Source organism: Leuresthes tenuis, unplaced genomic scaffold (assembly GCF_036924035.1).
Source record: "Leuresthes tenuis unplaced genomic scaffold, fLeuTen1.0.hap1 SCAF_6, whole genome shotgun sequence".
Taxonomy (NCBI): Eukaryota; Metazoa; Chordata; class Actinopteri; order Atheriniformes; family Atherinopsidae; genus Leuresthes; species Leuresthes tenuis.
In genome coordinates, this window is record NW_027325360.1 from 32,301,338 (window position 1) to 32,373,426 (window position 72,089).

General features: G+C 42.7%; 4 non-coding genes across 4 annotated transcripts; 3 read left to right on the forward strand and 1 right to left on the reverse strand.

Annotated features, from left to right (window-relative positions):
* Positions 1-26,987: 26,987 nt before the first annotated feature.
* Positions 26,988-27,103, forward strand: LOC140310830 (U5 spliceosomal RNA). The gene has a single exon (XR_011916864.1). It is a non-coding gene; the product is annotated as a U5 spliceosomal RNA (small nuclear RNA).
* Positions 27,104-37,611: 10,508 nt separating this feature from the next.
* On the forward strand, positions 37,612-37,725 carry LOC140310744 (U5 spliceosomal RNA). The gene has a single exon (XR_011916787.1). It is a non-coding gene; the product is annotated as a U5 spliceosomal RNA (small nuclear RNA).
* A 308-nt stretch (positions 37,726-38,033) lies between these two features.
* On the forward strand, positions 38,034-38,217 carry LOC140310368 (U2 spliceosomal RNA). The gene has a single exon (XR_011916446.1). It is a non-coding gene; the product is annotated as a U2 spliceosomal RNA (small nuclear RNA).
* Positions 38,218-39,663: 1,446 nt separating this feature from the next.
* Positions 39,664-39,779, reverse strand: LOC140310831 (U5 spliceosomal RNA). Its single transcript, XR_011916865.1, has one exon. It is a non-coding gene; the product is annotated as a U5 spliceosomal RNA (small nuclear RNA).
* Between the last annotated feature and the right edge of the window lie 32,310 nt (positions 39,780-72,089).

Consider the following 72,089-nt stretch of genomic DNA (forward strand, 5'->3'; position numbering starts at 1 on the left):
CTTCTTTTCATACGTTCTGCATGATTTGGGATTTTATGTATAAAATGAATTCCTTCACTCAAACTAAGTTAACACTGCTTTGTCCTTCATATGTACCCATTTCTACATATATTTCAAGCATAAACTTCCTCATACTACCCCGAATGAGAAAGAACCACACTTGTGATTAAGCCATACGCCCCTTTTGAGGAGTTCTGCATGATTTGGGATTTTATCTATAAAATCAATTCCTTCACTCAAACTATGTTAAAACGGCTTTTACCTTCATATTTATCAATGTCTCGATAGATTTAAACAAAAAACAACGTTGTACTTTGCAGTAAAAGAAAGAGCCAATCAAAAGTTTTAGGAATCCGAGAATAAGCTTATTTTCATGAGTTCTGCACGATTTCGGATTTTATGTATAAAATTAATTCATTCACTCAAACCAAGTTAAAACTGCTTTTTCCTTCATATTTATCAATGTCTAGATCGACTTCAACAAAGAACAACATTGTATTTTGCAGTAGAAGAAAGAGCAACACTGAAGGATCAGGAATCCGAGAATAAGCTTATTTTCTTATGGGCAAGTGGGAACTGCTTTGTCCTTCATATTTATCAATGTGTAGATGGATTTGCCAACTTCTTCTACTGCAAAGTCCAATGTTTTTCTTTGTTGAAGTCGATCTAGACATTGATGAATATGGAAGGACAAAGCAGTTTTAACTTGATTTGAGCAAAGCAATTCATTTTATAGCAAAATCCGAAATCGTGCAGAACTCATGAAAGCAGGCTTATACTCGGATTCCTGAAACTTAAGATTTGCTCTTTCTTTTACTGCAAAGTACAACGTTGTTTTTTTGTTTAAATATGTCTAGACATGGTAAATATGAAGGACAAATCAGTTTTAACATAGTTTGAGTGAAGTAATGCATTTTATAAGCAAAATCCCAAATCATGCGGAACTCACGAAATGCTTTTTCTCGCTTTTCACTGCTTTTTACAAACTTTGGTTGGACGTTCACACCTTCTTGCATCCGAACACCTCCGCTTCCGCTTTTGATGATGTATATTCGGGCATTCGAACCTTTTATTACCCGCTTTTTACAAACCATTGTCGGACTTTCACACCTTCTTGCAGCCGAACACCACCTCTCCCGCTTTTGATGATGTATGGTCCAGTATTCTTACCTTTTCTAACACATTTTTCAGCAATTATGGTCGGACAATCACACCTACTCACAGCTGGACACCTCCGCTCCCGCTTTTGATCATACAATGTCGGGACATCGCTCCTTGTCTTACCAGCTTTTTACAAACTTTAGTCGAACATTCACACCTTCTTGCAGCTGAACACCTCCGCTCCCGCTTTTGATGATGTATAGTCGGGCTTTCGAGCCTTTTCTTACCCGCTTTTTACAAATTATGGTTGGACATTCAGACCTTGCAGCCGAACACCTCCGCTCCCTGTTTTGATCATGTATGGTCTGGTTATACTACCTTTTCTTCCCCCGTTTGTGAGTAATTATGGCTGGACATTCACACCTACTTGCAGTCGAACTGCTCTGCTACCGCTTTTGATTATGTTTGGTTTGGATATTCGAACCTTTTCTTAACTGCTTTTTACAAACCATGGTCGGACTTTCACACCTTCTTGTAGCCGAACAACTCCGCTCCCGCTATTGATTGTGTACAGTCGGGTATTTTAACCTTTTCTTACCCGCTTTTTACCAACTATGGTCGGACATTCACACCGTCTTACAGCGGAACACCTCCACTCCCGCTTTTTATGGTGTATAGTCGGGCATTCGAACCTTTTCTTACCCGCTATTTACAAACTATGGTACGACATTCAAACCTTCGTGTATCCGAAAACTCCGCTCTCTCTTTTTTATCATACATTGTCGGACATTCGCACCTTTTCTTACCCGCTTTTTACAAACCATGGTCGGACTGTCACACCTTCTTGTAGCCGAACACATCCGCTCCCGCTATTGATTGTGTACAGTCGGGTATTTTAACCTTTTCTTACCCGCTTTTTACCAAGTATGGTCGGACATTCACACCTTCGTACAGCGGAACACCTCCGCTCCCTCTTTTGATGGTGTATGTTCGGGCATTCAAACCTTTTCTTACCCGCTTTTTACAAACCATGGTCGGACTTTCACAACTTCTTGCAGCCGAACAACTCCGCTCCCGCTATTGATTGTGTACAGTCGGGTATTTTAACTTTTCTTACCCGCTTTTTACCAACTATGGTCGGACATTCACACCGTCTTACAGCGGAACACCTCCGCTCCCGCTTTTTATGGTGTATAGTCGGGCATTCGAACCTTTTCTTACCCGCTATTTACAAACTATGGTAGGACATTCAAACCTTCGTGTATCCGAAAACCTCCGCTCTCTCTTTTGATCATACATTGTCGGACATTCGCACCTTTTCTTACCCGCTTTTTACAAACCATGGTCGGACTGTCACACCTTCTTGTAGCCGAACACATCCGCTCCCGCTATTGATTGTGTACAGTCGGGTATTTTAACCTTTTCTTACCCGCTTTTTACCAAGTATGGTCGGACATTCACACCTTCGTACAGCGGAACACCTCCGCTCCCTCTTTTGATGGTGTATGTTCGGGCATTCAAACCTTTTCTTACCCACTTTTTCCAAACTATGGTCGGCTATTCACAGCTTCCTCTCCACCATACTTGTATGGTGGGATATTCACACCCACTTGCATCCGAAAACCTCCGCCCCAAATTTTGTTGATATTTAGTCGGACATTTGCACCTTACCCGCTTTTGGCAAACTATGGTCTTCTTCCACCTTTTAGTGTTCTATCACACCTTTTTTTTCACCGCATTTTATACATTATGGTTGGAAATTTTCAACCACTTTCATCCGAAGACCTCTCCTCCCGCTTTTGTTAATATATTTGTACTTTAGTTTGACATTCAAACCTTCTTGCAGCTGAACCACCTCCGCTCCCTGTTTTGATCATATATGGTCTGGCAATACTACCTTTTCTTACCCGTTTGTGAGTAATTATGGCTGGACATTCACACCTACTTGCAGCCGAACACAACCTCTCTCGCTTTTGATGATGTATGGACCGGCATTTTTACCTTTTCTAACACATTTTTCAGCAATTATGGTCGGAGATTCACACCTACTCACAGCCGAACAACTCCGCTCCCGCATTTAATGATGTATAGTCGGGCATTCTCACCCTTTCTCATCAGCTTTTTGCAAATTATGATCTGACATTCACACCTACTTGCAGTCGAACAGCTCTGCTCCCGCTTTTGATTATGTTTGGTTGGATATTCGAACCTTTTCTTAACTTCTTTTTACATATTTTTGTTGGACGTTCACACCTTCTTGCATCCGAACACCTCCGCTTCCGCTTTTGATGATGTATATTCGGGCATTCGAACCTTTTATTACCCGCTTTTTACAAACCATTGTCGGACTTTCACACCTTCTTGCAGCTGAACACCTCCTGTCCCGCTTTTGATGATGTATGGTCCAGTATTCTTACCTTTTCTAACACATTTTTCAGCAATTATGGTCGGACATTCACACCTACTCACAGCTGGACACCGCCGCTCCCGCTTTTGATCATACAATGTCGGGACATCGCTCCTTGTCTTAACAGCTTTTTACAAACTTTAGTCGAACATTCACACCTTCTTGCAGCTGAACACCTCCGCTACCGCTTTTGATGATGTATAGTCGGGCTTTCGAGCCTTTTCTTACCCGGTTTTTACAAATTATGGTTGGACATTCAGACCTTGCAGCCGAACACCTCCGCTCTCTCTTTTGATCATACATTGTCGGGCATTCGCACCTTGTCTTACCCGCTTTTTACAAACTATAGTCAGACATTCACACCTTGCAGCTGAACCTCCGCTCCCTGTTTTGATCATGTATGGTCTGGCAATACTACCTTTTCTTCCCCCGTTTGTGAGTAATTATGGCTGGACATTCACACCTACTTGCAGTGGAACAGCTCTGCTCCCGCTTTTGATTATGTTTGGTTGGATATTCGAACCTTTTCTTAATTGCTTTTTACAAACCATGGTCGGACTTTCAGACCTTGTAGCCGAACAACTCCGCTCCCGCTATTGATTTTGTACAGTCGGGTATTTTAACCTTTTCTTACCCGCTTTTTACCAACTATGGTCGGACATTCACACCGTCTTACAGCGGAACACCTCCGCTCCCGCTTTTTATGGTGTATAGTCGGGCATTCGAACCTTTTCTTACCCGCTATTTACAAACTATGGTAGGACATTCAAACTTTCGTGTATCCGAAAACCTCCGCTCTCTCTTTTGATCATACATTGTCGGACATTCGCACCTTTTCTTACCCGCTTTTTACAAACCATGGTCGGACTGTCACACCTTCTTGTAGCCGAACACATCCGCTCCCGCTATTGATTGTGTACAGTCGGGTATATTAACCTTTTCTTACCCGCTTTTTACCAAGTATGGTTGGACATTCACACCTTCGTACAGCGGAACACCTCCACTCCCTCTTTTGATGGTGTATGTTCGGGCATTCCAACCTTTTCTTACCCGCTTTTTCCAAACTATGGTCGGCTATTCACAGCTTCCTCTCCACCATACTTGTATGGTGGGATATTCACACCCACTTGCATCCGAAGACCTCCGCCCCAAATTTTGTTGATATTTAGTCGGACATTCGCACCTTACCCGCTTTTGGCAAACTATGGCCTTCTTGCAGCCAAACAACTCTGATCTTGCTTTTGATGATGTAAGGTTGGGCATTCAGACCTTGCTTCACCTGCTTTTCACCAAATATAGTCGGACATTCACACCTTCTTGCAGCCGAACACTTCCGCTCCACCTTTTAGTGTTCTATCACACCTTTTTTTCACCGCATTTTATACATTATGGTTGGAAATTTTCAACCACTCTCATCCGAAGACCTCTCCTGCCACTCTTGTTAATATATTTGAACTTTAGTTTGACATTCAAACCTTCTTGCAGCTGAACCACCTCCGCTCCCTGTTTTGATCATATATGGTCTGGCTACTACCTTTTCTTACCCGTTTGTGAGTAATTATGGCTGGACATTCACACCTACTTGCAGCCGAACACAACCTCTCTCGCCTTTGATGATGTATGGACCGGCATTTTTACCTTTTCTAACACATTTTTCAGCAATTATGGTCGGAGATTCACACCTACTCACAGCCGAACAACTCCGCTCCCGCATTAGAGAAATAAAAGGACACCTTTATTCAAACTCATTTTGACTGGTGACCTCTGACCTCTTATCGATCACTCAAATTAATATGACAGGTGACCTTTGTTTGACATCCGTTTGCTGACATCTGGGGATATGACTTTTGACCTCTTATCGATCGATCAAGCTATTTTGACGTGTGACCTCTGTTTGACATAGATTAGCCATCTGTTGAAGAGGTCTAAGGAAGGAAGGGGGAGTTTATGGCTAGGGTTAAGAATTATTACAGCTAAAGTCAGGAGGTTGTGAGAAATATATTAGTTGAATGTTTAAATAAGAGAAAGGGTTAGGGTTAATAGAAAAGGTTAAGTTGTAGAAGCGGTCAGCATTTTAACAGCTTCAAAGACCGGTCCCTGTAAGGTAAAGATGGGAAAATAATTAGATGTGTGGGGTGGGGTCTGTTAACAGACATCTGGTTGTCTCTGGCTGCACCATACTGTGACACTGAACGGAGGATGGGTTGTTTATAGCAAATAGAGGTAGGTTTAAATTACATGAAAAAGGTTTCCCTCTTAGTTTGCATACATGTTGTATATGGTATCATGGGCTAATCTACAGAGAATTCACTAATAGAACAGGTTGCCCATAAAGTTTACATCTAGTTCTCGCTCTGACTGATACTATGAGAGCCAACTGCAGGGGGTCGTAAGAATGCATCATGCTGTGGCACTGGGCTGTAGGGGGCAAATGGCCCGGGTCAATAAGAATGCAAAGTACAGTGTGGTAAACAGTATGTGTCCTTGTCTTAGTTCGCAAGTAAACAAATGAACATATATGATGTTCACAAGGATGCACCATGCTGTGTGGGAATGAGATAACATTTTAAGTCTCGTACGAGCAAGGCTCAGGGTGCCGGAAAGTCCTCCTTTTACCAGGTGTTGCTAGCACTGCATGGATTTGGGTGGGGTGGGGTGGGGGGGGGGGGGGGTGTTAACAGACATCTGGTTGTCTCTGGCTGCACCATACTGTGACACTGAACGGAGGATGGGTTGTTTATAGCAAATAGAGGTAGGTTTAAATTACATGAAAAAGGTTTCCCTCTTAGTTTGCATACATGTTGTATATGGTATCATGGGCTAATCTACAGAGAATTCACTAATAGAACAGGTTGCCCATAAAGTTTACATGTAGTTCTCGCTCTGACTGATACTATGAGAGCCAACTGCAGGGGGTCGTAAGAATGCATCATGCTGTGGCACTGAACAGTAAGGACAAATGGGTTCATTAAGAATGCAAAGTACAGTGTGGTAAACAGTATATGTCGTTGTCTTAGTTCGCAAGTAAACAAATGAACATATATGATGTTCACTAGGATGCACCATGCTGTGTGGGAATGAGACAACGTCTTACTTCACAAGTAAACAGAATCAATCTGTTACTAACCGTAGGGTGGATATAAACTAAGTGTGAAGAGCAAATGGGTTGAAATTAGCACTTCAAGAAATTTTTAAAACACTCCCTTATTTCTATGGAGGGGGGTAAGACTATATAAAATGGTTCAGGCATTTACGTCAGGGGCTCAACCGACAGGATAGGAACCATGGACACAGGTACGCAAAAAGTCTCCTTAAAACTTAAAAAAAAAAAAAAAACAACAAAAAAAAACCAAAAAAAAAAAAAACAACAACAAACAACTTTTTTAGGACGGAAAACAAGAGCTGACATCCATACACAGCCAACCGGCGGTTCTTTGGCACTCTTAGGAGTATTCAACGGTAAGTAAAAAAGATCTGATGATAAACATATGAATGCGTGTATAATTATATTACCACACCATGACAGAGTGTTAATTTCCAGAGTTGGACGCAGAGGATTTGGATGACTTCATATTGACGCAAGCCGATTATGGTAATGTTACTTTAACTTTAATAACCTTTAACAAGTGAAATGTTTCAATGAAATAACAACAGATGTAATTGTTCACAGATTTACTAAACAGTGTGGAGCAAGGCCGAAAAAAGAAGAACCCAGCCGTGTTCGAAGGTGAATTGACTTTAAACGCGCCGGGAGGGGGAAACGGACTTTCCCTGAATAAATCCCGGCTACGACGAAGACTGCTCCCTGTACAACACAACCAGTTTTCAACTGAGTGTCCGAGTGTTAGTACAGAGGACGGACGGCAGGAAACATCTGTTCTACACACACCACCGAGTATACCTTACAGCCCACGAGAAACCCAACGACCCGAGTCGCCTGTGAGCGGCTACCATACCGACACGGCTGCAGGGGCTGAAGGGGCTGTCGGTTTACTAGGCTGCATAACGGTGCAGCTATTAGAGGCGCCAAGCGTTGCTCGCGGGGAGGAGGGACCCCTCGCTAAACAGCCTGATCAGCGGGGTAAGTTTTTAAAAAAAACTCATCACTCATTGTTTTTGTTTTCTCACGTGAGCGCGTAAGCGTCATACGTCATCAACACGGATGTGACGCATAGGGAGAGCGTGAAGGGTGAGAGGGGTTAAAAGAGCGCAGCCTTTTTTTTTCCAGTAGAACTCATGTCTGGTGCCTGTAAAACAAGCCAGTTGATATATTATTACTGCTCTGTCCACTTATCCGTGCTGCATTCAACGGGAGCATTACATGGTAACATCTATGCAAATTTCACATAGTGTATACTTAAGCAAGGTTTTTTTTTTTTTAAATTTATTTATTTATCTATTTTACGCTATTAAACTGTGTTTCAATTTGACAGAATCTGATGTTATAGCTCCCGTGAGGTCCGTGGTGTAGAATCGGCGGTGCAATAGAGTGCGCAACAGACTGTCGCTTGTCGAAGGGCTAATGAAAGGTACAGCCTATTATTATTATTATTATTATTATTATTATTATTATTATTATTATTATTATTATTATTATTATTATTATTATTATTATTTTAAATTATTATTATTTTTTATTATTATTTTTTATATATAATTTCTTTAATTTTTTTCATTTATTTTAATTTAAATTTTTAATTTTTAATTTAAATTTTTTTTTTTTAAACTTTAATTTAAATTTTTTTTTTTAAACTTTAATTTAAATTTTTAATTCTTAATTTTTTTTTATTTATTTATTTTTTTTATTTATTTATTTTTTTTAAATTCACAATCACTGAACCAGGTATATTCAAAATACTTTTATGGTTATTTCTCCATCAACCACAGAGGCCGATCTGTCAATAGAACGGATAAATCCTCCAAGCCGGCCCGACCCTCGTCTGTGGAGGAAAAGAAACGCTACCATCCGACGTGAAAGATCAAGAGCTCGGGCATTCATGAGAAGTAGCGAGATTCTTATACAGAGAATTAACCGTGACTTGGCCGTGATTTCGAAGTAAAGTAAATGTGTGTATATATATATAAGTAGATATCTTAACCCCTCTTAGCCATTCTCAATTCTGTGTAAAGATGGATAATCAAGCAGGCAGAGCTGTGCCGGCTGTAATATCCGAGGCTGTGGGAAATTTGGAAAACATACCCATACCGGTTCATGTGTGGGATTACTTTACACCACTGGAGTATGCGCTCCTTAATATCGATTATCAATCATCTCCTATGAATATTGAAGAAGATGAAAATGGTCAAATTGATGTGTTACATGAATTAGAATCATCAGTCCTGAATTTAAACGGGCCTCCGCCACCCGGCCCGAGTTTACAAAATGAGTCATCAAAACCAGCTCCTTGTGTCACATCACTAGAGACAGCCTCAGCGATTAGTGCTTCTCAATCTTCAGCATCAGACACAGCCTCATCAAATCTGAATTCTTTACCTTCTCCAGCTGCAGCAGAGCAAACTCTGCAGCATGGTAGGGGGGTGAATCAGGAGAACGTAGCCGTCCCTGAATTAGAATCGTCAGTCCTGAATTTAAACGGGCCTCCGCCACCCGGCCCGAGTTTACAAAATGAGTCATCAAATCCAGCTCCTTGTGTCACATCACTAGAGACAGCCTCAGCGATTAGTGCTTCTCAATCTTCAGCATCAGACACAGCCTCATCAAATCTGAATTCTTTACCTTCTCCAGCTGCAGCAGAGCAAACTCTGCAGCATGGTAGGGGGGTGAATCAGGAGAACGTAGCCGTCCCTGAATTAGAATCGTCAGTCCTGAATTTAAACGGGCCTCCGCCACCCGGCCCGAGTTTACAAAATGAGTCATCAAATCCAGCTCCTTGTGTCACATCACTAGAGACAGCCTCAGCGATTAGTGCTTCTCAATCTTCAGCATCAGACACAGCCTCATCAAATCTGAATTCTTTACCTTCTCCAGCTGCAGCAGAACAAACTCTGCAGCATGGTAGGGGGGTGAATCAGGAGAACGTAGCCGTCCCTGAAACGAGTCGGAGAGCTACACCTCAACCGATTGAGCTGGAACGCTACAATTGTCTTGAAATAAGACGTCCCGTCACAATACCGCGTCCGTGCCCTGATAGAATGCCCAACATCGCTGAGTTCACTTCAGCTGTTATGAGCAATCTTATTGAAGTGGCAGAAACAGCGCGATCACACGCCAGATGTAATGATGTCGTCCAGCTAGAATTAGTAGGTGAGAGTATTTCTCAACATATTACCCTTTCTGTCACAAATGAGTCTGATGTAATCCTGAAAGCCTTTCTGGACTTTTTAGACGAGTTAACTCAATCGAACGCAGAGATTGCCTCTGATACTAACATGGAGTTAGTCCTCCAGGTAGTAAGAAACCCTACAGGGGGCGCCAAACGGAAGGCTTCAAAAACCTTAGAATGCGAATTAATCCATAAGAAAAAACGTCACTTGTACATTACAGATAACTGTGACAATCAGCTCTGTTTCGCCATCAGTCTCGCGCACGTCTCCGGTTCTAAATTTACCGATAGTCAGGCTTCGGCCCAGGCGAGAGAGTGGCAGCGTCAGGCAGGGCTGACTGATCAGACGCCTGTGTCTTTCGGTGATGTTGGAAAATTCGAAAAAATCCTAAACAGAAAAATTGTGGTGTTTCACAGAACCAAGGGTGATCGAGCTCTGTGTAAATTTGAGACTGATTTCAGAGATCGATCAAGCCCTCTCTTTCTGTTATTACTCCAAAACCATTACTATGGAATAAAAAACCTCAAAGGATTTTTAGGGTCGAAGTACATTTGCGAGCACTGCTACACCAGTTACAATGAGCCACACTCACACTACTGTCCTGGTTACTGTCCTGTGTGTTGCGACTCGTCATGTACAAATCAAGAGCTCAGTCCTGTATTTTGTGGCGATTGCAACAGAAGCTGTCGTAACTCGTCGTGCTTCAACAGACACAAAGAACCTCGTGAGAGACCCCAAGCCAGAATGCAAGTGAGTCATTGTGATCTGATTAAAAGGTGTCCGACGTGTAAGAGATTTTATCGCGTTGCGATGACTAAGGTAAAAACCCCCCACGTGTGTGAAGGTTTAAAATGTAAAATCTGTGGTGAGAAACTGACCCTCGGTTCTACACCAACTCTCGGTGGATATCAGTGTTACATTCAGCCTACCAGCACCGACGAACGGCTTGACGAAAAACTGATCTTTTATGATTTTGAATCCTTAGTCGGTCAGAACGATGTGCATGTCCCCTTTCTGGTCTGTGCAAAAACGCTGAAAGGTGTGGAGTGGTCTGCCTACGCGTTGGATTGTGTCAAGAAATTCCTCCTCCGTTTCAGGAGACCACGCTACCGTGGATACACGTTTATTGCTCACAACGGACGAGGTTATGATAGTTATCTAATCCTTAACGTCATGGTGCAACTAGGTATGAAGCCCTCTCTCATCACACAGGGGAGTAAAATTCTCTGTTTTACAGACTGTGATTATGGTTTGAGATTCATCGATAGTCTGTCCTTCCTGGCTATGAAACTGAGTATGATGCCGAAAGCGTTAGGTTTCAGTGATCATACCAAAGGTTTCTTTCCCCACAGATTCTCTTCAGAGCAGAATTTGAAATATGTGGGGCCTTTTCCTTCACCGAGTTACTACTCTGTAGAACTCATGAGCCCCAGTGAGCAGGGAGAGTTCTACAGATGGTACGATGGAGTTTGTAAAGGCACCTTTAACTTTCGTGAACAGAGCATGCTTTACTGCAAAAATGATGTAGATATACTGTTCAAGGGGTGTGTCAAATTCCGCGAGCAATTCTTTAACGAGACGCGCGTGGACCCCCTGAAATGCATCACGATCGCGTCGGCCTGTATGAAGGTTTTTACCGCCAACTTTCTGCAGCCTAAAACCCTGGCCATACCTTCACCCGTTGATTACAGTCAGCAGAGTAAGACCTTCTCAAACGCATCCATCCAGTGGCTGGAGTGGTTAGCGTTTAGCAGAGGGATTGAGATTAGCCATGCGTTAAACACAGGGGAAAAAGGAATCGGTCCTTATCACGTAGATGGGTATGCGGAAATTGACGGTGTGAGGGTAGCTTTTGAGTTTTACGGCTGTTTCTTTCACGGCTGCCCCATCTGCTATCAGCCTCAAGACACATGTCCGCTGAGGAAGGAGCCGTTTGAAAAGTTCTATGCAGAGACCCATGAGAGAGAGAGAGAACTTCAGTCAGTGTACGGTCTTCGTCTGCATATCATGTGGGAGCACGAGTGGACTGAGATGAAAAAGTCCCATCCGGAGGTGATTGAATTTCTCAAGAGCTTTAACGCCCCTGAACCTCTCTCTCCAAGACAGGCACTGTACGGTGGTCGGACCTGCGCACTCAGGTTGAGGTACAGTGCGGGGGTAGATGAAACTGTGCACTACGCTGACTTTACATCTCTTTACCCCTATGTAAATTGCAGCTTTCCTTACCCTCTCGGCCATCCCAGAATCATCTGCAGAGATTTTGATGACCCTGACAGCTACTTTGGTTTCATAAGAGCTGTTGTTTATCCTCCGCGTGGGCTGTTTTTCCCAGTTTTACCTTACAAGTCATCTCACGGAAAACTTGTATTCACTCTCTGTCGCACCTGTGCTGAAATGAATAACCAGGCAGGTGCGTGCAGCCACAGCGATGAGGAGAGAGCACTAACAGGTGTGTGGGTGAGTGTGGAGTTTAGCAAGGCGTTAAAGCTTGGTTATCGCCTTGCTAAAATCACTGAGGTGTGGCACTTTGACAGGACCAGTAGCTCAATCTTTGTAGACTACATACACACATTTCTTAAGGGTAAACAAGAGGCTTCAGGATATCCCGCAGACGCAGTTGATGAGGAGAGTAAGCAGAGGTACGTCAGAGATTACAAACTCCATCAAGGTATTCAGTTGGATACCAGCAAAATAGAGGTGAACCCTGCTAAAAGACAGGTGGCTAAACTGTGTCTGAACAGTTTCTGGGGGAAATTTGCGCAGAGAAGCGACCTCCATCAGACCACCATCGTCACAGACCCGAATGAATTTTTTAATTTCATGTTCTCGGGTAAATACAAGATAGCCTACTTCCACTTTCTAAACCCTGACATGTGCATGTTGCAGTGGACTTACAACAAACGGTGCATCGCTCCACCCAACAAGGTAAACAATGTATTCATTGCAGCATTTACCACCGCATATGCACGTTTAAAACTGTACAGCTGTCTGGAAGTAATGCAGGACAAAATTCTCTACATAGACACAGACAGTCTGATCTATGTGGTGAAAAAAGGTGAGACTCCACTGAAACTGGGAAACTATCTGGGGGATTTGACCGACGAGCTGGGAGGTGACACAATTCAGGAATTTGTTGCAGCAGGACCCAAGAGTTACGCCTACCAGACCAGAAATCAGAAAAAAGTATCGATGCGCGTTAAAGGCATCACTAAGACGCATGAATGCAGCGAGAAGGTCAACTTTGACAGCGTCAAAGAGTTAGTGGAGGGATACTTGGCTGACTCCAGAGAAACAGTGATCGAGACCCCTCAGCGTACCATCAGAAGAGATAAAAAGGGGTTTCTGTTAAAAAATGTGACATTCCAGAAAAAGTTCCGGGTGGTGTATGACAAGAGACGCCTTTTTCCTGACGGTACAACTCTGCCTTTCGGTTATTAAGGTATTAAGGTGGTTAAGAGAGGGAAAAAAATAAAAAATAAAAATGCCGCAATTTTCTGATATGAAGGAGATTGATTTTGACCCCAGACTAAAGACTCCTTTTTCATGTCTGATTGTGGGGCCCAGCGGATGTGGAAAATCATTTTTTGTTAAAAGTGTTTTAAAAAAGTGTAACCATGTGATGGATGTTGTACCGGATAATATTGTTTGGATTTATACCTCTTTCCAACCACTGTATGCTGAACTGCAGCGGTTGAATAAAAACATCAAATTTGTGGAAGGATTGCCTCATTCTTTTGAAGATGAAAATCTGTTCCCTCCTGATCGTAAGCACTTGGTTATTCTGGACGATGTCATTTTTCAGGCTTCAGACCATCCTGAAGTGGTAAAAATTTTCACTCAGTACAGACATCACAGAAATATGAGTGTCATGATGTTGACTCAAAATGTATTTCATCAAGGGAAATACAGTCGCACCATCAGCCTGAACAGTAACTACCTGGTGCTGTTTAAGAATCCCAGAGATAGATTGCAGGTGAATATACTAGCCCGTCAAATCTTCCCCTCAGAGAAAGCTATTTTTCTGGAGAGCTTTGAGGACGCCACCAGAGAGCCGCACGGGTATTTAATCGTCGACCTGACCCACTCATGCCCAGAACAATACAGACTGAGAACGGGTTTACTTCCTAGTCAGTGGCCAGTTGTCTATGTTCCGAAAGCATAGTAATTTATCATGTCAGCCCGTATAAAAAGGAATGCTCCGTTACTCCGAGCTCTGTACCACGCCACACCTCAGAAACGTAAGGACATTCTCGGCCATTGTTCACCCGACTTTCTTAAAGCTTTGTGTGAGATTGCTCTGAATATTTTAAAGGGTAACATTAAGCTATCCCCTCCCCAGTATCGGAGTTTGAAAAAGCAAAAGAAAGTTATCAGACTGCTGGCTGATAAGAGAACCGGTTTAAAACGTAAGCAGCTGGCTCTCAAAAGTCAAGGAGGAGGGTTTATTCTCCCCATCCTAACGGCTCTTGCACCCGTAATTGGGGATCTAGTGGCCGGAATCGTTAGAAGATAAGATGTCGCTCAGGACAGCACAAAAGATGTTTCTCATCTCACCTCATCAGTTCAAACACTTGAGTCAGTCAGAGACTTCTATCAGACAGACGGCGGAGGATGATTTGGATAGTAAAATGAGAGCGATACTCGACGAGTCAGGAATGACCTCTTATGAAAAAATTAAGAAATACGACGCCCTGCTGCAAAGATACCTCACCCTAATCAAGCAAGGTCAGATGGAGGAGCCGCGGATGACTGTGACTCTTCAGCGAAACAATCTTAATGATCCAATACCTGAATCAGATTCCCGTGAGACGGATCGTGTTCACGAGCCCGATCAGCTAGAATTGGATGCAACGGCGAGTGAGGTATTAAAAATCCTTCCAAAGCGCGATCGCAGAAATGGTGAATACATCTTGAGGAAATTATCTGAGAGAAATGGCTGGACCACCAGAGGAGAATTTGTTTATCAGGGGCAGGTTGTGAGAGGATCACATTTGGTTGATTTACTTAAAAACCTTCTGCTCCCTTTTAAAAGAAAAGCCCAAACCATGCAACCAGCAGGCTGGACAAGTTTTCTCAATGTTCTGAATGAACTGAACATACCTTTATCCTATGTGAATAATCCGCAAGCCCGTGAACAATATCGTCGTCTCAAAACAGAGTCGAGCGGAATAGAGAAAATACCATCTGTAAAACCGAAGAAGAAGATAACCCTCTCCCCACATTTTTTAAGATCTGGACATGGTGAGCGAGACGAGGCTGTAGATGAACATAGTCTGCATAAAAAGATAAAACCTCCGCGCTGGGTTACCTTTTCACCATAAATTTCTGTAAGAAATGAATAAAATGATACCGTCATTTGTTCTCAATAAAAAATTTTTATTGATTCCAATTTTCAGAGTCTACAGAGTCATCACTTTCATGCATTCACAATTTATAGCACTCTTTGAACATCTGTAAAGAACAGGCTCCGTGATGAAATGAGGTAGCACTGTGCTTTCTGATGCATCTCTGATATTTTTTCACAAAGTTAGATACCATCACATCATTTTTAAGAACATCGTCACTGTAGGAGGATAATACTTGCTGCAGAGACATTCCGCACGCCCGGTGGCAGAGGTAATAAACGCACTGCTGACCGCACACGGTGGACAAGGTGTTCTGAAGTTGGCGATTATGGTACGTTATCTTCAGGGATCGGTCTTTCAGAAATGACACAATGTCTGAGGGGTAGTGAGAAAAATCTGGCGGTAGCCCGTAAGAGTCGAAAAAGGTGGCTTGACCGTTCTCCTCCAGAGTCAGAGCTAGCCAATGCTCCCCAGGCATGTGAGAAGGATGTGTGTTCACAATGAAGTAAGCCGGCTTTGTAAACGTTTGTGTGAGCAAGGGGAGTTGGTCACTAGCCCACACGCCACAAAATAGGTCACCCAGTAGATGGTGCAACAGGCTCTCCAGTTGGTGGTTATTCATGCTTAGTCTTTTAATAATAGTCCACCAGCACCTGTCTTCTTGAGTTGATCTCCAAAATGGAATCGTAACATGCGTAGACAATGAGGGTTGTGGTGTGAGGTAGCGGAACTCTAAACCTCGCCTCCAGTCTTAAATTCCCATTAGAAACAGGTGACAAGGCGTCGCTATCCTCACCAGGATTGAGATTAAAGATAAACAGCGAGTAACCGTTGTTAAATTCTTCACGTGTGATACTCAGAGGGAGATCTTTTAAATGACGACCTGTCGCTGTGAACAAATTGTAAAATTCCCGGACTGAAATGCCTTGGTTGAACTGAGGCTGGAACGCCTTGGCGGGAACTTGTTTACCATCCTGACAAAGAGCTAGATACTCTATATCCATATGTTTAAAGTTGAAGGGTGACAAGTCCCTTCTTCCCGTGAATGCCTCGTGGTGCACCATACCTAAAACAATATATTTAGGCATCGCTCCCAAAAAGAGATTCTCCTGATTGCATATCCTCGAATTTTCAGGGATGGAGTATGTTTTTACATTCACTCGTGACAGTGGGTAGAGAGCGTTTCCTCTCATTAAGGCCGATGTGTGGCCTAAACGAACAGCGGGGGAGACGGAAACTTTTTTGATAAAAAGAGAGGCTCCTAATATCATTAATCGGTAAGTCGAGTCTCTGGTTCCCATGAGATAGAAGGCCTCACTGGCTCTGGTTAGTTTAACTCTCATATCCACAGAGTTCAGCAGGAGCCTTTCGCAGAAAAAGATATCCCCATGGAGGGGGCCCAATAGGTGTACTTCTCTGGAATTAGCTGTACAGAGAGCCCTCTGGTTTAGCCCTCTGTTTGGCCCATTATTGGTTACTATAGAGTCTATGGCGCCGGCTGTGTCTTTACAATAAAGACCAGCGCTGAACTGACTCTTTAACGTGTCTTCAGAAAAGTTTAGCAGAGTCTTGATCATAGCTCTATATGGGTGGGTGGCACTAGACTGTGAAATTAATCTATCACCCAGAGTAACATCGCATTGACTGAATAGTGTATTGAGAGGATAATTGATGAGACCCACAGGTGCGTCGTTCGCCAAGTTTGTGCCGTCTGCATTGGTGATCTTCACGCGTAGATGTAACAAGGTATCGTTGAGATCCAGATACTTTTCACAATCTCCCGGTATAAAAAACTCAATCGGACCATTCTCAGTAATAGCGGATAGAGGCATAATTTCCGTGTAGATCTTATCCTCGATAGAAAGCTGGGTCATAGGGACTGAAAATAAGTCCAGTTCTGCCAGGGTGCACTCAGGGGATTTGTGATGCAAAAGAGCCATGTTTCACTCTCTTTCTCTCTCTATTTATGATTCAGTGGAATATATCCCTGCTCCGTGCAGACTTCCTCCCTTTAGGCTTGATCCTTCCAACTGACTTCTTTCTTTTGAGCGGCCTCACTATTTGTGACCTCCTCACACGTTCACCCGGCGGCCGCTTTCTTGGTCTTCGTGACAGAACCATGATACCCGATCCTTCTTGTCCTCCCGTCTCTGCAGGGCCAGAGATCCTTCTCATGGTTTTGCCTATGACATCTGAGGCAATGTTTGTAGCTGCTGTTTTCAGATGAGGCTTAGCTATAGCAAAACCTTTTTTTAACAAGGGGGGCTACGAAGCGAAATAATTTTGAAAATATAGAACCTATTCCACGACCGTACATTACAGGTGCTCCATAAAAACCAGGCAGGGTACCTCCGACCTGGTTCTGGTAATAGTTTACAAAGCGGTGAGGATCATCCCTCATGTTTATCTGAACCATGTTGCTTTGTTTTGTCGTCCTCCTCCTGACACAGACACAGACACTGAGGTGACCTCTGACTGAACGTTTGTTTGATAGTGACTAATGAGTCTGTGATCAACCCGTTTTCATATATATATATATATTACCTCTTACTCTCTCTGTGATATTAGAGTGAATGACCATCATTTCATTACGCGTTGTGATATCACGGGTCGGAAGTGTAGTCTCACAACGGTTTTCCCATAAGTAAAATTTACCGGAGTGTTTTGATCCGTTTTAATCTCTATGTGGATGTTTTCAATATGCCTCTTTGCTACAGGTAGATAGTTGACCGGGTTAAAAGTATGCGTAATTATATCGCCAAACTTACCCTCTACTCTAGCTGTTCGCAAGAGCGGGGCATAAGCATCGCCGACTATCTGAGGAGCAACCACATCGCTGTAACAGTAAAGCTGGTAGAAACCTGCTTTTAAATCCATCGGGTAAGGGGCACTCCTTTTATCAAACACGATCCATTTGCCAGGCTCCACACCTAGCATGTAGCTCAGTGGTGGATAAAAACGCAGGTGGTACTGGCCACCTGCCTGATACACGAGTCTATTTTCCACCGTGTTCACGACTAAATAAATATCAGAACCTATTTTTCTAAGGTGACCCTCAATCTCGGCTTTGAGCTGATTCAAATCCTTGAAATGTCCCCATCCTATATTGTGGCGGTAGAAATTTTCCAGCCCCGCTTTCCTCCATTCAAAAAAAGCCTGGTCCTTGGGGGCGTTATGCCATGTGTACGGATAAGAAATCTCCGTCAAGGCAACCTGCCACGAACCTTCCAAATCGATATGCTGGGCTAAATCCACGCGGAAACTGGAACTGGTATTATTCTTAAAGACGTTGAGACTAGCGTTGGAGGGCAGGGTGATATAAAACCCCTCATCCTCCACCGTTCGGTTCATGGTGTAATGTAGCGGGCTAGGAGTAGCGATGGCCCCCTTTATACCTCGTGAAGGTCACTGGCTCTGACCCAGCTGTTGAATTTCTCAGGCCAGTTTTTCCAACGGACAAAAACCTGTTTTACACCCCTGATGTTGTGTCGTTTTAATATCTTCTCCACTTGATACATCTTGTCTTTATTCAGTTTAACTTTTTGAATCTCCTCCGCGTAAAATGAACCTTCAATAGCTTCTCCATCAAAATCTTTGAGTTTGTACACAGGGGGAGATCGTGCAAGCTGCTCGGTCACTGTAAACACTTCGTCTGTAAAACTTTGTTCATATTTCTTGTCAAACACACCTCGCAGTTTAGATATTCTTACAAGATCTCCTTTTTTAAACTTTATCCTTGAGTCCTTGCAGCATCGATCGCGTGCAGAGCCGTACAGGTTCTGAAAAACTTTAAAGGTGTTTTCTAGAGTCACTTCTACAGGCTTCATTTTGATGCTCGTGTGGTAACTGTGGTTGTAACTTTCCACGAGATCCTGCAGGACGTCGACGTATCGACGTGTGTTATTAGCAGTAAAATATCTCCACATCCTGGTTTTTAACGTGCGGTTAAACCTCTCAATCACAGATGCCTTTACCTCGCTCGGAGTAGCAAAATGCACAACTCTGTGGTTCTCTAATAATGCCTTAAATTTTTTGTTAAAAAATTCTTTCCCGGCATCAGTTTGAAGTTTTTTAGGGGTCTCGCTTTCTCTAAAAACAGATTCAAAAGCCTTTACGACCTCTGCGGCTGTTTTTCTCTTCATAGTGCGAACGTAAGCCTTTTTTGAAAACACGTCAATGACGGTTAATAGATAATTATACCCGTCATTGTACTCAGCCAAGGCCTGCATGTCGCAGAGATCTGCTTGGAATTGTTTTAAGGGGCTGGTGACAAAAACTCTGTTTCTCGGAAAATGTATTCTTGCAGGTTTATGTAGAGTATATGCATCTTGCTCTGATAAGAAGTCTTGCACTTTTTCGCACGCGACTTTCTTACCCGTTTCGTCCTGTACAGCTTTACGCAACCTCTCTACTCCCCCAAAACTACCAGGGTGGATAGGATCGTAGAAAACCTTTTTCATTAATCTCGTTTCAGCCATCTCACCTTATACAAACTCTGGCTTGTAATGACAGAAAACACAAAACGCAAGTATATTTCAACCTTTTATTTTTTCTCTAATGTGTAATAATACACACACACACACACACACATACAAATGATCACAAAAAGCAGGAATGCTAGTAATATAGGATTTAAGAAAAGTTAAATGTTATAAAAACATCACACGAATACAATATTAGTCTAAACACATCCGGCTGATGGAAAGAAGGAATGTAACACCCCTCTTTTAACCCTCCCAGAACTTTGTCATGGTTTGAAGCTGCTGCAATTTCTTTACATCATCTCCAATCAACTGCTCGTACATATCGTGTATAGAAGTGTTGATTTGTTTCACCAGAGTTAGTTCGTACAAGTAAGCTTCTGCCACAGCCCTGACTCTGGCATCATCTTCACAAATGTTACGCGCAGTTAGAAGATGTTGAATGGAAGCAACGAATCGTTGATTATAAAGTCTCCGCATCAGAGTGTAGTAATGGTCATGAAAAAAGTCGTCCTCGAGGACATCCTTGCACTGATGTTGGCGTAAACTAGGGTGATCGACACTACACCCGTAGCATGATTCAATCATAAATTTTTTGATGGTCTCGTTCAAGAGGTGTATCACTGCAGTTTTCACAACTTTGATGAAACCTGAGGGGACCCATCCATCAAACTCGTCCTCACCCTCTCCTCCGGCATCCTGAGTGTGTGCAGGGGACCCCTGGCCTGGTGGAAGCTGAGAGTCCTCCATTTCGTTAGATTTAGCTTCCTCCGTTGTTACGGCCACGGTGGATCCTATCGGGTAGAGCGTTAAGCAGCGGTCATCAGGCGCCGAGTTTGAGAACTCGATCTCGAGAGAAGAGGAGGAGTTGGAGGAGAAGAAAGACTCAGACGAAGTCGCTGGTGAAGGAGGGTGATACGGCTCCAGGTAGTATCTGTCGCTGTCTGGTGATCCAAACTGCGGTGATGTGGATGTTGAAGAAGGACTCCCTGTATGCACCAATAGCGACGGAGAAGCATTCTCCAGATCGCGGTCAGCGATCTCCTCGCACAATGTCTTCTGGACGCTAGTTCTCATCCTGTTCCTCGTGTTGATCGGTGTATGACCTGTGCTGGAGTGTGTCCTTATAAACCTGAAGGGGGTGTGGTTATTGAGGTTGAGGAGGAGGGTTCTCAGCGGAGGGAGGTCTACACAGCCAGGGTTTTCTTGACTGCTAGAATCTCACCCCAGTTCTGGCAACTGCGGAACAGCGTGGAAACTCGATCCGCTATATCATTCATCTTCTCCACCCAGGCTGCATGAGGTATTGCTAACAGCGTCCTAAACACACCACAGTCAGAGTTATAGCACTCAAGAACAAAAAGATCCCCGTCTTCATTCTCATTAGATTTCCGGTGGCTTGCACGGAAGAACCAACGGCCTGTAACGCCTGTTTTCGATTGCCACACAGCAGTGAAAACCATCCTTGTTTTGGCCAGCTCAGCATCATCCAGAGGATTCCTCAGTCTCGGACTCTCCAGTCTCGGCCGTTTGGCTGCAGACGTTGCCGGGATTTCTTCGGGTTCTTCTTTCACTGTTAACACCTCCTCAGCCGAGCCCATGCCTCCTTCTCTATGACGCGGTATCGCTAGTTTCAACACTCCCCAGTCGTTGGAAGTTAGCATACCCACAGTGGTCAGAGGTCCCGGCTTCTCACCACCCTCGTCAAGCTGATACAGACAGAGGTCACCTGTTTCATACATGAACACATAGCCCCATCTTCCCCGCAGTCCATAAGGCTCCAGTGACCATTCTTCCCGTAGAGACACGGGCGGCGGTTGCTGCGTTCTGCACAGAAACACCATCCTTTTCTTGGGAGCATTAGGTACCAAGGGCTGATCTTCAATTATCGTTACCGGAGTCTCACAAATGAGAGACCGCAGAGCACACGTCCTCTCCGGGGCCTGCGTAGATTTATCCTCTACACTCACTCTGCTTCTTGTCCTCGGCATCTTGAATCAGCTATCTTTCACCCCAAAGTCGTTCTCTACACACTGACTGTCTCAGGGTTTTTATCCTTTACTCGAAACACCTCCCCTGTCCACCCATTGGCCCTCAAACCTGGGGGTCGAACAATACCCCACCCCACACATCTAATTATTTTCCCATCTTTACCTTACAGGGACCGGTCTTTGAAGCTGTTAAAATGCTGACCGCTTCTACAACTTAACCTTTTCTATTAACCCTAACCCTTTCTCTTATTTAAACATTCAACTAATATATTTCTCACAACCTCCTGACTTTAGCTGTAATCATTCTTAACCCTAGCCATAAACTCCCCCTTCCTTCCTTAGATCTCTTCAACAGATGGCTAATCTATGTCAAACAGAGGTCACACGTCAAAATAGCTTGATCGATCGATAAGAGGTCAAAAGTCATATCCCCAGATGTCAGCAAACGGATGTCAAACAAAGGTCACCTGTCATATTCATTTGATTGATCGATAAGAGGTCAGAGGTCACCTGTCAAAATGAGTTTGAATAAAGGTGTCCTTTTATTTCTCTCGCATTTGATGATGTATAGTCGGGCATTCTCACCCTTTCTCATCAGCTTTTTGCAAATTATGATCTGACATTCACACCTACTTGCAGTCGAACAGCTCTGCTCCCGCTTTTGATTATGTTTGGTTGGATATTCGAACCTTTTCTTAACTTCTTTTTACATATTTTGGTTGGACGTTCACACCTTCTTGTAGCCGAACACTTCAGCTCCTGCTTTTGATGATGTATGGTTGGGCATTCACACCTTTTTTTTGCCCATTTTTCAGGAATTATGGGTGGACATTCACACCTTGCAGCTGAACACCTCCTATCCCACTTATGCTCATGTGCGGTTTGATTTTCGAAAAGTTTCTTTCATGTTTTCTAGCAATTATTGATGGACATGTAGACCTTCTTGCAGCTGAACACCTCCGCTCCCGCTTTTGATCATACATTGTCAGGCATTCGCACCTTGTCTTACCCACTTTTTACAAACTTTAGTCGAACAGTCACACCTTTTTGCAGCCGAACACCACCTCTCCCGCTTTTGATGATGTATGGTCCAGCATTCTTACCTTTTCTAACACATTCTTCAGCAATTATGGTCGGACATTCACACCTACTCAGAGCCGAACACCTCCGCTCCCGCATTTGATGGTGTATAGTCGGGCATTCTCACCCTATCTCATCAGCTTTTTACAAATTATGATCTGACATTCACACCTGCTTTTGATAATGTATTGGTAGGCATTCGCACCTTTTTTTTACCCATTTTTCATGAATTATGGGTGGACATTCACACCTTCTTGCAGCCGAACACCTCCTCTCCCGCTTATGATCATGTGCGGTTTGATATTCGAAAATTTACTTTCTTGTTTTAAAGCAATTATTGATGGACATTCAAACCTTCTTTTTGATGGTGTATAGTCGGGCTTTCGAGCCTTTTCTTTCCGGTTTTTACAAACCATGGTGGGACTTTCACACCTTCTTGTAGCCGAACAACTCCGCTCCCGCTATTGATTGTGTACAGTCGGGTATTTTAACCTTTTCTTACCCGCTTTTTACCAACTATGGTCGGACATTCACACCGTCTTACAGCGGAACACCTCTGCTCCCGCTTTTGATGGTGTATAGTCGGGCATTCGAACCTTTTCTTACCCGCTTTTTACAAACTATGGTGGGACATTCAAACCTTCTTGTATCCGAAAACCTCCGCTCTCTCTTTTGATCATACATTGTCGGACATTCGCACCTTTTCTTACCCGCTTTTTACAAACCATGGTCGGACTGTCACATCTTCTTGTAGCCGAACACATCCGCTCCCGCTATTGATTGTGTACAGTCGGGTATTTTAACCTTTTCTTACCCGCTTTTTACCAAGTATGGTCGGACATTCACACCTTCGTACAGCGGAACACCTCCGCTCCCTCTTTTGATGGTGTATGTTCGGGCATTCAAACCTTTTCTTACCCGCTTTTTCCAAACTATGGTCGGCTATTCACAGCTTCCTCTCCACCATACTTGTATGGTGGGATATTCACACCCACTTGCATCCGAAGACCTCCCCCCCAAATTTTGTTGATATTTAGTCGGACATTCGCACCTTACCCGCTTTTGGCAAACTATGGCCTTCTTGCAGCCAAACACCTCTGATCTCGCTTTTGATGATGTAAGGTTGGGCATTCAGACCTTGCTTCACCTGCTTTTCACCAAATATAGTCGGACATTCACACCTTCTTGCAGCCGAACACTTCCGCTCCACCTTTTAGTGTTCTATCACACCTTTTTTTCACCGCATTTTATACATTATGGTCGGAAATTTTCAACCACTCTCATCCGAAGACCTCTCCTCCCGCTTTTGTTAATATATTTGAACTTTAGTCGGACATTAACACCTTCTTGCAGCTTAACCACCTCCGCTCCCTGTTTTGATCATGTATGGTCTGGCAATACTACCTTTTCTTACCCTTTTGTGAGTAATTATGGCTGGACATTCACACCTACTTGCAGCCGAACACCACCTCTCCTGCTTTTGATGATGTATGGACCGGCATTCTTACCTTTTCTAACACATTTTTCAGCAATTATGGTTGGAGATTCACACCTACTCACAGCCGAACACCTCCGCTCCCGCATTTGATGGTGTACAGTCGGGCATACAAACCTGTTCTTACCCGCTTTTTACAAACTATGGTCGGACATTCAAACCTTCTTGTAGCCGAACACATCCACTCCTGCTTTTGATGATGTATGGTTGGGCATTCGCACCTTTTCTTACCCATTTTTCAGTAATTATGGGTGGATATTCACACCTTCTTGCAGCGGAACACCTCCTCTCCCGCTTATGATTATGTGCGGTTTGATATTCGAAAATTTTCTTTCATGTTTTATAGCAATTATTGATGGACATTCATACCTTCTTGAAGCCGAACACATCCACTCCTGCTTTTGATGATGTATGGTTGGGCATTTGAACCTACTTTTTGCCCGTTTTTCATTAATTATGGGTGGACATTCACACCTTGTCGCAGCCAAACACCTCCGCTCCCTGTTTTGATCATGTATGTTTTGACATTCGCACCTTTTCTCACCTGCTTTTTACTATTGTCGGCCAATCACAGCTTCCTCTCCACCATACTTGTATGGTAGGAAATTCTCACCCACTCTCATCCGAAGACCTCTCCTCCCGCTTTTGTTAATATTTAGTCGGGCATTCGAACCTTTTCTTACCCACTTTTTACAAATTATGGTCGAACATTCACACCTACTTGCAGCTGAATACTTCCGCTCCACCTTTTAGTGATGTATGGTTGGCATTTGCACCTTTTGTTACCCTCTTTTTATACTGATTGCTGAAGATTAAGTTGTTCTTTCTCAAACTACAATTTTTTTTTAATTGTTGAAACTTGATTTGAAGTGGATAAATAAGGAGGACAAACAGTTTTAAGTCACGCTGATAGAAGAAATTAATTTTATAGCAAAATCTGTATTTCGTCATATGTCGAGAGATGCTTATTGCTGAAGAAGTTCTTTCACATTCTACAAAGTACAACGTTGTTTATCGTTGAAACTTGATTAGACATGAATAAATATGAAGGACAAAGCAGTCTTAACTTGGTTTGAGTTAATTAATTCGTTTTATAGGAGAATCCGAATTCGTGCTTATTTTCGGATTCCTGAAGAATGAGTCTGGTTCTTTCTCATAATACAAAGTTTGTTGTTTATTGTTGAAACTTCATCAGAAGCGAAGAAATAAATGAATGCCTATCAACAAATGTGGGATCTAAACTCTACTGCTTCCTCTAAAATAATTTCTTTTCTCAATTCAGAAATGTGTGTGTGTAAGTCACAACACCCGTGACACCAAAACGGCTTTCTTTTCTCTCTTTTCTCTACACTCTGCACTATGAGCACACACACCAAATCAGAAAGGCTTTTTTCTCTCTTTTCTACATTATGGACTGTGGGGACACAAAACCGCTCTCTCTTTTTTTTTTTGATTGTGTGCCAGGGCGTTGTCTCACGTATTAGATTATGCTTAAGATACGAATGGGTTTATCAGTCACATCAGAATCCATACATACTGATCCTCCCGTAATAAAATGGTCGGATCTTATCAAACACACTTTGTTTCTTGTGACAATCAAGTCAGCGAAACAGCGTATACACGTCAAGACACTGAATCAAGTTTGCCACAAGAACTCATAAGTTTGGCAGTATTGCTCTGCCGTCAGCAATCATACACCCATTTTATTTTCGTGAGACGTGCAGGCACCTGTTCATCTACTGTTCTATCACTATGAATTAGTTTATCTATTATCAATAAGGATACTTCTACAACTACTATCAAAGTATGTCCAGACTTCTTATGTTGTCAGTTGCTATATATGAATAAGTGGGTAGCTACTGACAAGCATTAAGCATGTCACACAGCCCAAACATATAACATTTCAGGACACACCACACAGTTAACAACCACAGTGAAGTGTCAAAGCCCAAACATTCAACAGGACACTTACACAACACATTCAAATCAAACAGTCAGACAACATACAAGAACATATACCCCAGCCGGCATTGCTCCCTGCCTATTTTCCTACAGCTCACTATGTGTGCGCACACCTTTATTCACAAACTCTTCAACTTATACTCTTTTACCGAAGCTGCTACAGCTCGATTGGCCGAATACCCTTAGATCCTATTTCGGTGAATTTGACATCTGCCTTACATGTAACAGATTAGCGGTTTAGCAGTTTTAATTTAGTTTGAGTGAAGGAATTCATTTTATAGCAAAATCCGAAATCGTGAAGCACTCATGAAAGTAAGCTTATTCTCGGATTCCTGAAACTTTAGATTTGCTCTTTCTTTTACTGCAAAGTACAACGTTGGTTTTTTTGTTTAAATCTTTCTAGACATGGTAAATATGAACGACAAAGCAGTTTTAACATAGTTTGAGTGAAGGAATTCATTTTATAGATAAAATCCCAAGAGTCTGCAGAGAAAAGAGAGTGAATGCGAAGTAGACTTTAACACGGCTATGGGAGCGAGCCGAGTGTCGGCTAACCGGGAGAATTGCTTGAAAGAAACGCGACACCGAATGAGCGGTCAGAACAAAGCCTCAATACGGGATTCTCGTGGTGTTTTTGTTGCTGCCTTGTCTTTTGCATAGAGTAAAAGACAAGGCAGCCATCGAATAGGGCCCGATTGTTCCTACTTGGTCAGCCGAGGAGCAAGGGGGGGGGGGGGGGGGGGGGGGGGGGGGCAAGCGTCTCAACCAAGAAAAGCTCACCATGGGGAAGGTGGCTATACCAACTAGCCTGATGCCCTGCTCCCGCAGTGACGGATAATCGTACTCTGGTTTCTCTTCATAACATACAAGTCTTTCGCCTTTTACTAAAGACTTCCGTGGAGAGCAGCACTAATGAGTTGTTTCTATTATATTACCGGGAGTTGTGTAAGTGTCCTGTTGAATGTTACATGTTTGGGCTTTGACACGCTTCACTGTGGTTGTTAACTGTGTGGTGTGTCCTGAAATGTTATATGTTTGGGCTGTGTGACATGCTTAATGCTTGTCAGTAGCTACCCACTTATTCATATATAGCAACTGACAACATAAGAAGTCCGGACATACTTTGATAGTAGTTGTAGAAGTATCCTTATTGATAATAGATCACTAATTCATAGTGATAGAACAGTAGATGAACAGGTGCTTGCACATGTCTCACAAAAATAAAATGGGTGTATGATTGCTGACGGCAGAGCAATACTGCCAAACTTATGAGTTCTTGTGGCAAACTTGATTCAGTGTCTTGACGTGTATACGCTGTTTCGCTGACTTGATTGTCACAAGAAACAAAGTGTGTTTGATAAGATCCGACCATTTTATTACGGGAGGATCAGCATGTATGGATTCTGATGTGACTGATAAACCCATTCGTATCTTAAGCATAATCTAATACGTGAGACAACGCCCTGGCACACGATAAAAAAAAAAAAAGAGAGAGAGCGGTTTTGTGTCCCCACAGTCCATAATGTAGAAAAGAGAGAAAAAAGCCTTTCTGATTTGGTGTGTGTGCTCATAGTGCAGAGTGTAGAGAAAAGAAAGCCGTTTTGGTGTCACGGGTGTTGTGACTTACACACACACATTTCTAAATTGAGAAAGGAAATTATTTTAGAGGAAGCACTAGAGTTTAGATCCCACATTTGTTGATAGGCATTCATTTATTTCTTCACTTCTGATGAAGTTTCAACAACAAACTTTGTATTATGAGAAAGAACCAGACTCATTCTTCAGGAATCCGAAAATAAGCTCTATTTTATGAGTTATGCACGAATTCGGATTCTCCTATAAAACGAATTCATTAACTCAAACCAAGTTAAGACTGCTTTGTCCTTCATATTTATTCATGTCTAATCAAGTTTCAACGATAAACAACGTTGTACTTTGTAGAATGAGAAAGAACTTCTTCAGCAATAAGCATCTCTCGACATATGACGAAATACAGATTTTGCTATAAAATTAATTCCTTCTATCAGCCTGACTTAAAACTGTTTGTCCTCCTTATTTATCCACTTCAAATCAAGTTTCAACAATTAAAAAAAAATTGTAGTTTGAGAAAGAACAACTTAATCTTCAGCAATCAGTATAAAAAGAGGTGCAAATGCCAACCATACATACCTAAAAGGTGGAGCGGAAGTATTCAGCTGCAAGTAGGTGTGAATGTTCGACCATAATTTGTAAAAAGCGGATAAGAAAAGGTTCGAATGCCCGACTATATATTAACAAAAGCGGGAGGAGAGGTCTTCGGATGAGAGTGGGTGAGAATTTCCAACCATAATCTATAAAATACGGTGAAAAAAAATATGTGAATGCCTCATAGAACACTAAAAGCGGAAGTGTTCGGCTGCAAGAAGGTGTGAATGTCCGACTATATTTGGTGAAAAGCAGGTGAAGCAAGGTCTGAATGCCCAACCTTACATCATCAAAAGCGAGATCAGAGGTGTTTGGCTGCAAGAAGGCCATAGTTTGCCAAAAGCGGGTAAGGTGCGAATGACCGACTAAATATCAACAAAAGTGGGGGCGGAGGTCTTCGGATGCAAGTGGGTGTGAATATCCCACCATACAAGTATGGTGGAGAGGAAGCTGTGAATGGCCGACCATAGTAAAAGGCGGGTGAGAGAAGGTGCGAATGTCAAACCATACATAATCAAAACAGGGAGCGGAGGTGTTCTGCTGTAAGAAGGTGTGAATGTCCAACCATAGTTGGTAAAAAGCGGGTAAGAAAAGGTTAAAATACCCGACTGTACACAATCAATAGCGGGAGCGGAGTTGTTCGGCTACTAAAAGGTGTGAAAGTCCGACCATGGTTTGTAAAAAGCGGGTAAGAAAAGGTGCGAATGCCCGACAATGTATGATCAAAAGAGGGAGTGGAGGTTTTCGGCTGCAAGAAGGTCTGAATGTCCAACCATAATTTGTAAAAACCAGGGAAGAAAAGGCTCGAAAGCCCGACTATACACCATCAAAAGTGGGAGCGGAGGTGTTCAGCTGCAAGACGGTCTGAATGTCCATCAATAATTGCTAGAAAACATGAAAGAAAATTTTCGAATATCAAACTGCACATGATCTTAAGCGGGAGAGGAGGTGTTCAGCTGCAAGAAGGTGTGAATGTCTACCCATAATTACTGAAAAATGGGTAAGAAAAGGTGCGAATGTCTAACCATACATCATCAAAAGAGGGAGCGGAGGTGTTCCGCTGTAAGACGGTGTGAATGTCCGACCATAGATGGTAAAAAGCGGGTAAGAAAAGGTTAAATTACCCGACTGTACACAATCAAAAGAGGGAGCGGAGTTGTTCAGCTGAGAGAAGGTGTGAAAGTCCGACCTTGGTTTGTAAAAAGCGGGTAAGATAAGGTTCGTATTTCCGAATATACACTATCAAAAGCGGAAGCGGAGGTGTTCGGCTGCAAGATATTGTGAACGTCCGACCAAAGTTTGTAAAAAGCAGTTAAGAAAAGGTTCGAATATCTAACCAAACATAATCAAAAGCGGGAGCGGAGGTGTTCGACTGGAAGTAGGTGTGAATGTCAGATCATAATTTGCAAAAAGCTGATGAGAAAGGGTGAGAATGCCCGACTATACACTATCAAATGTGGGAGCGGAGGTGTTCGTCTGTGAGTAGGTGTGAATCTCCGACCATAATTGCTGAAAAATGTGTTAGAAAAGGTAAGAATGCCGGACCATATATCATCAAAAGCGGTAGAGGTTGTGTTCGGCTGCAAGAAGGTGTGAATGTCCAGCCATAATTACTCACAAACGGGTAAGAAAAGGTACTATTGCCAGACCATATATGATCAAAACAGCTGCAAGAAGGTTTGAATGTCCGACTAAAGTTTGTAAAAAGCGGGTAAGACAAGGTGTGAATGCCCGACAATGTATGATCAAAAGAGGAGCGGAGGTTTTCGGCTGCAAGAAGGTCTGAATGTCCACCCATAATTACTGAAAAATGGGTAAGAAAAGGTGCGAAAGCCCAACCGCACATGATCATAAGTGGATGAGAAGATGTTCGACTGCAAGTAGGTGTGAATGTAAGATCATAATTTGTAAAAAGCGGGTAAGAAAAGGTAAGAATGCCCAACCATAAATTATCAAAAGCGGCAGCAGAGTTTCGGCTGGTATTTATCAATGTCTAGATAGATTTAAACAAAAAAAAAACGTTGTACTTTGCAGTAAAAGAAAGTGCAAATCAAAAGTTTTAGGAATCCGAGAATAAGCTTATTTTCATGAGTACTGCACGATTTTGGATTTTATGTATAAAATGAATTTCTTCACGCAAACTAAGTTAACGCTGCTTTGTCCTTCATATGTACCCATTTCTACATATATTTCAAGCATAAACTTCCTCATATTACCCTGAATGAGAAAGAGCCACACTTGTGATTAAGCCATACCTCCCTTTTGAGGAGTTCTGCATGATTTGGGATTTTATCTATAAAATTGATTCCTTCACTCAAACTATGTTAAAACGGCTTTTACCTTCATATTTATCAATGTCTTGATAGATTTAAACAAAAAAACAACGTTGTACTTTGCAATAAAAGAAAGAGCAAATCAAAAGTTTTAGGAATCCGAGAATAAGCTTATTTTCATGAGTTCTGCACGATTTCGGATTTTATGTATAAAATGAATTCATTCACTCAAACCAAGTTAAAACTGCTTTTTCCTTCATATTTATCAATGTCTAGATCAACTTCAACAAAGAACAACATTGTATTTTGCAGTAGAAGAAAGAGCAAAACTGAAGGATCAGGAATCCGAGAATAAGCTTCTTTTCATACGTTCTGCATGATTTGGGATTTTATGTATAAAATGAATTCCTTCACTCAAACTAAGTTAACACTGCTTTGTCCTTCATATGTACCCATTTCTACATATATTTCAAGCATAAACTTCCTCATATTACCCTGAATGAGAAAGAGCCACACTTGTGATTAAGCCATACCTCCCTTTTGAGGAGTTCTGCATGATTTGGGATTTTATCTATAAAATCAATTCCTTCACTCAAACTATGTTAAAACGGCTTTTACCTTCATATTTATCAATGTCTAGATCGACTTCAACAAAGAACAACATTGTATTTTGCAGTAGAAGAAAGAGCAACACTGAAGGATCAGGAATCCGAGAATAAGCTTATTTTCTTATGGGCAAGTGGGAACTGCTTTGTCCTTCATATTTATCAATGTGTAGATGGATTTCAACTTCTTCTACTCCAAAGTCCAATGTTTTTCTTTGTTGAAGTCGATCTAGACATTGATGAATATGGAAGGACAAAGCAGTTCTAACTTGGTTTGAGCAAAGCAATTCATTTTATAGCAAAATCCGAAATCGTGCAGAACTCATGAAAGCAGGCTTATACTCGGATTCCTGAAACTTTAGATTTGATCTTTCTTTTACTGCAAAGTACAACGTTGTTTTTTTTTTTAAATATTTCTAGACATGGTAAATATGAAGGACAAATCAGTTTTAACATAGTTTGAGTGAAGTAATGCATTTTATAAGCAAAATCCCAAATCATGCAGAACTCACGAAATGCTTTTTCTCGCTTTTCACTGCTTTTTACAAACTTTGGTCGGACGTTCACACCTTCTTGCATCCGAACACCTCCGCTTCCGCTTTTGATGATGTATATTCGGGCATTCGAACCTTTTTTTACCCGCTTTTTACAAACCATTGTTGGACTTTCACACCTTCTTGCAGCCGAACACCACCTCTCCCGCTTTTGATGATGTATGGTCCAGTATTCTTACCTTTTCTAACACATTTTTCAGCAATTATGGTCGGACATTCACACCTACTCACAGCTGGACACCTCCGCTCCCGCTTTTGATCATACAATGTCGGGACATCGCTCCTTGTCTTACCAGCTTTTTACAAACTTTAGTCGAACATTCACACCTTCTTGCAGCTGAACACCTCCGCTCCCGCTTTTGATGATGTATAGTCGGGCTTTCGAGCCTTTTCTTACCCGGTTTTTACAAATTATGGTTGGACATTCAGACCTTGCAGCCGAACACCTCCGCTCTCTCTTTTGATCATACATTGTTGGGCATTCGCACCTTGTCTTACCCGCTTTTTACAAACTATAGTCAGACATTCACACCTTGCAGCTGAACCTCCGCTCCCTGTTTTGATCATGTATGGTCTGGCAATACTACCTTTTCTTCCCCCGTTTGTGAGTAATTATGGCTGGACAATCACACATACTTGCAGTCGAACAGCTCTGCTCCCGCTTTTGATTATGTTTGGTTGGATATTCGAACCTTTTCTTAACTGCTTTTTACAAACCATGGTCGGACTTTCACACCTTCTTGTAGCCGAACAACTCCGCTCCCGCTATTGATTGTGTACAGTCGGGTATTTTAACCTTTTCTTACCCACTTTTTACCAACTATGGTCGGACATTCACACCGTCTTACAGCGGAACACCTCCGCTCCCGCTTTTTATGGTGTATAGTCGGGCATTCGAACCTTTTCTTACCCGCTATTTACAAACTATGGTAGGACATTCAAACATTCGTGTATCCGAAAACCTCCGCTCTCTCTTTTGATCATACATTGTCGGACATTCGCACCTTTTCTTACCCGCTTTTTACAAACCATGGTCGGACTGTCACACCTTCTTGTAGCCGAACACATCCGCTCCCGCTATTGATTGTGTACAGTCGGGTATTTTAACCTTTTCTTACCCGCTTTTTACCAAGTATGGTCGGACATTCACACCTTCGTACAGCGGAACACCTCCGCTCCCTCTTTTGATGGTGTATGTTCGGGCATTCAAACCTTTTCTTACCCGCTTTTTCCAAACTATGGTCGGCCATTCACAGCTTCCTCTCCACCATACTTGTATGGTGGGATATTCACACCCACTTGCATCCGAAAACCTCCGCCCCCACTTTTTTTTATATTTAGTCGGTCATTCGCAGCTTACCCGCTTTTGGCAAACTATGGCCTTCTTGCAGCCAAACACCTCTGATCTCGTTTTTGATGATGTAAGGTTGGGCATTCAGACCTTGCTTCACCTGCTTTTCACCAAATATAGTCGAACAGTCACACCTTCTTGCAGCCGAACACTTCTGCTCCACCTTTTAGTGTTCTATGGGGTATTCACACCTTTTTTTTCACCGCATTTTATTGATTATGGTTGGAAATTCTCACCCACTCATCCGAAGACCTCTCCTCCTGCTTTTGTTAATATATAGTCGGGCATTCAAACCTTTTCTTACCCGCTTTTTACAAATTATGGTTGTACATTCAGACCTTGCAGCCGAAAACCTCCGCTCCCTCATTTGATCATACATTGTCAGGCATTCGCACCTTGTCTTACCCGCTTTTTATAAACTTTAGTCAGACATTCAAACCTTGCAGCTGAACCACCTCCGCTCCCTGTTTTGATAATGTATGGTCTGGCAATACTACCTTTTCTTACCGGTTTGTGAGTAATTATGGCTGGACATTCACACCTACTTGCAGCCGAACACCACTTTTCCCGCTTTTGATGATGTATGGTCCGGCATTCTAGTCTTTTCTAACACATTTTTCAGCAATTATGGTTTGACATTCACACCTACTCACAGCCGAACACTTCCGCTCCCGCATTTGATGGTGTATAGTCGGGCATTCTCACCCTTTCTCATCAGCTTTTTGCAAATTATGATCTGACATTCACACCTACTTGCAGTCGAACAGCTCTGCTCCCGCTTTTGATTATGTTTGGTTGGATATTCGAAACTTTTCTTCACTGCTTTTTACAAACTTTGGTCGGACGTTCACACCTTCTTGCAGCCGAACACCTCCGCTTCCGCTTTTGATGATGTATATTCGGGCATTCGAACCTTTTCTTACCCATTTTTCAGTAATTATGGGTAGACATTCACACCTTCTTGCAGCTGAACACCTCCTCTCCCGCTTATGATCATGTGCAGTTTGATATTCGAAAATTTTCTTTCATGTTTTCTAGCAATTATTGATGGACATTCAGACCTCCTTGCAGCTGAACACCTCCGCTCCCGCTTTTGATGATGTATAGTCGGGCTTTCGAGCCTTTTCTTCCCCGGTTTTTACAAAATTATGGTTGGCCATTCAGACCTTCTTGCAGCCGAAAACCTCCGCTCCCTCTTTTGATCATACATTGTCGGGCATTCGCACCTTCTCTTACCCGCTTTTTACAAACCAGGGTCGGACTTTCACACCTTTTAGTAGCCGAACAACTCCGCTCCCGCTATTGATTGTGTACAGTCGGGTATTTTCACCTTTTCTTACCCGCTTTTTACCAACTATGGTCAGACATTCACACCTTCTTACAGTGGAACACCGCCGCTCCCTCTTTTGATGGTGTATGTTCGGGCTTTCGAACCTTTTCTTACCCGCTTTTTACAAACTATGGTTGGACATTAAAACCTTCTTGTAGCCGAACACATCCACTCCTGCTTTTGATGATGTATGGTTGGGCATTCGTACCTTTTCTTACCCATTTTGCAGTAATTATGGGTGGACATTCACACCTTTTTGCATTTTAACACCTCCTCTCCCGCTTATGATCATGTGCGGTTTGATATTCGAAAATTCTCTTCCATGTTTTCTAGCAATTATTGATGGACATTCAGACCTTCTTGCAGTTGAACACATCCGCTCCAGCTGTTGATGGTGTATAGTCGGGCTTTCGAGCCTTTTCTTCCCAGATTTTTACAAATTATGGATGGACATTCAGACCTTCTTTCAGCCGAAAACCTCCGCTCCCTCTTTTGATCATACATTGTCGGGCATTCGCACCTTTTCTTACCCGCTTTTTACAAACCATGGTCGGACTTTCACACCTTTTAGTAGCGGAACAACTCTGCTCCCGCTATTGATTGTGTACAATCGGGTATTTTAACCTTTTCTTACCTGCTTTTTGCCAACTATGGTCGGACATTCACACCTTCTTACAGCGGAACACCTCCGCTCCCTCCTTTGATGGTGTATGTTCGGGCATTCGAACCTTTTCTTACCCGCTTTTTACAAACTATGGTCAGACATTCACACCTTCTTGCAGCCGAACACTTCCGCTCTACCTTTTAGTGTTCTATGGGGTATTCACACCTTTTTTTTCACCGCATTTTATAGATTATGGTTGTAAATTCTCACCCACTCTTATCCGAAGACCTCTCCTCCTGCTTTGGTTAATATATAGTCGGGCATTCGAACCTTTTCTTACCCGCTTTTTACAAATTGTGGTCGAACATTCACACCTACTTGCAGCCGAACACCTCCGCTCCCGCTTTTGATGGTGTATAGTCGGGCTTTCGAGCCTTTTCTTCCCCGGTTTTTACAAATTATGGTTGGACATTCAGACCTTGCAGCCGAAAACCTCCGCTCCCTCTTTTGATCATACATTGTCAGGCATTCGCACCTACTTGCAGCCGAATACTTCCGCTCCACCTTTTAGTGATGTATGGTTGGCATTTGGCACCTTTTCTTACCCTTTCTTACCCTACTGATTGCTTAAGATTAAGTTGTTTTTTCTCAAACTACAACATTTTTTTAATTGTTGAAACTTGATTTGAAGTGGATAAATAAGGAGGACAAACAGTTTTAAGTCAGGCTGATAGAAGGAATTAATTTTATAGCAAAATCTGTATTTCGTCATATGTCGAGAGATGCTTATTGCTGAAGAAGTTCTTTCTCATTCTACAAAGTACAACGTTGTTTATCGTTGAAACTTGATTAGACATGAATAAATATGAAGGACAAAGCAGTCTTAACTTGGTTAGAGTTAAGGAATTCGTTTTATAGGAGAATCCGAATTCGTGCATAACTCGTAAAATAGAGCTTATTTTCGGATTCCTGAAGAATGAGTCTGGTTCTTTCTCATAATACAAAGTTTGTTGTTTATTGTTGAAACTTCATCAGAAGTGAAGAAATAAATGAATGCCTATCAACAAATGTGGGATCTAAACTCTAGTGCTTCCTCTAAAATAATTTCCTTTCTCAATTCAGAAATGTGTGTGTGTAAGTCACAACACCCGTGACACCAAAATGGCTTTCTTTTCTCTCTTTTCTCTACACTCTGCACTGTGAGCACACACACCAAATCAGAAAGGCTTTTTTCTCTCTTTTCTACATTATGGACTGTGGGGACACAAAACCGCTCTCTCTTTTTTTTTTTGATTGTGTGCCAGGGCGTTGTCTCACGTATTAGATTATGCTTACGATACGAATGGGTTTATCAGTCACATCAGAATCCATACATACTGATCCTCCCGTAATAAAATGGTCGGATCTTATCAAACACACTTTGTTTCTTGTGACAATCAAGTCAGCGAAACAGCGTATACACGTCAAGACACTGAATCAAGTTTGCCACAAGAACTCATAAGTTTGGCAGTATTGCTCTGCCGTCAGCAATCATACACCCATTTTATTTTCGTGAGACATGTGCAGGCACCTGTTCATCTACTGTTCTATCACTATGAATTAGTTTATCTATTATCAATAAGGATACTTCTAACTACTATCAAAGTATGTCCAGACTTCTTATGTTGTCAGTTGTTATATATATGAATAAGTGGGTAGCTACTGACAAGCATTAAGCATGTCACACAGCCCAAACATATAACATTTCAGGACACACCACACAGTTAACAACCACAGTGAAGTGTCAAAGCCCAAACATGTAACATTCAACAGGACACTTACACAACACATTCAAATCAAACAGTCAGACAACATACAAGAACATATACCCCAGCCGGCATTGCTCCCTGCCTATTTTCCTACAGCTCACTATGTGTGCGCACACCTTTATTCACAAACTCTTCAACTTATACTCTTTTACCAAAGCTGCTACAGCTCGATTGGCCGAATACCCTTAGATCCTATTTCGGTGAATTTGACATCTGCCTTACATGTAACAGATTAGCGGTTTAGCAGTTTTAATTTAGTTCGAGTGAAGGAATTCATTTTATCGCAAAATCCGAAATTGTGAAGAACTCATGAAAGTAAGCTTATTCTCGGATTCCTGAAACTTTAGATTTGCTCTTTCTTTTACTGCAAAGTACAACGTTGTTTTTTTTTTGATTAAATCTTTCTAGACATGGTAAATATGAAGGACAAAGCAGTTTTAACATAGTTTGAGTGAAGGAATTCATTTTATAGATAAAATCCCAAGAGTCTGCTGAGAAAAGAGAGTGAATGCGAAGTAGACTTTAACACGGCTCTGGGAGCGAGCCGAGTGTGGGTTAACCGGGAGAATTGCTTGAAAGAAACGCGACACCGAATGAGCGGTCAGAACAAAGCCTCAATACGGTGTTCCCGTGGTGTTTTTGTTGCTGCCTTGTCGATTGCACAGGGGCAAGCGTTTCAACCAAGCAACGCTCACCATGGGGAAGGTGGCTATGGCAACTAGCCTGATGCCCTGCTCCCGCAGTGACGGATAATCGTACTCTGGTTTCTCTTCATAACATACAAGTCTTTCGCCTTTTACTAAAGACTTTCGTGGAGAGCAGCACTAATGAGTTGTTTCTATTTTTGGCAGGCTTTACCTTTGCGGGTGAAGCCCTTTCTGTCTGTGCAAAATAAATTTTGTTACTGTGCAGAGTTACTTCTCTGAGTAGAGTCGCCTTACTTGTTGCGATTGTGCCGATGTTCGAAGCTGGAGTGCAAAGTTGTTGCTTGAATGGTGCTTGCTGGAGCATGCGGGAGTGCAAAGTTATACCATTTAAAAGGGCTGAAGAGTGCTCAGTGCAGCGGGTGGGCGGAGGTGCAACGTGACACTCTGGCCACCTATGGCCATAAAAAGAACACTGCTACAAGTGCGCATTGTGCCAGCAAGGGCCCTCGGACCTGAAACAGTGGACAGTTATCGCTTCTCGGCCTTTTGGCTAAGATCAAGTGTAGTATCTGTTCTTATCAGTTTAATATGTCCTCTATACGAGGACTACATATTAAATGGATTTTTAAGAATAGGAGTTGAAAAAGAAGCTTGCTCCGTTCACTCCAAGCATCGACCCAGTACTGCAGTGCCGCTGGGAACGGTGCGCTCTTCTCTGCTCTTGTGAAAAAGCAAACAGCGATGCAGGATGGAAGTTTCAGGGAGCCCAAGATGAAACTTTCTTTTAATCTGCTGAGAAAAGAGAGTGAATGCGAAGTAGACTTTAACACAGCTCTGGGAGCAAGCTGAGTGTGGGCTAACCGGGAGAATTGCTTGAAAGAAACGCGACACCGAATGAGTGGTCAGAACAAAGCCTCAATACGGTGTTCCCGTGGTGTTTGTGGCTGCCTTGTCTTTTGCACAGAGTAAAAGACAAGGCAGCCATCGAATAGGGCCCGATTGTTCCTACTTGGTCAGCCGAGGAGCAAGGGGGGGGGAGCAAGCGTCTCAACCAAGCAAATCTCACCAAGTAGGAACAATCGGGCCCTATTCGATGGCTGCAACACCTGAAAGAGATATTGATGCGAGACCCGATCAAAAGCTTTTTCAAAGTCTAAATTTAAGATGACAAGCCGGGTGTTTCTGTCTCTAGCGTAATCAATGATGTCTCGAATCAGTACGAGGCTGTCGGTGAGTTGTCTCTCTGAGATGACACAAGCCTGGTCTGGGTGAATTACCTCCTCTAAAACAGAGGACATCCGTGTCGTTAAAACCTTGCTAAAAAGTTTACAGTCAAAGTTTAAAAGTGTGATGGGCCTCCAATTCTTTAGGTCAGTCTTATCATTTTTATCAGAAGTGAAGAAATAAATGAATGCCTATCAACAAATGTGGGATCTAAACTCTAGTGCTTCCTCTAAAATAATTTCCTTTCTCAATTTAAAAATGTGTGTGTGTAAGTCACAACACCCGTGACACCAAAACGGCTTTCTTTTCTCTACACTCTGCACTATGAGCACACACACCAAATCAGAAAGGCTTTTTTCTGTCTTTTCTACATTATGGACTGTGGGGACACAAAACCGCTCTCTCTTTTTTTTTTTATCGTGTGCCAGGGCGTTGTCTCACGTATTAGATTGTGCTTAAGATACGAATGGGTTTATCAGTCACATCAGAATCCATACATACTGATCCTCCCGTAATAAAATGGTCGGATCTTATCAAACACACTTTGCTTCTTGTGACAATCAAGTCAGCGAAACAGCGTATACACGTCAAGACACTGAATCAAGTTTGCCACAAGAACTCATAAGTTTGGCAGTATTGCTCTGCCGTCAGCAATCATACACCCATTTTATTTTCGTGAGACGTGCAGGCACCTGTTCATCTACTGTTCTATCACTATGAATTAGTTTATCTATTATCAATAAGGATACTTCTACAACTACTCTATCAAAGTATGTCCGGACTTCTTACGTAGTCAGTTGCTATATATGAATAAGTGGGTAGCTACTGACAAGCATTAAGCATGTCACACAGCCCAAACATATAACATTTCAGGACACACCACACAGTTAACAACCACAGTGAAGCGTGTCAAAGCCCAAACATGTAACATTCAACAGGACACTTACACAACTCCCGGTAATATAATAGAAACAACTCATTAGTGCTGCTCTCCACGGAAGTCTTTAGTAAAAGGCGAAAGACTTGTATGTTATGAAGAGAAACCAGAGTACGATTATCCGTCACTGCGGGAGCAGGGCATCAGGCTAGTTGGTATAGCCACCTTCCCCATGGTGAGCTTTGCTTGGTTGAGACGCTTGCCCCCCCCCCTTGCTCCTCGGCTGACCAAGTAGGAACAATCGGGCCCTATTCGATGGCTGCCTTTTCTTTTACTCTATGCAAAAGACAAGGCAGCAACAAAAACACCACGAGAATCCCGTATTGAGGCTTTGTTCTGACCGCTCATTCGGTGTCGCGTTTCTTTCAAGCAATTCTCCCGGTTAGCCGACACTCGGCCCGCTCCCATAGCCGTGTTAAAGTCTACTTCGCATTCACTCTCTTTTCTCTGCAGACTCTTGGGATTTTATCTATAAAATGAATTCCTTCACTCAAACTATGTCAAAACTGCTTTGTCGTTCATATTTACCATGTCTAGAAAGATTTAAACAAAAAAAACAACGTTGTACTTTGCAGTAAAAGAAAGAGCAAATCTAAAGTTTCAGGAATCCGAGAATAAGCTTACTTTCATGAGTGCTTCACGATTTCGGATTTTGCTATAAAATGAATTCCTTCACTCAAACTAAATTAAAACTGCTAAACCGCTAATCTGTTACATGTAAGGCAGATGTCAAATTCACCGAAATAGGATCTAAGGGTATTCGGCCAATCGAGCTGTAGCAGCTTCGGTAAAAGAGTATAAGTTGAAGAGTTTGTGAATAAAGGTGTGCGCACACATAGTGAGCTGTAGGAAAATAGGCAGGGAGCAATGCCGGCTGGGGTATATGTTCTTGTATGTTGTCTGACTGTTTGATTTGAATGTGTTGTGTAAGTGTCCTGTTGAATGTTTGGGCTTTGACACTTCACTGTGGTTGTTAACTGTGTGGTGTGTCCTGAAATGTTATATGTTTGGGCTGTGTGACATGCTTAATGCTTGTCAGTAGCTATCCACTTATTCATATATAGCAACTGACAACATAAGAAGTCTGGACATACTTTGATAGTAGTTGTAGAAGTATCCTTATTGATAATAGATAAACTAATTCATAGTGATAGAACAGTAGATGAACAGGTGCCTGCACGTCTCACGAAAATAAAATGGGTGTATGATTGCTGACGGCAGAGCAATACTGCCAAACTTATGAGTTCTTGTGGCAAACTTGATTCAGTGTCTTGACGTGTATACGCTGTTTCGCTGACTTGATTGTCACAAGAAGCAAAGTGTGTTTGATAAGATCCGACCATTTTATTACGGGAGGATCAGTATGTATGGATTCTGATGTGACTGATAAACCCATTCGTATCTTAAGCATAATCTAATACGTGAGACAACGCCCTGGCACACAATCAAAAAAAAAAAGAGAGAGCGGTTTTGTGTCCCCACAGTCCATAATGTAGAAAAGAGAGAAAAAAGCCTTTCTGATTTGGTGTGTGTGCTCATAGTGCAGAGTGTAGAGAAAAGAGAGAAAAGAAAGCCGTTTTGGTGTCACGGGTGTTGTGACTTACACACACACATTTCTGAATTGAGAAAAGAAATTATTTTAGAGGAAGCAGTAGAGTTTAGATCCCACATTTGTTGATAGGCATTCATTTATTTCTTCGCTTCTGATGAAGTTTCAACAATAAACAACAAACTTTGTATTATGAGAAAGAACCAGACTCATTCTTCAGGAATCCGAAAATAAGCACGAATTCGGATTCTCCTATAAAACGAATTAATTAACTCAAACCAAGTTAAGACTGCTTTGTCCTTCATATTTATTCATGTCTAATCAAGTTTCAACGATAAACAACGTACTTTGTAGAATGTGAAAGAACTTCTTCAGCAATAAGCATCTCTCGACATATGACGAAATACAGATTTTGTTATAAAATTAATTTCTTCTATCAGCGTGACTTAAAACTGTTTGTCCTCCTTATTTATCCACTTCAAATCAAGTTTCAACAATTAAAAAAAAATTGTAGTTTGAGAAAGAACAACTTAATCTTCAGCAATCAGTATAAAAAGAGGGTAACAAAAGGTGCAAATGCCAACTATACATCACTAAAAGGTGGAGCGGAAGTATTCAGCTGCAAGTAGGTGTGAATGTTCGACCATAATTTGTAAAAAGTGGGTAAGAAAAGGTTCGAATGCCCGACTAAATATTAACAAAAGCGGGAGGAGAGGTCTTCGGATGAGAGTGGGTGAGAATTTCCTACCATACAAGTATGGTGGAGAGGAAGCTGTGATTGGCCGACAATAGTAAAAAGCAGGTGAGAAAAGGTGCGAATGTCAAAACATACATGATCAAAACAGGGAGCGGAGGTGTTTGGCTGCGACAAGGTGTGAATGTCCACCCATAATTAATGAAAAACGGGCAACAAGTAGGTTCGAATGCCCAACCATACATCATCAAAAGCAGGAGTGGATGTGTTCGGCTTCAAGAAGGTATGAATGTCCATCAATAATTGCTATAAAACATGAAAGAAAATTTTCGAATATCAAACCGCACATAATCATAAGCGGGAGAGGAGGTGTTCCGCTGCAAGAAGGTGTGAATATCCACCCATAATTACTGAAAAATGGGTAAGAAAAGGTGCGAATGCCCAACCATACATCATCAAAAGCAGGAGTGGATGTGTTCGGCTACAAGAAGGTTTGAATGTCCGACCATAGTTTGTAAAAAGCGGGTAAGAACAGGTTTGTATGCCCGACTGTACACCATCAAATGCGGGAGCGGAGGTGTTCGGCTGTGAGTAGGTGTGAATCTCCAACCATAATTGCTGAAAAATGTGTTAGAAAAGGTAAAAATGCCGGTCCATACATCATCAAAAGCAGGAGAGGTGGTGTTCGGCTGCAAGTAGATGTGAATGTCCAGCCATAATTACTCACAAATGGGTAAGAAAAGGTAGTATTGCCAGACCATACATGATAAAAACAGGGTGCGGAGGTGGTTAAGCTGCAAGAAGGTGTTAATGTCCGACTAAAGTTCAAATATATTAACAAAAGCGGGAGGAGAGGTCTTCGGATGAGAGTGGTTGAAAATTTCCGACCATAATGTATAAAATGCGGTGAAAAAAAGGTGTGATAGAACACTAAAAGGTGGAGCGGAAGTGTTCGGCTGCAAGAAGGTGTGAATGTCCGACTATATTTGGTGAAAAGCAGGTGAAGCAAGGTCTGAATGCCCAACCTTACATCATCAAAAGCGAGATCAGAGGTGTTTGGCTGCAAGAAGGCCATAGTTTGCCAAAAGCGGGTAAGGTGCGAATGTCCGACTAAATATCAACAAAATTTGGGGCGGAGGTCTTCGGATGCAAGTGGGTGTGAATATCCCACCATACAAGTATGGTGGAGAGGAAGCTGTGAATAGCCGACCATAGTTTGGAAAAAGCGGGTAAGAAAAGGTTTGAATGCCCGAACATACACCATCAAAAGAGGGAGCGGAGGTGTTCCGCTGTACGAAGGTGTGAATGGCCGACCACACTTGGTAAAAAGCGGGTAAGAAAAGGTTAAAATACCCGACTGTACACAATCAATAGCGGGAGCGGATGTGTTCGGCTACAAGAAGATGTGACAGTCCGACCATGGTTTGTAAAAAGCGGGAGCAGAGGTGTTCCGCTGTAAGACGGTGTGAATGTCCGACCATAGTTGGTAAAAAGCGGGTTAGAGAAGGTTAAAATACCCGACTGTACACAATCAATAGCGGGAGCGGAGTTGTTCGGCTACAAGAAGGTGTGAAAGTCCGACCATAATTGCTGAAGAATGTGTTAGAAAAGGTAAGAATGCTGGACCATACATCATCAAAAGCGGGAGAGGTGGTGTTCGGCTGCAAAAAGGTGTGACTGTTCGACTAAAGTTTGTAAAAAGTGGGTAAGACAAGGTGCGAATGCCTGACAATGTATGATCAAAAGCGGGAGCGGAGGTGTTCAGCTGCAAGAAGGTCTACATGTCCATCAATAATTGCTAGAAAACATGAAAGAAACTTTTCGAAAATCAAACCGCACATGAGCATAAGTGGGATAGGAGGTGTTCAGCTGCAAGGTGTGAATGTCCACCCATAATTCCTGAAAAATGGGCAAAAAAAAGGTGTGAATGCCCAACCATACATCATCAAAAGCAGGAGTGGAAGTGTTCGGCTACAAGAAGGTGTGAACGTCCAACCAAAATATGTAAAAAGAAGTTAAGAAAAGGTTCGAATATCCAACCAAACATAATCAAAAGCGGGAGCAGAGCTGTTCGACTGCAAGTAGGTGTGAATGTCAGATCATAATTTGCAAAAAGCTGATGAGAAAGGGTGAGAATGCCCGACTATACATCATCAAATGCGGGAGCGGAGTTGTTCGGCTGTGAGTAGGTGTGAATCTCCGACCATAATTGCTGAAAAATGTGTTAGAAAAGGTAAAAATGCCGGTCCATACATCATCAAAAGTGAGAGAGGTTGTGTTCGGCTGCAAGTAGGTGTGAATGTCCAGCCATAATTACTCACAAACGGGTAAGAAAAGGTAGTATTGCCAGACCATATATGATCAAAACAGGGAGCGGAGGTGGTTCAGCTGCAAGAAGGTTTGAATGTCCGACTAAAGTTCAAATATATTAACGAAAGCGGGAGGAGAGGTCTTCGGATGAGAGTGGTTGAAAATTTCCGACCATAATGTATAAAATGCGGTGGAAAAAAAGGTGTGATAGAACACTAAAAGGTGGAGCGGAAGTGTTCGGCTGCAAGAAGGTGTGAATGTCCGACTATATTTGGTGAAAAGCAGGTGAAGCAAGGTCTGAATGCCCAACCTTACATCATCAAAAGCGAGATCAGAGGTGTTTGGCTGCAAGAAGGCCATAGTTTGCCAAAAGCGGGTAAGGTGCGAATGTCATACTAAATATCAACAAAATTTGGGGCAGAGGTCTTCGGATGCAAGTGGGTGTGAATATCCAACCATACAAGTATGGTGGAGAGGAAGCTGTGAATAGCCGACCATAGTTTGGAAATAGCGGGTAAGAAAAGGTTTGAATACCCGAACATACACCATCAAAAGAGGGAGCGGAGGTGTTCCGCTGTACGAAGGTGTGAATGTCCGACCATAGTTGGTAAGAAGCGGGTAAGAAAAGGTTAAAATACCCGACTGTACACAATCAATAGCGGGAGCGGATGTGTTCGGCTACAAGAAGGTGTGAAAGTCCGACCATGGTTTGTAAAAAGCGGGTAAGAAAAGGTGCGAATGTCCGACAATGTATGATCAAAAGAGAGAGCGGAGGTTTTCGGATATAAGAAGGTTTGAATGTCCCACCATAGTTTGTAAAAAGCGGGTAAGAAAAGGTTCGAATGCCCGACTATACACCATCAAAAGCGGGAGCAGAGGTGTTCCGCTGTAAGACGGTGTGAATGTCCGACCATAGTTGGTAAAAAGCGGGTAAGAAAAGGTTAAAATACCCGACTGTACACAATCAATAGCGGGAGCGGAGTTGTTCGGCTACAAGAAGGTGTGAAAGTCCGACCATGGTTTGTAAAAACCGGGAAGAAAAGGCTCGAAAGCCCGACTATACACCATCAAAAAGAAGGTTTGAATGTCCATCAATAATTGCTTTAAAACAAGAAAGTAAATTTTCGAACATCAAACCGTACATGATCATAAGCGGGAGAGGAGGTGTTCCGCTCTAAGACGGTGTGAATGTCCGACAATAGTTGGTAAAAAGCGGGTAAGAAAAGGTTAAAATACCCGACTGTACACAATCAATAGCGGGAGCGGAGGTGTTCGGCTACTAAAAGGTGTGAAAGTCCGATCCTGGTTTGTAAAAAGCGGGTAAGAAAAGGTTCGAATGCCCGAACATACACCATCAAAAGAGGGAGCGGAGGTGTTCGGCTGTAAGACGGTGTGAATGTCCGATCATAGTTGGTAAAAAGCGGGTAAGAAAAGGTTAAAATACCCGACTGTACACAATCAAAAGAGGGAGCGGAGTTGTTCAGCTAAGAGAAGGTGTGAAAGTCCGACCATGGTTTGTAAAAAGCGGGTAAGAAAAGGTTCGTATGCCCGAATATACACTATCAAAACCGGAAGCGTAGGTGTTCGGCTGCAAGAAGGTGTGAACGTCCGACCAAAGTTTGTAAAAAAGCAGTTAAGAAAAGGTGCGAATATCTAACCAAACATAATCAAAAGCGGATGATAAGGTGTTCGACTGCAAGTAGGTGTGAATATCAGATCATAATTTGCAAAAAGCTGATGAGAAAGGGTGAGAAATCCCGACTATACACCATCAAATGCGGTAGCGGAGTTGTTCGGCTGTGAGTAGGTGTGATTCTCCAACCATAATTGCTGAAAAATGTGTTAGAAAAGGTAAGAATGCCTGTCCATACATCATCAAAATCGGGAGAGGTGGTGTTCGGCTGCAAGTAGGTGTGAATGTCCATTAATAATTGCTTTAAAACATGAAATAAAATTTTCGAATATCAAACCATACATGATCATTAGCAGGAGAGGAGGTGTTCAGCTGCAAGAAGGTGTGAATTTCCAGCCATAATTACTCACAAACGGGTAAGAAAAGGTACTATTGCCAGACCATATATGATCAAAACAGGGAGCGGAGGTGGTTCAGCTGCAAGAAGGTTTGAATGTCCGACTAAAGTTTGTAAAAAGCGGGTAAGACAAGGTGTGAATGCCCGACAATGTATGATCAAAAGAGGAGCGGAGGTTTTCGGCTGCAAGAAGGTCTGAATGTCCACCCATAATTACTGAAAAATGGGTAAGAAAAGGTGCGAAAGCCCAACCGCACATGATCATAAGTGGATGAGAAGGTGTTCGACTGCAAGTAGGTGTGAATGTAAGATCATAATTTGTAAAAAGCGGGTAAGAAAAGGTAAGAATGCCCAACCATAAATTATCAAAAGCGGCAGCAGAGTTTTGGCTGGTATTTATCAATGTCTAGATAGATTTCAACAAAAAACAACGTTGTACTTTGCAGTAAAAGAAAGTGCAAATCAAAAGTTTTAGGAATCCGAGAATAAGCTTATTTTCATGAGTTCTGCACGATTTCGGATTTTATGTATAAAATGAATTTCTTCACGCAAACTAAGTTAACACTGCTTTGTCCTTCATATGTACCCATTTCTACATATATTTCAAGCATAAACTTCCTCATATTACCCTGAATGAGAAAGAGCCACACTTGTGATTAAGCCATACCTCCCTTTTGAGGAGTTCTGCATGATTTGGGATTTTATCTATAAAATGAATTCCTTCACTCAAACTATGTTAAAACGGCTTTTACCTTCATATTTATCAATGTCTCGATAGATTTAAACAAAAAAACAACGTTGTACTTTGCAATAAAAGAAAGAGCAAATCAAAAGTTTTAGGAATCCGAGAATAAGCTTATTTTCATGAGTTCTGCACGATTTCGGATTTTATGTATAAAATGAATTCATTCACTCAAACCAAGTTAAAACTGCTTTTTCCTTCATATTTATCAATGTCTAGATCGACTTCAACAAAGAACAACATTGTATTTTGCAGTAGAAGAAAGAGCAAAACTGAAGGATCAGGAATCCGAGAATAAGCTTCTTTTCATACGTTCTGCATGATTTGGGATTTTATGTATAAAATGAATTCCTTCACTCAAACTAAGTTAACACTGCTTTGTCCTTCATATGTACCCATTTCTACATATATTTCAAGCATAAACTTCCTCATACTACCCCGAATGAGAAAGAACCACACTTGTGATTAAGCCATACGCCCCTTTTGAGGAGTTCTGCATGATTTGGGATTTTATCTATAAAATCAATTCCTTCACTCAAACTATGTTAAAACGGCTTTTACCTTCATATTTATCAATGTCTCGATAGATTTAAACAAAAAACAACGTTGTACTTTGCAGTAAAAGAAAGAGCCAATCAAAAGTTTTAGGAATCCGAGAATAAGCTTATTTTCATGAGTTCTGCACGATTTCGGATTTTATGTATAAAATGAATTCATTCACTCAAACCAAGTTAAAACAGCTTTTTCCTTCATATTTATCAATGTCTAGATCGACTTCAACAAAGAACAACATTGTATTTTGCAGTAGAAGAAAGAGCAACACTGAAGGATCAGGAATCCGAGAATAAGCTTATTTTCTTATGGGCAAGTGGGAACTGCTTTGTCCTTCATATTTATCAATGTGTAGATGGATTTCAACTTCTTCTACTGCAAAGTCCAATGTTTTTCTTTGTTGAAGTCGATCTAGACATTGATGAATATGGAAGGACAAAGCAGTTTTAACTTGGTTTGAGCAAAGCAATTCATTTTATAGCAAAATCCGAAATCGTGCAGAACTCATGAAAGCAGGCTTATACTCGGATTCCTGAAACTTAAGATTTGCTCTTTCTTTTACTGCAAAGTACAACGTTGTTTTTTTGTTTAAATATGTCTAGACATGGTAAATATGAAGGACAAATCAGTTTTAACATAGTTTGAGTGAAGTAATGCATTTTATAAGCAAAATCCCAAATCATGCGGAACTCACGAAATGCTTTTTCTCGCTTTTCACTGCTTTTTACAAACTTTGGTTGGACGTTCACACCTTCTTGCATCCGAACACCTCCGCTTCCGCTTTTGATGATGTATATTCGGTCATTCGAACCTTTTATTACCCGCTTTTTACAAACCATTGTCGGACATTCACACCTTCTTGCAGCCGAACACCACCTCTCCCGCTTTTGATGATGTATGGTCCAGTATTCTTACCTTTTCTAACACATTTTTCAGCAATTATGGTCGGACAATCACACCTACTCACAGCTGGACACCTCCGCTCCCGCTTTTGATCATACAATGTCGGGACATCGCTCCTTGTCTTACCAGCTTTTTACAAACTTTAGTCGAACATTCACACCTTCTTGCAGCTGAACACCTCCGCTCCCGCTTTTGATGATGTATAGTCGGGCTTTCGAGCCTTTTCTTACCCGCTTTTTACAAATTATGGTTGGACATTCAGACCTTGCAGCCGAACACCTCCGCTCCCTGTTTTGATCATGTATGGTCTGGTTATACTACCTTTTCTTCCCCCGTTTGTGAGTAATTATGGCTGGACATTCACACCTACTTGCAGTCGAACTGCTCTGCTACCGCTTTTGATTATGTTTGGTTTGGATATTCGAACCTTTTCTTAACTGCTTTTTACAAACCATGGTCGGACTTTCACACCTTCTTGTAGCCGAACAACTCCGCTCCCGCTATTGATTGTGTACAGTCGGGTATTTTAACCTTTTCTTACCCGCTTTTTACCAAGTATGGTCGGACATTCACACCTTCGTACAGCGGAACACCTCCGCTCCCTCTTTTGATGGTGTTTGTTCGGGCATTCAAACCTTTTCTTACCCGCTTTTTACAAACCATGGTCGGACTTTCACACCTTCTTGCAGCCGAACAACTCCGCTCCCGCTATTGATTGTGTACAGTCGGGTATTTTAACTTTTCTTACCCGCTTTTTACCAACTATGGTCGGACATTCACACCGTCTTACAGCGGAACACCTCCGCTCCCGCTTTTTATGGTGTATAGTCGGGCATTCGAACCTTTTCTTACCCGCTATTTACAAACTATGGTAGGACATTCAAACCTTCGTGTATCCGAAAACCTCCGCTCTCTCTTTTGATCATACATTGTCGGACATTCGCACCTTTTCTTACCCGCTTTTTACAAACCATGGTCGGACTGTCACACCTTCTTGTAGCCGAACACATCCGCTCCCGCTATTGATTGTGTACAGTCGGGTATTTTAACCTTTTCTTACCCGCTTTTTACCAAGTATGGTCGGACATTCACACCTTCGTACAGCGGAACACCTCCGCTCCCTCTTTTGATGGTGTATGTTCGGGCATTCAAACCTTTTCTTACCCACTTTTTCCAAACTATGGTCGGCTATTCACAGCTTCCTCTCCACCATACTTGTATGGTTGGATATTCACACCCACTTGCATCCGAAAACCTCCGCCCCAAATTTTGTTGATATTTAGTCGGACATTCGCACCTTACCCGCTTTTGGCAAACTATGGTCTTCTTCCACCTTTTAGTGTTCTATCACACCTTTTTTTTCACCGCATTTTATACATTATGGTTGGAAATTTTCAACCACTTTCATCCGAAGACCTCTCCTCCCGCTTTTGTTAATATATTTGAACTTTAGTTTGACATTCAAACCTTCTTGCAGCTGAACCACCTCCGCTCCCTGTTTTGATCATATATGGTCTGGCAATACTACCTTTTCTTACCCGTTTGTGAGTAATTATGGCTGGACATTCACACCTACTTGCAGCCGAACACAACCTCTCTCGCTTTTGATGATGTATGGACCGGCATTTTTACCTTTTCTAACACATTTTTCAGCAATTATGGTCGGAGATTCACACCTACTCACAGCCGAACAACTCCGCTCCCGCATTTAATGATGTATAGTCGGGCATTCTCACCCTTTCTCATCAGCTTTTTGCAAATTATGATCTGACATTCACACCTACTTGCAGTCGAACACCTCCGCTTCCGCTTTTGATGATGTATATTCGGGCATTCGAACCTTTTATTACCCGCTTTTTACAAACCATTGTCGGACTTTCACACCTTCTTGCAGCTGAACACCTCCTGTCCCGCTTTTGATGATGTATGGTCCAGTATTCTTACCTTTTCTAACACATTTTTCAGCAATTATGGTCGGACATTCACACCTACTCACAGCTGGACACCTCCGCTCCCGCTTTTGATCATACAATGTCGGGACATCGCTCCTTGTCTTAACAGCTTTTTACAAACTTTAGTCGAACATTCACACCTTCTTGCAGCTGAACACCTCCGCTCCCGCTTTTGATGATGTATAGTCGGGCTTTCGAGCCTTTTCTTACCCGGTTTTTACAAATTATGGTTGGACATTCAGACCTTGCAGCCGAACACCTCCGCTCTCTCTTTTGATCATACATTGTCGGGCATTCGCACCTTGTCTTACCCGCTTTTTACAAACTATAGTCAGACATTCACACCTTGCAGCTGAACCTCCGCTCCCTGTTTTGATCATGTATGGTCTGGCAATACTACCTTTTCTTCCCCCGTTTGTGAGTAATTATGGCTGGACATTCACACCTACTTGCAGTGGAACAGCTCTGCTCCCGCTTTTGATTATGTTTGGTTGGATATTCGAACCTTTTCTTAATTGCTTTTTACAAACCATGGTCGGACTTTCAGACCTTGTAGCCGAACAACTCCACTCCCGCTATTGATTTTGTACAGTCGGGTATTTTAACCTTTTCTTACCCGCTTTTTACCAACTATGGTCGGACATTCACACCGTCTTACAGCGGAACACCTCCGCTCCCGCTTTTTATGGTGTATAGTCGGGCATTCGAACCTTTTCTTACCCGCTATTTACAAACTATGGTAGGACATTCAAACTTTCGTGTATCCGAAAACCTCCGCTCTCTCTTTTGATCATACATTGTCGGACATTCGCACCTTTTCTTACCCGCTTTTTACAAACCATGGTCGGACTGTCACACCTTCTTGTAGCCGAACACATCCGCTCCCGCTATTGATTGTGTACAGCCGGGTATATTAACCTTTTCTTACCCGCTTTTTACCAAGTATGGTTGGACATTCACACCTTCGTACAGCTCCGCTCCCTCTTTTGATGGTGTATGTTCGGGCATTCCAACCTTTTCTTACCCGCTTTTTCCAACCTATGGTCGGCTATTCACAGCTTCCTCTCCACCATACTTGTATGGTGGGATATTCACACCCACTTGCATCCGAAGACCTCCGCCCCAAATTTTGTTGATATTTAGTCGGACATTCGCACCTTACCCGCTTTTGGCAAACTATGGCCTTCTTGCAGCCAAACAACTCTGATCTTGCTTTTGATGATGTAAGGTTGGGCATTCAGACCTTGCTTCACCTGCTTTTCACCAAATATAGTCGGACATTCACACCTTCTTGCAGCCGAACACTTCCGCTCCACCTTTTAGTGTTCTGTCACACCTTTTTTTCACCGCATTTTATACATTATGGTTGGAAATTTTCAACCACTCTCATCCGAAGACCTCTCCTGCCACTCTTGTTAATATATTTGAACTTTAGTTTGACATTCAAACCTTCTTGCAGCTGAACCACCTCCGCTCCCTGTTTTGATCATATATGGTCTGGCTACTACCTTTTCTTACCCGTTTGTGAGTAATTATGGCTGGACATTCACACCTACTTGCAGCCGAACACAACCTCTCTCGCCTTTGATGATGTATGGACCGGCATTTTTACCTTTTCTAACACATTTTTCAGCAATTATGGTCGGAGATTCACACCTACTCACAGCCGAACAACTCCGCTCCCGCATTTGATGATGTATAGTCGGGCATTCTCACCCTTTCTCATCAGCTTTTTGCAAATTATGATCTGACATTCACACCTACTTGCAGTCGAACAGCTCTGCTCCCGCTTTTGATTATGTTTGGTTGGATATTCGAACCTTTTCTTAACTTCTTTTTACATATTTTGGTTGGACGTTCACACCTTCTTGTAGCCGAACACTTCAGCTCCTGCTTTTGATGATGTATGGTTGGGCATTCACACCTTTTTTTTGCCCATTTTTCAGGAATTATGGGTGGACATTCACACCTTGCAGCTGAACACCTCCTATCCCACTTATGCTCATGTGCGGTTTGATTTTCGAAAAGTTTCTTTCATGTTTTCTAGCAATTATTGATGGACATGTAGACCTTCTTGCAGCTGAACACCTCCGCTCCCGCTTTTGATCATACATTGTCAGGCATTCGCACCTTGTCTTACCCACTTTTTACAAACTTTAGTCGAACAGTCACACCTTTTTGCAGCCGAACACCACCTCTCCCGCTTTTGATGATGTATGGTCCAGCATTCTTACCTTTTCTAACACATTCTTCAGCAATTATGGTCGGACATTCACACCTACTCAGAGCCGAACACCTCCGCTCCCGCATTTGATGGTGTATAGTCGGGCATTCTCACCCTATCTCATCAGCTTTTTACAAATTATGATCTGACATTCACACCTGCTTTTGATAATGTATTGGTAGGCATTCGCACCTTTTTTTTTACCCATTTTTCATGAATTATGGGTGGACATTCACACCTTCTTGCAGCCGAACACCTCCTCTCCCGCTTATGATCATGTGCGGTTTGATATTCGAAAATTTACTTTCTTGTTTTAAAGCAATTATTGATGGACATTCAAACCTTCTTTTTGATGGTGTATAGTCGGGCTTTCGAGCCTTTTCTTTCCGGTTTTTACAAACCATGGTCGGACTTTCACACCTTCTTGTAGCCGAACAACTCCGCTCCCGCTATTGATTGTGTACAGTCGGGTATTTTAACCTTTTCTTACCCGCTTTTTACCAACTATGGTCGGACATTCACACCGTCTTACAGCGGAACACCTCTGCTCCCGCTTTTGATGGTGTATAGTCGGGCATTCGAACCTTTTCTTACCCGCTTTTTACAAACTATGGTGGGACATTCAAACCTTCTTGTATCCGAAAACCTCCGCTCTCTCTTTTGATCATACATTGTCGGACATTCGCACCTTTTCTTACCCGCTTTTTACAAACCATGGTCGGACTGTCACATCTTCTTGTAGCCGAACACATCCGCTCCCGCTATTGATTGTGTACAGTCGGGTATTTTAACCTTTTCTTACCCGCTTTTTACCAAGTATGGTCGGACATTCACACCTTCGTACAGCGGAACACCTCCGCTCCCTCTTTTGATGGTGTATGTTCGGGCATTCAAACCTTTTCTTACCCGCTTTTTCCAAACTATGGTCGGCTATTCACAGCTTCCTCTCCACCATACTTGTATGGTGGGATATTCACACCCAATTGCATCCGAAAACCTCCGCCCCAAATTTTGTTGATATTTAGTCGGACATTCGCACCTTACCCGCTTTTGGCAAACTATGGTCTTCTTCCACCTTTTAGTGTTCTATCACACCTTTTTTTTCACCGCATTTTATACATTATGGTTGGAAATTTTCAACCACTTTCATCCGAAGACCTCTCCTCCCGCTTTTGTTAATATATTTGAACTTTAGTTTGACATTCAAACCTTCTTGCAGCTGAACCACCTCCGCTCCCTGTTTTGATCATATATGGTCTGGCAATACTACCTTTTCTTACCCGTTTGTGAGTAATTATGGCTGGACATTCACACCTACTTGCAGCCGAACACAACCTCTCTCGCTTTTGATGATGTATGGACCGGCATTTTTACCTTTTCTAACAAATTTTTCAGCAATTATGGTCGGAGATTCACACCTACTCACAGCCGAACAACTCCGCTCCCGCATTTAATGATGTATAGTCGGGCATTCTCACCCTTTCTCATCAGCTTTTTGCAAATTATGATCTGACATTCACACCTACTTGCAGTCGAACAGCTCTGCTCCCGCTTTTGATTATGTTTGGTTGGATATTCGAACCTTTTCTTAACTTCTTTTTACATATTTTTGTTGGACGTTCACACCTTCTTGCATCCGAACACCTCCGCTTCCGCTTTTGATGATGTATATTCGGGCATTCGAACCTTTTATTACCCGCTTTTTACAAACCATTGTCGGACTTTCACACCTTCTTGCAGCTGAACACCACCTGTCCCGCTTTTGATGATGTATGGTCCAGTATTCTTACCTTTTCTAACACATTTTTCAGCAATTATGGTCGGACATTCACACCTACTCACAGCTGGACACCTCCGCTCCCGCTTTTGATCATACAATGTCGGGACATCGCTCCTTGTCTTAACAGCTTTTTACAAACTTTAGTCGAACATTCACACCTTCTTGCAGCTGAACACCTCCGCTCCCGCTTTTGATGATGTATAGTCGGGCTTTCGAGCCTTTTCTTACCCGGTTTTTACAAATTATGGTTGGACATTCAGACCTTGCAGCCGAACACCTCCGCTCTCTCTTTTGATCATACATTGTCGGGCATTCGCACCTTGTCTTACCCGCTTTTTACAAACTATAGTCAGACATTCACACCTTGCAGCTGAACCTCCGCTCCCTGTTTTGATCATGTATGGTCTGGCAATACTACCTTTTCTTCCCCCGTTTGTGAGTAATTATGGCTGGACATTCACACCTACTTGCAGTGGAACAGCTCTGCTCCCGCTTTTGATTATGTTTGGTTGGATATTCGAACCTTTTCTTAATTGCTTTTTACAAACCATGGTCGGACTTTCAGACCTTGTAGCCGAACAACTCCACTCCCGCTATTGATTTTGTACAGTCGGGTATTTTAACCTTTTCTTACCCGCTTTTTACCAACTATGGTCGGACATTCACACCGTCTTACAGCGGAACACCTCCGCTCCCGCTTTTTATGGTGTATAGTCGGGCATTCGAACCTTTTCTTACCCGCTATTTACAAACTATGGTAGGACATTCAAACTTTCGTGTATCCGAAAACCTCCGCTCTCTCTTTTGATCATACATTGTCGGACATTCGCACCTTTTCTTACCCGCTTTTTACAAACCATGGTCGGACTGTCACACCTTCTTGTAGCCGAACACATCCGCTCCCGCTATTGATTGTGTACAGTCGGGTATATTAACCTTTTCTTACCCGCTTTTTACCAAGTAGGGTTGGACATTCACACCTTCGTACAGCGGAACACCTCCGCTCCCTCTTTTGATGGTGTATGTTCGGGCATTCCAACCTTTTCTTACCCGCTTTTTCCAAACTATGGTCGGCTATTCACAGCTTCCTCTCCACCATACTTGTATGGTGGGATATTCACACCCACTTGCATCCGAAGACCTCCGCCCCAAATTTTGTTGATATTTAGTCGGACATTCGCACCTTACCCGCTTTTGGCAAACTATGGCCTTCTTGCAGCCAAACAACTCTGATCTTGCTTTTGATGATGTAAGGTTGGGCATTCAGACCTTGCTTCACCTGCTTTTCACCAAATATAGTCGGACATTCACACCTTCTTGCAGCCGAACACTTCCGCTCCACCTTTTAGTGTTCTATCACACCTTTTTTTTCACCGTATTTTATACATTATGGTTGGAAATTTTCAACCACTCTCATCCGAAGACCTCTCCTCCCACTTTTGTTAATATATTTGAACTTTAGTTTGACATTCAAACCTTCTTGCAGCTGAACCACCTCCGCTCCCTGTTTTGATCATATATGGTCTGGCTACTACCTTTTCTTACCCGTTTGTGAGTAATTATGGCTGGACATTCACACCTACTTGCAGCCGAACACAACCTCTCTCGCCTTTGATGATGTATGGACCGGCATTTTTACCTTTTCTAACACATTTTTCAGCAATTATGGTCGGAGATTCACACCTACTCACAGCCGAACAACTCCGCTCCCGCATTAGAGAAATAAAAGGACACCTTTATTCAAACTCATTTTGACAGGTGACCTCTGACCTCTTATCGATCAATCAAATTAATATGACAGGTGACCTTTGTTTGACATCCGTTTGCTGACATCTGGGGATATGACTTTTGACCTCTTATCGATCGATCAAGCTATTTTGACGTGTGACCTCTGTTTGACATAGATTAGCCATCTGTTGAAGAGATCTAAGGAAGGAAGGGGGAGTTTATGGCTAGGGTTAAGAATTATTACAGCTAAAGTCAGGAGGTTGTGAGAAATATATTAGTTGAATGTTTAAATAAGAGAAAGGGTTAGGGTTAATAGAAAAGGTTAAGTTGTAGAAGCGGTCAGCATTTTAACAGCTTCAAAGACCGGTCCCTGTAAGGTAAAGATGGGAAAATAATTAGATGTGTGGGGTGGGGTCTGTTAACAGACATCTGGTTGTCTCTGGCTGCACCATACTGTGACACTGAACGGAGGATGGGTTGTTTATAGCAAATAGAGGTAGGTTTAAATTACATGAAAAAGGTTTCCCTCTTAGTTTGCATACATGTTGTATATGGTATCATGGGCTAATCTACAGAGAATTCACTAATAGAACAGGTTGCCCATAAAGTTTACATCTAGTTCTCGCTCTGACTGATACTATGAGAGCCAACTGCAGGGGGTCGTAAGAATGCATCATGCTGTGGCACTGGGCTGTAGGGGGCAAATGGCCCGGGTCAATAAGAATGCAAAGTACAGTGTGGTAAACAGTATGTGTCCTTGTCTTAGTTCGCAAGTAAACAAATGAACATATATGATGTTCACAAGGATGCACCATGCTGTGTGGGAATGAGATAACATTTTAAGTCTCGTACGAGCAAGGCTCAGGGTGCCGGAAAGTCCTCCTTTTACCAGGTGTTGCTAGCACTGCATGGATTTGGGTGGGGTGGGGTGGGGGGGGGGGGGGGGTGTTAACAGACATCTGGTTGTCTCTGGCTGCACCATACTGTGACACTGAACGGAGGATGGGTTGTTTATAGCAAATAGAGGTAGGTTTAAATTACATGAAAAAGGTTTCCCTCTTAGTTTGCATACATGTTGTATATGGTATCATGGGCTAATCTACAGAGAATTCACTAATAGAACAGGTTGCCCATAAAGTTTACATGTAGTTCTCGCTCTGACTGATACTATGAGAGCCAACTGCAGGGGGTCGTAAGAATGCATCATGCTGTGGCACTGAACAGTAAGGACAAATGGGTTCATTAAGAATGCAAAGTACAGTGTGGTAAACAGTATATGTCGTTGTCTTAGTTCGCAAGTAAACAAATGAACATATATGATGTTCACTAGGATGCACCATGCTGTGTGGGAATGAGACAACGTCTTACTTCACAAGTAAACAGAATCAATCTGTTACTAACCGTAGGGTGGATATAAACTAAGTGTGAAGAGCAAATGGGTTGAAATTAGCACTTCAAGAAATTTTTAAAACACTCCCTTATTTCTATGGAGGGGGGTAAGACTATATAAAATGGTTCAGGCATTTACGTCAGGGGCTCAACCGACAGGATAGGAACCATGGACACAGGTACGCAAAAAGTCTCCTTAAAACTTTAAAAAAAAAAAAAAACAACAAAAAAAAACCAAAAAAAAAAAAACCAACAACAAACAACTTTTTTAGGACGGAAAACAAGAGCTGACATCCATACACAGCCAACCGGCGGTTCTTTGGCACTCTTAGGAGTATTCAACGGTAAGTAAAAAAGATCTGATGATAAACATATGAATGCGTGTATAATTATATTACCACACCATGACAGAGTGTTAATTTCCAGAGTTGGACGCAGAGGATTTGGATGACTTCATATTGACGCAAGCCGATTATGGTAATGTTACTTTAACTTTAATAACCTTTGTATAACCTTTAATAACAAGTGAAATGTTTCAATGAAATAACAACAGATGTAATTGTTCACAGATTTACTAAACAGTGTGGAGCAAGGCCGAAAAAAGAAGAACCCAGCCGTGTTCGAAGGTGAATTGACTTTAAACGCGCCGGGAGGGGGAAACGGACTTTCCCTGAATAAATCCCGGCTACGACGAAGACTGCTCCCTGTACAACACAACCAGTTTTCAACTGAGTGTCCGAGTGTTAGTACAGAGGACGGACGGCAGGAAACATCTGTTCTACACACACCACCGAGTATACCTTACAGCCCACGAGAAACCCAACGACCCGAGTCGCCTGTGAGCGGCTACCATACCGACACGGCTGCAGGGGCTGAAGGGGCTGTCGGTTTACTAGGCTGCATAACGGCGCAGCTATTAGAGGCGCCAAGCGTTGCTCGCGGGGAGGAGGGACCCCTCGCTAAACAGCCTGATCAGCGGGGTAAGTTTTTAAAAAAAACTCATCACTCATTGTTTTTGTTTTCTCACGTGAGCGCGTAAGCGTCATACGTCATCAACACGGATGTGACGCATAGGGAGAGCGTGAAGGGTGAGAGGGGTTAAAAGAGCGCAGCCTTTTTTTTTCCAGTAGAACTCATGTCTGGTGCCTGTAAAACAAGCCAGTTGATATATTATTACTGCTCTGTCCACTTATCCGTGCTGCATTCAACGGGAGCATTACATGGTAACATCTATGCAAATTTCACATAGTGTATACTTAAGCAAGGTTTTTTTTTTTTTTAATTTATTTATTTATCTATTTTACGCTATTAAACTGTGTTTCAATTTGACAGAATCTGATGTTATAGCTCCCGTGAGGTCCGTGGTGTAGAATCGGCGGTGCAATAGAGTGCGCAACAGACTGTCGCTTGTCGAAGGGCTAATGAAAGGTACAGCCTATTATTATTATTATTATTATTATTATTTTAAAATATTATTATTAATTTTTTTTAAATTTTTTTATATATAATTTCTTTAATTTTTTTCATTTATTTTAATTTAAATTTTTAATTTTTAATTTAAATTATTATTTTTTTTAAACTTTAATTTAAATTTTTAATTCTTAATTTTTTTTTATTTATTTTTTTTTTTTATTTATTTTTTTTTTTTAAATTCACAATCACTGAACCAGGTATATTCAAAATACTTTTATGGTTATTTCTCCTTCAACCACAGAGGCCGATCTGTCAATAGAACGGATAAATCCTCCAAGCCGGCCCGACCCTCGTCTGTGGAGGAAAAGAAACGCTACCATCCGACGTGAAAGATCAAGAGCTCGGGCATTCATGAGAAGTAGCGAGATTCTTATACAGAGAATTAACCGTGACTTGGCCGTGATTTCGAAGTAAAGTAAATGTGTGTATATATATATAAGTAGATATCTTAACCCCTCTTAGCCATTCTCAATTCTGTGTAAAGATGGATAATCAAGCAGGCAGAGCTGTGCCGGCTGTAATATCCGAGGCTGTGGGAAATTTGGAAAACATACCAATACCGGTTCATGTGTGGGATTACTTTACACCACTGGAGTATGCGCTCCTTAATATCGATTATCAATCATCTCCTATGAATATTGAAGAAGATGAAAATGGTCAAATTGATGTGTTACATGAATTAGAATCATCAGTCCTGAATTTAAACGGGCCTCCGCCACCCGGCCCGAGTTTACAAAATGAGTCATCAAAACCAGCTCCTTGTGTCACATCACTAGAGACAGCCTCAGCGATTAGTGCTTCTCAATCTTCAGCATCAGACACAGCCTCATCAAATCTGAATTCTTTACCTTCTCCAGCTGCAGCAGAGCAAACTCTGCAGCATGGTAGGGGGGTGAATCAGGAGAACGTAGCCGTCCCTGAATTAGAATCGTCAGTCCTGAATTTAAACGGGCCTCCGCCACCCGGCCCGAGTTTACAAAATGAGTCATCAAATCCAGCTCCTTGTGTCACATCACTAGAGACAGCCTCAGCGATTAGTGCTTCTCAATCTTCAGCATCAGACACAGCCTCATCAAATCTGAATTCTTTACCTTCTCCAGCTGCAGCAGAACAAACTCTGCAGCATGGTAGGGGGGTGAATCAGGAGAACGTAGCCGTCCCTGAAACGAGTCGGAGAGCTACACCTCAACCGATTGAGCGGGAACGCTACAATTGTCTTGAAATAAGACGTCCCGTCACAATACCGCGTCCGTGCCCTGATAGAATGCCCAACATCGCTGAGTTCACTTCAGCTGTTATGAGCAATCTTATTGAAGTGGCAGAAACAGCGCGATCACACGCCAGATGTAATGATGTCGTCCAGCTAGAATTAGTAGGTGAGAGTATTTCTCAACATATTACCGTTTCTGTCACAAATGAGTCTGATGTAATCCTGAAAGCCTTTCTGGACTTTTTAGACGAGTTAACTCAATCGAACGCAGAGATTGCCTCTGATACTAACATGGAGTTAGTCCTCCAGGTAGTAAGAAACCCTACAGGGGGCGCCAAACGGAAGGCTTCAAAAACCTTAGAATGCGAATTAATCCATAAGAAAAAATGTCACTTGTACATTACAGATAACTGTGACAATCAGCTCTGTTTCGCCATCAGTCTCGCGCACGTCTCCGGTTCTAAATTTACCGATAGTCAGGCTTCGGCCCAGGCGAGAGAGTGGCAGCGTCAGGCAGGGCTGACTGATCAGACGCCTGTGTCTTTCGGTGATGTTGGAAAATTCGAAAAAATCCTAAACAGAAAAATTGTGGTGTTTCACAGAACCAAGGGTGATCGAGCTCTGTGTAAATTTGAGACTGATTTCAGAGATCGATCAAGCCCTCTCTTTCTGTTATTACTCCAAAACCATTACTATGGAATAAAAAACCTCAAAGGATTTTTAGGGTCGAAGTACATTTGCGAGCACTGCTACACCAGTTACAATGAGCCACACTCACACTACTGTCCTGGTTACTGTCCTGTGTGTTGCGACTCGTCATGTACAAATCAAGAGCTCAGTCCTGTATTTTGTGGCGCTGTCGTAACTCGTCGTGCTTCAACAGACACAAAGAACCTCGTGAGAGACCCCAAGCCAGAATGCAAGTGAGTCATTGTGATCTGATTAAAAGGTGTCCGACGTGTAAGAGATTTTATCGCGTTGCGATGACTAAGGTAAAAACCCCCCACGTGTGTGAAGGTTTAAAATGTAAAATCTGTGGTGAGAAACTGACCCTCGGTTCTACACCAACTCTCGGTGGATATCAGTGTTACATTCAGCCTACCAGCACCGACGAACGGCTTGACGAAAAACTGATCTTTTATGATTTTGAATCCTTAGTCGGTCAGAACGATGTGCATGTCCCCTTTCTGGTCTGTGCAAAAACGCTGAAAGGTGTGGAGTGGTCTGCCTACGGGTTGGATTGTGTCAAGAAATTCCTCCTCCGTTTCAGGAGACCACGCTACCGTGGATACACGTTTATTGCTCACAACGGACGAGGTTATGATAGTTATCTAATCCTTAACGTCATGGTGCAACTAGGTATGAAGCCCTCTCTCATCACACAGGGGAGTAAAATTCTCTGTTTTACAGACTGTGATTATGGTTTGAGATTCATCGATAGTCTGTCCTTCCTGGCTATGAAACTGAGTATGATGCCGAAAGCGTTATATTTCAGTGATCATACCAAAGGTTTCTTTCCCCACAGATTCTCTTCAGAGCAGAATTTGAAATATGTGGGGCCTTTTCCTTCACCGAGTTACTACTCTGTAGAACTCATGAGCCCCAGTGAGCAGGGAGAGTTCTACAGATGGTACGATGGAGTTTGTAAAGGCACCTTTAACTTTCGTGAACAGAGCATGCTTTACTGCAAAAATGATGTAGATATACTGTTCAAGGGGTGTGTCAAATTCCGCGAGCAATTCTTTAACGAGACGCGCGTGGACCCCCTGAAATGCATCACGATCGCGTCGGCCTGTATGAAGGTTTTTACCGCCAACTTTCTGCAGCCTAAAACCCTGGCCATACCTTCACCCGTTGATTACAGTCAGCAGAGTAAGACCTTCTCAAACGCATCCATCCAGTGGCTGGAGTGGTTAGCGTTTAGCAGAGGGATTGAGATTAGCCATGCGTTAAACACAGGGGAAAAAGGAATCGGTCCTTATCACGTAGATGGGTATGCGGAAATTGACGGTGTGAGGGTAGCTTTTGAGTTTTACGGCTGTTTCTTTCACGGCTGCCCCATCTGCTATCAGCCTCAAGACACATGTCCGCTGAGGAAGGAGCCGTTTGAAAAGTTCTATGCAGAGACCCATGAGAGAGAGAGAGAACTTCAGTCAGTGTACGGTCTTCGTCTGCATATCATGTGGGAGCACGAGTGGACTGAGATGAAAAAGTCCCATCCGGAGGTGATTGAATTTCTCAAGAGCTTTAACGCCCCTGAACCTCTCTCTCCAAGACAGGCACTGTACGGTGGTCGGACCTGCGCACTCAGGTTGAGGTACAGTGCGGGGGTAGATGAAACTGTGCACTACGCTGACTTTACATCTCTTTACCCCTATGTAAATTGCAGCTTTCCTTACCCTCTCGGCCATCCCAGAATCATCTGCAGAGATTTTGATGACCCTGACAGCTACTTTGGTTTCATAAGAGCTGTTGTTTATCCTCCGCGTGGGCTGTTTTTCCCAGTTTTACCTTACAAGTCATCTCACGGAAAACTTGTATTCACTCTCTGTCGCACCTGTGCTGAAATGAATAACCAGGCAGGTGCGTGTAGCCACAGCGATGAGGAGAGAGCACTAACAGGTGTGTGGGTGAGTGTGGAGTTTAGCAAGGCGTTAAAGCTTGGTTATCGCCTTGCTAAAATCACTGAGGTGTGGCACTTTGACAGGACCAGTAGCTCAATCTTTGTAGACTACATACACACATTTCTTAAGGGTAAACAAGAGGCTTCAGGATATCCCGCAGACGCAGTTGATGAGGAGAGTAAGCAGAGGTACGTCAGAGATTACAAACTCCATCAAGGTATTCAGTTGGATACCAGCAAAATAGAGGTGAACCCTGCTAAAAGACAGGTGGCTAAACTGTGTCTGAACAGTTTCTGGGGGAAATTTGCGCAGAGAAGCGACCTCCATCAGACCACCATCGTCACAGACCCGAATGAATTTTTTAATTTCATGTTCTCGGGTAAATACAAGATAGCCTACTTCCACTTTCTAAACCCTGACATGTGCATGTTGCAGTGGACTTACAACAAACGGTGCATCGCTCCACCCAACAAGGTAAACAATGTATTCATTGCAGCATTTACCACCGCATATGCACGTTTAAAACTGTACAGCTGTCTGGAAGTAATGCAGGACAAAATTCTCTACATAGACACAGACAGTCTGATCTATGTGGTGAAAAAAGGTGAGACTCCACTGAAACTGGGAAACTATCTGGGGGATTTGACCGACGAGCTGGGAGGTGACACAATTCAGGAATTTGTTGCAGCAGGACCCAAGAGTTACGCCTACCAGACCAGAAATCAGAAAAAAGTATCGATGCGCGTTAAAGGCATCACTAAGACGCATGAATGCAGCGAGAAGGTCAACTTTGACAGCGTCAAAGAGTTAGTGGAGGGATACTTGGCTGACTCCAGAGAAACAGTGATCGAGACCCCTCAGCGTACCATCAGAAGAGATAAAAAGGGGTTTCTGTTAAAAAATGTGACATTCCAGAAAAAGTTCCGGGTGGTGTATGACAAGAGACGCCTTTTTCCTGACGGTACAACTCTGCCTTTCGGTTATTAAGGTATTAAGGTGGTTAAGAGAGGGAAAAAAAAAATAAATAAAAATGCCGCAATTTTCTGATATGAAGGAGATTGATTTTGACCCCAGACTAAAGACTCCTTTTTCATGTCTGATTGTGGGGCCCAGCGGATGTGGAAAATCATTTTTTGTTAAAAGTGTTTTAAAAAAGTGTAACCATGTGATGGATGTTGTACCGGATAATATTGTTTGGATTTATACCTCTTTCCAACCACTGTATGCTGAACTGCAGCGGTTGAATAAAAACATCAAATTTGTGGAAGGATTGCCTCATTCTTTTGAAGATGAAAATCTGTTCCCTCCTGATCGTAAGCACTTGGTTATTCTGGACGATGTCATTTTTCAGGCTTCAGACCATCCTGAAGTGGTAAAAATTTTCACTCAGTACAGACATCACAGAAATATGAGTGTCATGATGTTGACTCAAAATGTATTTCATCAAGGGAAATACAGTCGCACCATCAGCCTGAACAGTAACTACCTGGTGCTGTTTAAGAATCCCAGAGATAGATTGCAGGTGAATATACTAGCCCGTCAAATCTTCCCCTCAGAGAAAGCTATTTTTCTGGAGAGCTTTGAGGACGCCACCAGAGAGCCGCACGGGTATTTAATCGTCGACCTGACCCACTCATGCCCAGAACAATACAGACTGAGAACGGGTTTACTTCCTAGTCAGTGGCCAGTTGTCTATGTTCCGAAAGCATAGTAATTTATCATGTCAGCCCGTATAAAAAGGAATGCTCCGTTACTCCGAGCTCTGTACCACGCCACACCTCAGAAACGTAAGGACATTCTCGGCCATTGTTCACCCGACTTTCTTAAAGCTTTGTGTGAGATTGCTCTGAATATTTTAAAGGGTAACATTAAGCTATCCCCTCCCCAGTATCGGAGTTTGAAAAAGCAAAAGAAAGTTATCAGACTGCTGGCTGATAAGAGAACCGGTTTAAAACGTAAGCAGCTGGCTCTCAAAAGTCAAGGAGGAGGGTTTATTCTCCCCATCCTAACGGCTCTTGCACCCGTAATTGGGGATCTAGTGGCCGGAATCGTTAGAAGATAAGATGTCGCTCAGGACAGCACAAAAGATGTTTCTCATCTCACCTCATCAGTTCAAACACTTGAGTCAGTCAGAGACTTCTATCAGACAGACGGCGGAGGATGATTTGGATAGTAAAATGAGAGCGATACTCGACGAGTCAGGAATGACCTCTTATGAAAAAATTAAGAAATACGACGCCCTGATGCAAAGATACCTCACCCTAATCAAGCAAGGTCAGATGGAGGAGCCGCGGATGACTGTGACTCTTCAGCGAAACAATCTTAATGATCCAATACCTGAATCAGATTCCCGTGAGACGGATCGTGTTCACGAGCCCGATCAGCTAGAATTGGATGCAACGGCGAGTGAGGTATTAAAAATCCTTCCAAAGCGCGATCGCAGAAATGGTGAATACATCTTGAGGAAATTATCTGAGAGAAATGGCTGGACCACCAGAGGAGAATTTGTTTATCAGGGGCAGGTTGTGAGAGGATCACATTTGGTTGATTTACTTAAAAACCTTCTGCTCCCTTTTAAAAGAAAAGCCCAAACCATGCAACCAGCAGGCTGGACAAGTTTTCTCAATGTTCTGAATGAACTGAACATACCTTTATCCTCTGTGAATAATCCGCAAGCCCGTGAACAATATCGTCGTCTCAAAACAGAGTCGAGCGGAATAGAGAAAATACCATCTGTAAAACCGAAGAAGAAGATAACCCTCTCCCCACATTTTTTAAGATCTGGACATGGTGAGCGAGACGAGGCTGTAGATGAACATAGTCTGCATAAAAAGATAAAACCTCCGCGCTGGGTTACCTTTTCACCATAAATTTCTGTAAGAAATGAATAAAATGATACCGTCATTTGTTCTCAATAAAAAATTTTTATTGATTCCAATTTTCAGAGTCTACAGAGTCATCACTTTCATGCATTCACAATTTATAGCACTCTTTGAACATCTGTAAAGAACAGGCTCCGTGATGAAATGAGGTAGCACTGTGCTTTCTGATGCATCTCTGATATTTTTTCACAAAGTTAGATACCATCACATCATTTTTAAGAACATCGTCACTGTAGGAGGATAATACTTGCTGCAGAGACATTCCGCACGCCCGGTGGCAGAGGTAATAAACGCACTGCTGACCGCACACGGTGGACAAGGTGTTCTGAAGTTGGCGATTATGGTACGTTATCTTCAGGGATCGGTCTTTCAGAAATGACACAATGTCTGAGGGGTAGTGAGAAAAATCTGGCGGTAGCCCGTAAGAGTCGAAAAAGGTGGCTTGACCGTTCTCCTCCAGAGTCAGAGCTAGCCAATGCTCCCCAGGCATGTGAGAAGGATGTGTGTTCACAATGAAGTAAGCCGGCTTTGTAAACGTTTGTGTGAGCAAGGGGAGTTGGTCACTAGCCCACACGCCACAAAATAGGTCACCCAGTAGATGGTGCAACAGGCTCTCCAGTTGGTGGTTATTCATGCTTACTCTTTTAATAATAGTCCACCAGCACCTGTCTTCTTGAGTTGATCTCCAAAATGGAATCGTAACATGCGTAGACAATGAGGGTTGTGGTGTGAGGTAGCGGAACTCTAAACCTCGCCTCCAGTCTTAAATTCCCATTAGAAACAGGTGACAAGGCGTCGCTATCCTCACCAGGATTGAGATTAAAGATAAACAGCGAGTAACCGTTGTTAAATTCTTCACGTGTGATACTCAGAGGGAGATCTTTTAAATGACGACCTGTCGCTGTGAACAAATTGTAAAATTCCCGGACTGAAATGCCTTGGTTGAACTGAGGCTGGAACGCCTTGGCGGGAACTTGTTTACCATCCTGACAAAGAGCTAGATACTCTATATCCATATGTTTAAAGTTGAAGGGTGACAAGTCCCTTCTTCCCGTGAATGCCTCGTGGTGCACCATACCTAAAACAATATATTTAGGCATCGCTCCCAAAAAGAGATTCTCCTGATTGCATATCCTCGAATTTTCAGGGATGGAGTATGTTTTTACATTCACTCGTGACAGTGGGTAGAGAGCGTTTCCTCTCATTAAGGCCGATGTGTGGCCTAAACGAACAGCGGGGGAGACGGAAACTTTTTTGATAAAAAGAGAGGCTCCTAATATCATTAATCGGTAAGTCGAGTCTCTGGTTCCCATGAGATAGAAGGCCTCACTGGCTCTGGTTAGTTTAACTCTCATATCCACAGAGTTCAGCAGGAGCCTTTCGCAGAAAAAGATATCCCCATGGAGGGGGCCCAATAGGTGTACTTCTCTGGAATTAGCTGTACAGAGAGCCCTCTGGTTTAGCCCTCTGTTTGGCCCATTATTGGTTACTATAGAGTCTATGGCGCCGGCTGTGTCTTTACAATAAAGACCAGCGCTGAACTGACTCTTTAACGTGTCTTCAGAAAAGTTTAGCAGAGTCTTGATCATAGCTCTATATGGGTGGGTGGCACTAGACTGTGAAATTAATCTATCACCCAGAGTAACATCGCATTGACTGAATAGTGTATTGAGAGGATAATTGATGAGACCCACAGGTGCGTCGTTCGCCAAGTTTGTGCCGTCTGCATTGGTGATCTTCACGCGTAGATGTAACAAGGTATCGTTGAGATCCAGATACTTTTCACAATCTCCCGGTATAAAAAACTCAATCGGACCATTCTCAGTAATAGCGGATAGAGGCATAATTTCCGTGTAGATCTTATCCTCGATAGAAAGCTGGGTCATAGGGACTGAAAATAAGTCCAGTTCTGCCAGGGTGCACTCAGGGGATTTGTGATGCAAAAGAGCCATGTTTCACTCTCTTTCTCTCTCTATTTATGATTCAGTGGAATATATCCCTGCTCCGTGCAGACTTCCTCCCTTTAGGCTTGATCCTTCCAACTGACTTCTTTCTTTTGAGCGGCCTCACTATTTGTGACCTCCTCACACGTTCACCCGGCGGCCGCTTTCTTGGTCTTCGTGACAGAACCATGATACCCGATCCTTCTTGTCCTCCCGTCTCTGCAGGGCCAGAGATCCTTCTCATGGTTTTGCCTATGACATCTGAGGCAATGTTTGTAGCTGCTGTTTTCAGATGAGGCTTAGCTATAGCAAAACCTTTTTTTAACAAGGGGGGCTACGAAGCGAAATAATTTTGAAAATATAGAACCTATTCCACGACCGTACATTACAGGTGCTCCATAAAAACCAGGCAGGGTACCTCCGACCTGGTTCTGGTAATAGTTTACAAAGCGGTGAGGATCATCCCTCATGTTTATTTGAACCATGTTGCTTTGTTTTGTCGTCCTCCTCCTGACACAGACACAGACACTGAGGTGACCTCTGACTGAACGTTTGTTTGATAGTGACTAATGAGTCTGTGATCAACCCGTTTTCATATATATATATATATTACCTCTTACTCTCTCTGTGATATTAGAGTGAATGACCATCATTTCATTACGCGTTGTGATATCACGGGTCGGAAGTGTAGTCTCACAACGGTTTTCCCATAAGTAAAATTTACCGGAGTGTTTTGATCCGTTTTAATCTCTATGTGGATGTTTTCAATATGCCTCTTTGCTACAGGTAGATAGTTGACCGGGTTAAAAGTATGCGTAATTATATCGCCAAACTTACCCTCTACTCTAGCTGTTCGCAAGAGCGGGGCATAAGCATCGCCGACTATCTGAGGAGCAACCACATCGCTGTAACAGTAAAGCTGGTAGAAACCTGCTTTTAAATCCATCGGGTAAGGGGCACTCCTTTTATCAAACACGATCCATTTGCCAGGCTCCACACCTAGCATGTAGCTCAGTGGTGGATAAAAACGCAGGTGGTACTGGCCACCTGCCTGATACACGAGTCTATTTTCCACCGTGTTCACGACTAAATAAATATCAGAACCTATTTTTCTAAGGTGACCCTCAATCTCGGCTTTGAGCTGATTCAAATCCTTGAAATGTCCCCATCCTATATTGTGGCGGTAGAAATTTTCCAGCCCCGCTTTCCTCCATTCAAAAAAAGCCTGGTCCTTGGGGGCGTTATGCCATGTGTACGGATAAGAAATCTCCGTCAAGGCAACCTGCCACGAACCTTCCAAATCGATATGCTGGGCTAAATCCACGCGGAAACTGGAACTGGTATTATTCTTAAAGACGTTGAGACTAGCGTTGGAGGGCAGGGTGATATAAAACCCCTCATCCTCCACCGTTCGGTTCATGGTGTAATGTAGCGGGCTAGGAGTAGCGATGGCCCCCTTTATACCTCGTGAAGGTCACTGGCTCTGACCCAGCTGTTGAATTTCTCAGGCCAGTTTTTCCAACGGACAAAAACCTGTTTTACACCCCTGATGTTGTGTCGTTTTAATATCTTCTCCACTTGATACATCTTGTCTTTATTCAGTTTAACTTTTTGAATCTCCTCCGCGTAAAATGAACCTTCAATAGCTTCTCCATCAAAATCTTTGAGTTTGTACACAGGGGGAGATCGTGCAAGCTGCTCGGTCACTGTAAACACTTCGTCTGTAAAACTTTGTTCATATTTCTTGTCAAACACACCTCGCAGTTTAGATATTCTTACAAGATCTCCTTTTTTAAACTTTATCCTTGAGTCCTTGCAGCATCGATCGCGTGCAGAGCCGTACAGGTTCTGAAAAACTTTAAAGGTGTTTTCTAGAGTCACTTCTACAGGCTTCATTTTGATGCTCGTGTGGTAACTGTGGTTGTAACTTTCCACGAGATCCTGCAGGACGTCGACGTATCGACGTGTGTTATTAGCAGTAAAATATCTCCACATCCTGGTTTTTAACGTGCGGTTAAACCTCTCAATCACAGATGCCTTTACCTCGCTCGGAGTAGCAAAATGCACAACTCTGTGGTTCTCTAATAATGCCTTAAATTTTTTGTTAAAAAATTCTTTCCCGGCATCAGTTTGAAGTTTTTTAGGGGTCTCGCTTTCTCTAAAAACAGATTCAAAAGCCTTTACGACCTCTGCGGCTGTTTTTCTCTTCATAGTGCGAACGTAAGCCTTTTTTGAAAACACGTCAATGACGGTTAATAGATAATTATACCCGTCATTGTACTCAGCCAAGGCCTGCATGTCGCAGAGATCTGCTTGGAATTGTTTTAAGGGGCTGGTGACAAAAACTCTGTTTCTCGGAAAATGTATTCTTGCAGGTTTATGTAGAGTATATGCATCTTGCTCTGATAAGAAGTCTTGCACTTTTTCGCACGCGACTTTCTTACCCGTTTCGTCCTGTACAGCTTTACGCAACCTCTCTACTCCCCCAAAACTACCAGGGTGGATAGGATCGTAGAAAACCTTTTTCATTAATCTCGTTTCAGCCATCTCACCTTATACAAACTCTGGCTTGTAATGACAGAAAACACAAAACGCAAGTATATTTCAACCTTTTATTTTTTCTCTAATGTGTAATAATACACACACACACACACACACATACAAATGATCACAAAAAGCAGGAATGCTAGTAATATAGGATTTAAGAAAAGTTAAATGTTATAAAAACATCACACGAATACAATATTAGTCTAAACACATCCGGCTGATGGAAAGAAGGAATGTAACACCCCTCTTTTAACCCTCCCAGAACTTTGTCATGGTTTGAAGCTGCTGCAATTTCTTTACATCATCTCCAATCAACTGCTCGTACATATCGTGTATAGAAGTGTTGATTTGTTTCACCAGAGTTAGTTCGTACAAGTAAGCTTCTGCCACAGCCCTGACTCTGGCATCATCTTCACAAATGTTACGCGCAGTTAGAAGATGTTGAATGGAAGCAACGAATCGTTGATTATAAAGTCTCCGCATCAGAGTGTAGTAATGGTCATGAAAAAAGTCGTCCTCGAGGACATCCTTGCACTGATGTTGGCGTAAACTAGGGTGATCGACACTACACCCGTAGCATGATTCAATCATAAATTTTTTGATGGTCTCGTTCAAGAGGTGTATCACTGCAGTTTTCACAACTTTGATGAAACCTGAGGGGACCCATCCATCAAACTCGTCCTCACCCTCTCCTCCGGCATCCTGAGTGTGTGCAGGGGACCCCTGGCCTGGTGGAAGCTGAGAGTCCTCCATTTCGTTAGATTTAGCTTCCTCCGTTGTTACGGCCACGGTGGATCCTATCGGGTAGAGCGTTAAGCAGCGGTCATCAGGCGCCGAGTTTGAGAACTCGATCTCGAGAGAAGAGGAGGAGTTGGAGGAGAAGAAAGACTCAGACGAAGTCGCTGGTGAAGGAGGGTGATACGGCTCCAGGTAGTATCTGTCGCTGTCTGGTGATCCAAACTGCGGTGATGTGGATGTTGAAGAAGGACTCCCTGTATGCACCAATAGCGACGGAGAAGCATTCTCCAGATCGCGGTCAGCGATCTCCTCGCACAATGTCTTCTGGACGCTAGTTCTCATCCTGTTCCTCGTGTTGATCGGTGTATGACCTGTGCTGGAGTGTGTCCTTATAAACCTGAAGGGGGTGTGGTTATTGAGGTTGAGGAGGAGGGTTCTCAGCGGAGGGAGGTCTACACAGCCAGGGTTTTCTTGACTGCTAGAATCTCACCCCAGTTCTGGCAACTGCGGAACAGCGTGGAAACTCGATCCGCTATATCATTCATCTTCTCCACCCAGGCTGCATGAGGTATTGCTAACAGCGTCCTAAACACACCACAGTCAGAGTTATAGCACTCAAGAACAAAAAGATCCCCGTCTTCATTCTCATTAGATTTCCGGTGGCTTGCACGGAAGAACCAACGGCCTGTAACGCCTGTTTTCGATTGCCACACAGCAGTGAAAACCATCCTTGTTTTGGCCAGCTCAGCATCATCCAGAGGATTCCTCAGTCTCGGACTCTCCAGTCTCGGCCGTTTGGCTGCAGACGTTGCCGGGATTTCTTCGGGTTCTTCTTTCACTGTTAACACCTCCTCAGCCGAGCCCATGCCTCCTTCTCTATGACGCGGTATCGCTAGTTTCAACACTCCCCAGTCGTTGGAAGTTAGCATACCCACAGTGGTCAGAGGTCCCGGCTTCTCACCACCCTCGTCAAGCTGATACAGACAGAGGTCACCTGTTTCATACATGAACACATAGCCCCATCTTCCCCGCAGTCCATAAGGCTCCAGTGACCATTCTTCCCGTAGAGACACGGGCGGCGGTTGCTGCGTTCTGCACAGAAACACCATCCTTTTCTTGGGAGCATTAGGTACCAAGGGCTGATCTTCAATTATC